Source organism: Pinus tabuliformis, chromosome Q (genome assembly GCF_031772625.1).
Source record: "Pinus tabuliformis cultivar Carrire ecotype Pingquan chromosome Q, CPIR1, whole genome shotgun sequence".
Taxonomy (NCBI): Eukaryota; Viridiplantae; Streptophyta; class Pinopsida; order Pinales; family Pinaceae; genus Pinus; species Pinus tabuliformis.
The window spans coordinates 510,817,295-510,889,383 of NC_142296.1; positions in this window are offsets into that span (position 1 = coordinate 510,817,295).

Here is a 72,089-nt window from a genome sequence, read left to right on the forward strand (position 1 = left end):
CACTGCAGTAGCATAACAACACTTGGTTATACTCTGAACTCTCACACCAACAGTGTCTCCTTACAAATTCTCAAAATCCAGCCTCTAATCACTTAGATGAGTGCTCAATTTATAGGCAAATGGAGGAGGTTTGTTCATAAATGAGGAGATTTAGTTTCCATGGAGGAAGGGATGAGATGATACGAGGTTACTTAACTCATTCCCTATCAAATTTCGTGCTCATAGGAGATGATAAGTGTGGGAATATTCTAGATGGCTCCAAAAGATAAGAATATTCTCATAACCCTATGTGAATTTCTCTCAATCTCACCCAGTGCAGGTCAAAGTGGGCCTAGGTGCTCTATAGAGCACCCTGACATGGGCCTACCTGCACTGAAGCGCACTTATCCATGTCCAAGGCTACAGTGGTCCCTCAAGGAGGCAATTCTGGAGGGTTTTAGGCCAAAGAACGCTCAGGGAAGGAGGCATTCAAAATGATGACTTGTCTAGGGCATGTAGCAACTAAATTAGGGTTTGATGAGCCCGAATGATACTGATCTGAATGATAGGAGTGATGTGCCCAAATGGATCTGTAACATCTACCTCATAAAGCATGAAGTAAAAAATAATGATGTCGAGTGATATGCTTTATGATGTGATGAGGAGGTTCCGAAGTGATTGGTGACCTGCATTGATTACAATACATAATATCATGATATTTTGATTTTTTCTCATGAATTGCTAAGGGAAGGCATACCCATGCTCAACATATAAACTTTCATTAGTGGTACATAGACATCCGTCTACAGATATAGACGCATGATGGGATGACCATCAATGTAAAGGCATTGTATGGATGATTTGGTACATTTCCTGAAATTGCAGCCCGGATGGATGAAACTAGATCCATTGTCTTCGATCTCGTTCAATCGTTCGCTTAAGCACGAGTCTAACCATGGGAATATGTGATCTGAAGTTGAACATGGGAAGACACCATCTGATTACCATCCAATGATGTAAGTCATTAACGGACGCGAGAGAAATCACCGATAATGATAATGATCCTCAAGGTAATGCAATACATTTACATGGTGTGAATGGATGTTTTGATGTCGAACACTATATAAAGTCTTTCGGTCGAAGCCCAGTTATGTCAACCTATCACTGGAAGCGAAAAACTTTCCATTGATGTATGCAAGCCTCAAGGTATTGGAAGGTGATTCTATATCAACTTCTTGGATAATGTGCTGATGTCAATAATAAGCGACTCATCGCAGGAGGGCCTTGATGTATCCATAATCAATAACACAAAACGAGTGTAATGATTTTGGAGATGGAATTTGACTGACGACACAAGGTTCAGGAATGGTGGTAATGAAAATGAAGGTTTATGAGCATTGCAAAGGATGAATTTCAAACTAAGTGACTTCTCTTGAACATGTCGGCGACACTGAATGGATTGGCAGCATTGACACAAAACAAAATTAATGGATGGTATGATACACTAAGGTATGATGACCATCAAGTAGATAACCCAACCCAAATGTTCACAATGATGAAGTGAAAGTGTCATGTTCAAGAGCGACCTGCTGCCACAAAGTGGTTTACCCCTTTTTCCATTTTCCCTAGTCATTGCTGACCAGTACCTCTTTATTTTTATCAATCTTGAGGAGGATAACAAATGATTGTTGTATAATTCCACCCTTCAGGTGAATCCATCGCTATGTGATGTTTTAATGAGTCTAGTGAAGGTGAAACTTGGCCTTTTCATGATGGACAAGTTTGTCACTATTTGATGTTTTAACGAGTTTAACGATAATGATAACTCAGTCCTTTTCATGTTTAGAGAGTTTGAAAAGGGACAAAAAGAAAACTCCACAAGTTCTTTTTGATATATTTGTCTCTCAAGTCCTAAAAAGCGTAAAACAATACAAGAGAGAACTTATTGACCTTGTTTGGTCAACGTATTCCTTTTTCGTAAATAATCTATCTCAGCCTGAAAAAGGGTTAAACTTATACTTAGTAGATTTCATTTCCAATCCATTAACGAGCTAAAAAGGAAAAGTGCTCAGAAATATTTTCATATTTTGAGAGTTTGAAAAGAGCTTAAATAGGACTCCAAGGGGGTTCCTTTTTCAATGTTTAGAAGAGGTCGAAAAAGAGATAAAAGTATGCTTTGTGGTCAAAGTACAATTCACGATCGTGCACGTCAAATTTGGTAAGTCAGCTGTAAATTTGTTCAAAGCAACACCAAATGGATTAAACATACCTATTTCATTGGTAAAAACATGTAAATACTAAAGTTTACTCATTTAATGCTCATAAAATAAACATAAAAACAAGAATTTACCATCCTATTTGCACCATTTGATATTTACCATTCAGTTTGTCCTCTGACCGAGTTTTTTACCTCGATCTTCATCCACTAATTGTGAGAGATTCTGCAGATCATTTCTCGTGCCACCTGGACCAGGTAGGAGATCTATCTATCCTCTTTCTTTTCATGTCATTCTTTTACTGTTTCATGCAATTTTATAGGGTTTTTAGGGCCCCTAGGGTTTGAATTTTTCACCCTAGGACCAACGCAGGCTTGCATGTCGAAAAATGCACTGGGGGGCACCTAGATAGAAGGGATTATGCACTGTAGTGTCTCCTTGCCTAGGCTGCGCTGGGTGAGTTTCCCAAACTTGTTTCACCAAATAGACCCAAAATTTCTTCAGTTTTTTGCATGAAAAGGGTCCTAACTAAGCTTATGGTTTGATTTCAGTCTTTCATCGAATCAAAATGTCTATTACTTGGTGAGAAAGAGAGCATGAAGAAAAATACATGATTTCCATAAATTATTCGGGTATAGTTGAGACCCTAAAAAATTATGGGTTGCTCAAATACTTCAAGTTGTCCGGAATGAGGCAACAATCAGAACTATTGGAGTTCGTAGTTAATACATGGGATCCGATAGATCAGGCTTTTCACATAAGAGAAAATGTTGTCCCTATTGTGATTTATGATGCTTACTTCCTTACAGGGTTGTCCAGACGTGGTACCCCCATATCTCTTTCAGGTGCTTCCCATGGAGGGGAGTGAGTGAGGCACTATGTTTGACAATTTTGTCGGCTAGGTACACAGCCTAGCAAGGAAGGAAATATAATCATCAAGGATATCTATGATTTGCCTTTGAGAACAATCCTTTTCACCATCACAAAGTTGGCCGGGAGTGTGACACTTCATCTAGCGAACAGATCATATGTTCAATATGCACTGGAGTGCCTTGAGCCAACTTTATTCAACTGGTGTGAGGCAATACTTTCTTCACCGAAGGAAGAGCTGAAAAAGGTAAAGAGCGGTAAGACAAACAACTTTAGCTATGGATCGCTCTTAATTTATTTTACCTTAGAAAGAATTCCATTGATGCAACCCCAACATGTTAGACTAGGTGTAGCTGGTCCTAGAGATCCATGGATGCAGTGGTGGGTCGAAATATTGGCTAGGCATGCTGGTCAGTCGTCGATTACATTTACCACTGCATTCTTCAATTGGCTCGATCGACAACACATTTTCATCGAGGAGCATCCATATTCAGGGATGCATTTTCATGGAGATCCAGAGTTTAGTCTACCAGTGGGCCCTCAATGAGGTGCTATAGGTAAATTTTTTTTGACCAAAATGTTTTTTTGATTTTTAAGTCTCTACATGTTTTTGTGTTTTGATTTTTCAAGACTAAACCAAAATTGTTCTCATGCATGCAGATGTGGTTAATGTTCAACCTATCAGGCACCAATAGGAGGCAAGTGGGACAATGCAGAGAAACATTGGGAGAGTAGTTCTCCAGGATTTGGATTTGGCCGAGACACTAGCCGAGTTGCAGAATCATGTAGAGGGATTAACCCTTGGTATGCCGGATTTCCAGATCGAGGAGTTACCTATTAGGCTACAACGCCATACTCTTGGTGTTTCAGGCCATTGGATGCGACTTTTTTGCATGATAGCTCAGGATGTGACTTGTTATCATGAGCATCACTAAGTCTACATAGGATGCTTTTGCATGCATTTTGAGTTTTTAATTGAGATGACCAAACATGTCTTGGACACAAATTTTATAAAACCTTTTAAAACATCTATCTATTTTTACTTTGAAAGTTTTTATACTAATGATGTGAATTGAAAATTTACTTTTACATGTATCACAAATGTCTGTTTAACACATAGTTTGCTAATGAGTCGGTTAATGTGTTAAAGTAACTGGAAATATGTTGATATTGAATGTACTCAAAATGTGTTTCCAAAATACGAACTCTAAGGAACATACGAAGGATTGTTTGGTTTCGAATGGTATAAATGTTTGTTAATTGTAGTACGATGAGTTGTGAGTCTAGCCTAACGATGATGCCATGAATTCCAAGTGAAATGGCATCAGAGAGAAGTTTGATCAATGCACTATACTCAGCAATATTGTTCGTCGATCGACTGATACAAATCCCTTGAAAACTCACTAACTCGCCACTTGGAGTGAAAATGGCCCACGCTACAAAAGATAAGTTCTGAGTACTACGGCTAGCACCATCGGCGTTACCAACAAATGGTTCCAAAGGTTCCAATATCTGCAACAAATGTAAAGTGGATTACTTAACCACATAAAAACTCTAAAATACACACTGGCACACACACACGCAATTAAAGTATATATACAATTATTTTTTACTACACCCAATTAAGCATAGTAACGTTTGAGATACAACCCATTTTGGGGCTATGACAATGGAACTCCATCATAATCGACTAACTCGTACGTACCTTTTGCCAAAACACACTTGAAAATATAAGGACCCATCCAAAGCAGTTCACATTTTCCTGCTCCTAGTTTATCAGCTTCTTGATCGTAAAGAAAGACCAGATCTCCTTTTGATAAAATGCGAGGCTTGACATTTTTGTCATATTGTTCCCTGATTCGTTTCTTATGTGCTTTGTTAGCCAATGCAGCTTCACGATGGGTTTTATCTAGATGGATACGTTCCAAGAAACATGCTTCTTCTTCATAAGTTTCAGATAACAGGTCAATCGCGAGTTTGAGAGATGAAATTTCGCATTGTATCGACAAGATTGCCTGTAGACCATACACCAATTGAAAGGGTCTGAATCCAGCTGCATTTCTCACCGAGGTTCGATATGCCCACTAAGCAGAGAATAAGATTAAATGCCAGTTTCTTTTATAAACCCCTATCATTCTTTGAAGCATTCACTTCAGGACTTTGTTGATGGCCTCAACTTTTCCTTTCGCTTGCGGATAATAAGGAGTAAAACTATCATGTGAATATCCTAACTTAGTAGTTAACCCAACCATCATGTGATTGAGAAAATACAATCCATGATCTGTGACTATAGCCCGTGGTACACCAAACCGAGCAACCATGTGGTTGAAAAAGAAAAGAGCAGTTGTGTCGCCACTTTTATTTAATGTTGGCATCGCCTCAGCACATTTGGTAAAGTAGTCAACAACGACTATAATATACCCATGCCCCCCAGTCGATGTTGAGTTACATCTCATGAAGTCAATGCCCCATTTGGCTAATTTTCCAACAAAGACAATAGGATGCAATGGTGCAGGTGGAAATCTAGCTTTATGGTAATAGATTTGGCATGCATGACAACTTTTGACAGCAATTATGCAATCTTTGAATATAAAAGGCCAGAAGTAATCAGCACAGAGAATTCTCTGTGCAGTAGCATAGCCAAATAATTGTCCACCATAAGCACCTGAATGGAAATCATTCAAAAATTTCTTGGCTTCCTCATGAGTGAGGCACCTTCGTAAAATTGTCTCAATACCACAATGATAAGGAGTGTCACCAACAATCAGACAATCTTTGGCTTGGTATCGGATATGTCACTGTTACAAACGAGAAGTATCAGGCCAAAAATTTTGGGTCTGGAGATAAATCAGTATATCTCCATGCCACGCGTGAGACGACGAAATCATGAATAGAGACTCATCTAGAATTGATCGTTCTGATGTTGAATCAATGGTATTCGAGGGAAGTTTGCAAAGAAACTCGGCAAAGACTTGAGATTTCTTTGATTTGGATTTTATGAATTCCAAATCAACTCCTGGAAAATGACGATCCATTTTGAGTATTTTCTCCCCAACAATTGACATGACAAAATATATGTCATAGGGTTGCAATTTGAAATGATAGTGGTCTTTTGGAGAAGGATATAGTGGCGAAATCTATGTACAACTTAAACAACAACCATAGCTAACTTTTCAATGTAAGAGTACTTAACTTCTATATCATTGAGATTGTGACTCAAACAATATATTAGATGTTCAATCCCATCTTCTTCTTGGACTAGAACGATTCCAATGGTTGTATCTACAGCAACGAGATACATGAAGCAGTCGTTTTGATAATTTTGGGAATACATTAATGAGGCTCTAATCAAGGTGTTAGTGTCAGTCTTTGCAGCCTTCCTCTAGTGATCAAACATGCTCTTACAAAGTAATTTTAGGTTGTCAAGGTCAAATTTTGTCATTTCAGTGTCTTTAAAAAAAAATTGGTCACTAGGTATTAGGCCTAGGGTTTGCTTTTACTCCTTTCAAAGTTGTCCAAATGTCAGTCCATGTCACTATTCAGCTGAGTGTACCATCATTCATAGGGTTGTCATCATCATTTCAGGTTCCAATGGGTCATTTTACACCTTGTTCACGCTTCAGTTGCGCCTAGGTAAGGTTCATTTTTTAAGGTAATTTCTCTTGGATGGTCAAATAATCAACAAAACTTGTATCCTAATGTTCATACACCTTCCCCTATCCTTAATGTACCTTATTGAACAATTCCCATCACTGATATCCCTGAAATTCCTCATTTTTTCACAAACCCTAGTTTCTTGCTACAACTTGGCAATTTTCTAGGCTACGCCTATGTTTTGTCCTTTTGGACCCCTTCCCCTCACTAAATATTTTAAATTCCACTTTCCCATGCTTCCTAACATTCCTCAATACTTTCCAAAATTTTCTCAAGAATTTAGAAGCCCCTTATCCCCTTCATTTCGGTTCATTTCGACAAATCCCCTGTTCCACACATTGGGATAGGTTTTTCTTACTTGATGTTTCTGAGCAAGAAAAGATGAATTTTGGAAAACTGAGGTTTTCATCCACAATAGGTCAAGGAAGAAAAACCCCCTTCACTTTTTACACAGGTGTGATGGTTTTAGAGAAATGTCAAAAATACAGTTGCCTCAGGAGATTTGATGCACCTTTGAAGTGACCTTGGGAAAATCAAGTTTTCTCTTAGCTTGGTTGGTCAAATGACTTTCTTGATGCATCAAGTGATAACTAGACATAAAGGTATTTCCAATGAGCTATCATGAGCTCAATTTGGAGTTGAGGAAGACCTTGAAAAGTGGACTGCAACAACACTCTGCCTTTAGGCAGCCTCATTTTTCACATTTTGACCAGTCTTGGAAGATTTGACTTTTGGCAGGGCAAATGAACTCCAAATTGCGAAATTCCACTTGGGTTGGAACGTAGACTTAGTAGGCTTTCCAACGAGCTATCCCCCGGCCAATTTGGACACTAGAAAGGCCTCCAAACGTCTCTTGCGAAAATCACGATGCATTGGGCAGTGCTCTGCAGTGTAAATTTTGAACGGGTGTGATGCATAGAGCACGTGTGGTGCATTGGGTTTGTGGCACAACACATAGATTTGTAAGCCTGATTTCACTCAAAAACTCTCCCAAATTGCAAAATTTTCTCAATCTTCTTGTGTTCAAGTAAGTTAACATTTCTCCCATGACCAATGAATGAGTTACCTTGGTGTTTATGGTGATTTAGTGAGAAATTTTTCAAACCCTACCTCCTTGCAATTTTTCCTCAAAAACAATTGCTTAGGGTTTTTAGTTTGAGTTTTTTTTTTCAAGTCCACTTCGTCACTCCCTCCCTGATTTATTTTCCAGTTTCATAAACCCATTCCCTAACCCCATATCCCTAATTCTCATTAACCCTATATCCCTAATTCTCATTATCCCAAACCCTAGCTACATGTTCCTAAACCCTAATTGCTATCCCAAAGAGCCTAAATACTATTCCTTAAACCCCTTATTCCCCAAATCCTGTTAACAAACATTCCCAAAACCCCTCATATCCTCTCCCTCCACAGTCCCTTATACATTTTCATACATTTGGCAGCAAAATTTAAGACACCTTACATCTCTTCATACTCATCTAAGAGAACTCAAACATTTGGCAAACATGGAATCTAATCCTTCCTATGACCGAGATGAGGAGACACACAGTGATTCTCCTACATAAATGCATGCACCAAGGAGACCTCACATGGGTGGTAAACATAACTGGGAGGAGCCCACTTCACTTGCCGAGTTGCAGCAGCAGCAAAATGAGTACTATCTCCACCTGGGGTGGAAAGGGGTCTCGTTTTCACCATCAGTAGAGTAGGTACAAGACAAGGGTAAGAAGCCCTTGCATGATGAGGGACCGTCAGGAGGTCAAAAGGCAGATTTCATCCTCATTCAGGATGACGACACAGATTTGGGCTCACAAAGCTCAAAGCTCAAAGAAGTCATTCAGGAGCAGCAAGATGACATTCATCATTTATCTCTCAATCTGGAAAGAGACAAATGGATAATTAACTATTTGGAGTAGATTTATAAAAAACTAGAAGATCAACAAATCATCATGGAGCTCCAAAACATGAGGCAAAATGGCAATCTGCCAAGAAAAGGAAAACCAAGTTGACAACACTTGAACAAGAAATCCAAGCTGATCATGAATCTTGGCTTGAAAGGACAAATATCCACTTGGAAAGGATGGTGGAGAAGGTGATCAATGAGAAAAATATGTTGAGAAACATGGCATATTACTACTTGTCAAGAAATATGGTGTGCCAAGCAAGAATCAGGAACTTGAAGGCCAAGTTGAAGAAGGCATCAAGGAGGCAAAAAGTGCAAGATAAACTTCAGATCTTGGCCGAGGCTTCCTTGGCCCAGCATAGCACTTAATGGAGGATGCTCAGCCCAAATTTCAAAAAATTTGGGACACATTTTGTAATTTTTGAATTTTTGGCTTAAAAAGCAGGCTTTTCTGCCCAATGCGCCACGCCACCCAGCGCTCGCTTTTGATGGAGGCATCATTTTGAGAAAAGCTCAACATATTTGGACTTTTCATAAAAAAATATGCATGCTTACAAATGGCCAAGAAATTTTGACAGGTTTTGATCCCACAAAAAGGTCAAAAACACCCTAAAAATGACCTTTCTGCCCATTTTTTGACACACAAGAAGCAGTCTTGGGAGAACCTAGTTTTGGAGGGGAAAATGGAGGCAAAATTAAAAAATTCCACTTGTGTTGGAAAGTAGACAGGTAGAAATTTCCAGCAAGAACACTTGGAGAAAATTTGGACACTGGGAAGGCCTCCAAAAGTGGCTGAAAACAAGCGTTATGCATAGAGAAATCAGCGCGGCGCATAGGGGAAATTTTGTTCAGTTTGACCAAGTATACTCTGTTTTTCGCCTAGTTCTTTGACAGTTTGATTTTCCTCTTTCTTAATGTCAAACTTATGATGTAATTTAATGTGAATTGATGGATCTTGATGTAATTATGTCAAATTTTCACTCATGGAGGTAGATTCATCCATAAAAAGTTAGTTTGCAACTGAATGAATCAGTTCCCTAGTTTTTAGAGGCATGCTATTCCACTGCGTAATTTGTAGTTCTCAGTTTAGAATTTGTCATAAAAGCTCCTAAAATCATGAGTTCGACCCCTATAGGCTAGGATGAGTTGTTGTTTGCCTATATCTTATGTTTTTTCAGTCATTAGAATGGTTAGACTTTTGAGAAAGCAAGGAGCTTCATTGTATACTCATCTCAGCATTTTGGCTAAGGAATTGAGACTAGGGATTGTGGCACTCTTTGGGATTGATGTGGCATTTTGTCTTGGTATAGTTCTTTCTTCTATAATTGCGAATTTACTTATGTGTTATGTATGCTATTATCTATCTTGTTTCTTCTTAACTAAAACAAACAAGGGAAAAGGTAGAATCCATTGAAAGTGCAGTGCTCTACCTAGGGCTTGCTTTAGTTTTTGATGTTTTCAATTGTTTGAAGAGGATCCCTGAGCTTTCTTGCCCTCTTCAATCCCTCACCTGTCTAAACTCTCCATCTCATTCAATTTAAAGTGCCAAATCAGTTTTCCTGCCTTGCCCCATTGAGATCTCTGCAAAACTGAGCCTCATTCCCTGCACCCAAAATCTGCTTTTCCATTTAAGCCAAAAAAAAAACATCATTTTATTCAATCAAACTCTTTTGCACACATACCTAGCCTAAGATCAGTATTTACATCAGTCATCTCAAGCCCTCATTCATCATATTTTGCTGAGATTGACCCAGAGAGAGCCCTCTCCCGACCTAGTAGGGTTAGCTACCAGGTTAAGCATGGTTTGATGTTGTCCTAGATCCTACCTTTCTCAGCCTGAGGTAGCTTTAGGCACTAACACAAGGTATCTTTAAGAGCATCAAGGGAAGCTTGTGCAACATGATCCCAATGGAAGGGTATCCCCTTCTTCAATAAACGAGTAAATCCTTTAGTCATTTCAACATAATTGGGAATGAAGCTCCTCAGAAAGTAGCCTTCCCTTGGAGTTTCTGTAACTATAGTAGATTGAAAGGTGGAGGAAAATCAAGGATTACCTTAACCTTAAGTGGATCAAGTCAAATTCCCTACTTAGACGCTATGAATCCAAGCAAACGACCAAAACCAACACGAGACACACATTTGTGTGGATTAAGTTGTATTTTGTAGTGTCAGCACCGTAAAAATATAGCTCTCAAATGCTACAGGTGATCAAACTGCTTTCATGAATGAGTAGGTAAATCGTCAAGGTATGGTTGAACAATATGTTTGATGTCATGGAAGGCATAATTCATTGCCCTCTGAAATGTTTCCCCTGCGTTCTTCAAACCAAACGGGAGTTTCCTATAGACAAATGTGCCCCATGGATAAATAAATTCAGTTTTAGTTTGGTCCTTTGGCCAGATATTGATCTGATTATAGCTGAAAAAACCATCCATAAATGATAATATTTCGCATCCAGCACATTCATCAATAATTTGGTCGATAAAGGGAGTAGGGTAATTGTATTTTGGACAACCCTGATTAACATCCCTTTAATCACACACTTGTATTGTCCCTTGTTTCTTCATGACAATAACAATATTGGAAACCCAATCAGTAAGAGGAACAGGGTAAATGAAACCAGCACACAAAAGTTTTTCAACTTCTATTTTAATAACAACGACCTTCTTCGGATGAACAAGATGGAGGCGTTGTCGCACTGGTTTGACATCAGGATACATTTTGATTTCATGTTCAACTATACTAGAGTCAATTCCTGGCATCTCCTCATATGACGATGCAAATATATCTCGAAATTCACAAAAGAGAGCATGGTAAATATCAAGTTCTAATGGAGAACAAGATTTGCCAACATGAATGTTTTCTACAATGTTAGGTTTGGTCAAAATATTGGTAGAAATAGTTTCTTCGATATTTGACAGGTTTCGCTCGGAATCTATTGTATCTATGAAAACTGAATTTTAAAGGAAATCAACAACTAAAGGGTGATTAAGTTCATTTGAATAATCTTCTGTGTGATCTGGAAGATGGGAACGATGATGATAATCTTCCCATGGTTCTCCTTTCGTCATCATTTATTGGTGATTCCTTCATCAATAGAAAATATACGTGAAAAAGTATCGGAGGAAGTACCATATTCTAATGAACGATCTACCCATACAATTGACAAAATTTGATTTGGGTTTTCCGCACAAGCCAGAAAGATTGATTGCAAGATGCTAGCTCAATAGGGCTTACCAGCGTGATTTCATTACTACTATCAACTACAAAACTATTGGTAATACTCCTTAAGTCATATGAAGTGGAAGATATCATGTTGCAAGTCTCAACTTTTTCCACTTCCGCCAAATTTGATGGTGGTGGTAGTGAAAAAGTACCCATTAGGGAAGAATCTTTAAAGAGACCTACACCAATGCTTTTAAGAGATAGTGGGGGTACGTGTACCAACGGAATGATTCTAGTAGCCTATGAACTAGAGGTGAAGAAGTTGAGTTGGTCGATAACTATGATTCCACCCTTACAAGGGAATGCAATCATACGAAAGTATGTTGAAACCACAACAACCATAGCATAAACCCACGGTCTTCCTAGCAAATGTTGTAGTCAAGGGGTCCGTCAATAACCTCAACTTCAATAGTTACTTCTTTTCCTCCTAGTTCGATTCGTAGATTACTTAATATCCCACAAGGTGTATATGTGGGACCGTCAGAATCTTTTAACGTTGTTGGTGAACGTGACAAAGGCGGTGAGCCAGGTGTTTTCTAGCAACTCATAGACATTATACAAGTAGATTCCCCCTTGTCAATAATGGTTTGGTGAACAAGTCTATTCAAGGCATTTACTTGAATCAACAATGCTAATTGCGATGGCAATTGTGGCGTATAACCCGCATGGTTGACAAGATTGGAATCAGTTGGATCAATTCCACCAATTGCTGACAACAAAGCCTGCTTTTGTGAGGGACAATTTTGAAGTACCTAGAGCGTAGACACAGTAGAGGGTGAATGAGCCAAATCTTCTACTATATTATAGTTCTATGCAACTGAAGCTCGAGGGTTAAATGTCAATTTATGTGCAAATCCGTTAGGTGGTTTTATTGTTAACTCTGGTGCAATAGGTGGTGGAATAGGATCATTCGAAGTTGAAGTCGAAGGGTTAGGTTGATCAGCCAAATTATTCAACGCCGACAGTTGATTTCCATAATCTGTACTTCGTGTTGACACCAAAACATCATCTTTTGGCTTAGAGGCGGATAGCATAAGCACTTGGGAAGTTGAAGCATGGTCTGTAGCAACCATATTTGTCTCGGATTTTGGAAACGGATTAGTCAATACAGTGGATGTATTAGAAGTCTTGAGAAGCTTTGAGACTTCGGAGCAGTGAGGAAAATCTCGCGTAAAATGCTCATGGTTACAGATAAAACAAGGGTAACGAGGTTTCCTAGCTGAAGGAGAGGAATCAGATTATTTCTCTTGAGGGGAATTATTTTGTTTCTTCTTGTTTTTCCCCTTCTTCTTACTTCTTGGTTGCTTTTCATTCTTTCCCTTGTCAGATGACACGGCATTGATTTCAGAAGTAAGAGTGTTATCAGGTGCATTTGTAGTTTGATTGGAAATGGCAAGTGTTTGAATAAATGGTCTACCTACCATTTGTGTGCTTCAAGAACCAATCACACCGTCACCAGCTTGAGAGTCCTTACTCAATGGTGGAGGAGGAAAAGTGAAAGCTGGTTGGGGTGCATTCAGGATCTTGTAGTAGAGTGTGCCAGACTGTGTATAAATAAAGTCCAAATATTGGGCATGAGCAATTACTTGCTCTTCTGTGAAAACTCCACCTATCGCCACATCCTCAGTGATAGATGGTAGCAAGGATTTTATAAACCACTCAGCCAAAAGTTGATCAAGAACATAAGTTTTAACCATTTGATGATGATGACGTCACTCATGAAAATGATCAAAGATATGAGTAGCAGTAATCTGTTTAAAGTTGGTTAATAGTTTTGTTCCAGTCTCATATCATATGGGTAACTGGAAGTGGGTTAAAAATGTAGTAGCTAAGGTAGTGAAGTTATCAAAAGAAGCTCGTGGTAATTCAATGTACCATTTCACAGCCGGACCAGTAAGCATTATTTGGAAAAGGCGTAGTCTAATAGAATCATCATTCAAGGAGTTTGATGAACATGATAAATAAAAGGTTATGACATGGTTGGAAGGGTCTTCTCTAGGGTTTTCATTGAGTTTCAGAATATCAGAAGGTAACTTATGAGGAATCACCGACCACCAAGGTGCATAATGAGTTCGGTCATTGGTGAGCTGGTTTAGATCTGGTAATTCAAGTGTCAAAATGAAAGGAAACTGTCTATTGAGGTCAGGTTGAGCATATCCAGGGTAAGATGGGATTTCCTGGGTAATAGGCCTTTGCATACCAGCATAAGGAATTTATTGTTGGTAACCTTGATAAGGGTAAGTTTGTTAAGCAAATTCGGCATAAAGTTGTTGAACACCGGGATACATTTGTTGTTGTCCAAACCCAACATAGGTTTGCTGACTAGGACCTAGATAAACTTGTTGCTGACCAAACCCAACATAAGCTTGTTGTCCAAGTCCATGTTGAGGTTAGTATTGCTGGAATTGTTGCTGTAGATATTGGAGCTGCCAACGCTGTTGAATCAACGTTTGTTATTGTTGTTGATACAACGGTTGTTGATTTAACGGTTGTTGTTTCCCACCAATGTAAGGTTGACTAGGTTGTGAATACACTAAAACAGTGTAAGTCTGAGTCATTTCAGTAAAAGGTAAAATAGCCTAAAATTGTTGGACTTTAGACACAAGTGGTTTTTGTAAAACTACCTCATAAGGTTGGATTTGTATACCTAAAACTTGGGGGTCTGAGGTTGAAGGGCTAGCTTGCACAAGTTGAGATACAACAATTTGAGCTTGTGACTATGGTACAACTGTAACAACAAGTGTTGTAGGGATAGATGAGACAGATTGCATAGGTTGTGAGGGATACACATGCCTAGGATGAACGGGCATGGTTGGCTGCCACTTACAAGCAGTCATTCCAGGTTGACCTAAAGACGACGAAATACCGACGTATGGTTGCTCCCCATAAAATGGAGGATAAGGAGAATATGCATATTTTTCTATGTATGGGGGGTAGTCCAGTGTTGAGAAGATACATAGGACGGTAACCAAATGGACCAGCTTGGTATGAACTTGATCAGTCCAGCTATTCGGTACCTATAAATGAGGAACCAGATAAAATTCCAGTAGAGGACATTGGTGAAGACCAAGGGCTAGAAGCAACACCTGAGTGGGTTCCCGATAAAGATTGGCAACCCGCTGGGATGGACGGAACACCATACAAGTGTGACTCGTGTCATATTAAACATCGAAGAGGTTGCAACCGAACATTTTTCCATGGCTGTAATAGATGGTACGGTCTGGGATGTTGACTCTGCCATAGTCGAATGTCCAAATAAGTTTCCTAACGAATCAACGGGTGTCTGAAAGTAATCAAGATCAAAAGTAGCAATGAAATAAGGAGTATGAGGATACAAATAAAGTCCAGTTCAAAAATGGAATGGAGTTCTGGGCGATTCTACCTCAGGTTCCTCTTCTATCGAAATCAAACAAAGTGGAAGAATTTCACCATCTGGTCCATAATAGATTTCTGGTATTTGTTATTGAGATAAAGAGGAAGTATCGATAATTACAGATGTCTAAGGGTGTATGGGTCGATATTCTTCCGGTAAGGTAACAACTTCTAATTGTTCAACCTCAAGATCCAAATGTTCTGGTAAAAGAACAAGTTCACGTTGGGATTCGTGAACAACTTCTGGTTTAGAAGTAACTTTTGATTGAAGAGTGATGCGTTTAGGATCCACTTCCAGTTGAACTGATTCAAATTCAGAAGTAATTTCTTGTTGAACAATGTCGGATTGAGGATCAACTTGTTGTTGAACAACTTGGGTTACCGTTTCACTAGATTCAGTTCTAGTTTCCTCAGGTAATTGTGGAGATTCCACTTCAGTAACAGATGTACTAGTAACAGTAGGAGTAACTGGGGTCATAGTAGTTACCGTTATAGTTGTTTCTGGTAATTCAGATGAAGAACCAGAGGCTTGTGAAGTACTGGATCTAGTCAAATGAGACCGTTTTGACCGAATAGGTGTAGCTTCGGGCGGTAAATGTGGTTTACTCGCTGCTCTGCGTGAATGATGGGGTAAGGGTTGATTTTCCTCCATGATTGCTGATTGATTTTATTACAAAAAGGAAATAAACAAAAATGGGTAAACTAGGCAAAAAGGTTTACCAAGAAACTATGAACTGTAGAATACCTCTTGGCGAACCAAGTACAGTCATGCAATCTTCCCGAATGTTGTGTTCATTGTATCAAAATGTACAAGGAGGCTGACTCGGTTACCTAAGGATGGATAGCAAACTAGTGTTGTCCTCCCTTATATACCCAAAAGTACGTGGAGGCCCAATCTGTATTGGCGTTGTCTAATGCAAAACCGCACAGTGATAGCATTTCCATATATTTTACGTACTATAACACCACCCTATATACCTGAAGGTACGTGGACAACGTACGATATACTCACATACGTGGAATGAGGTATCACACTCGAAATGTATCGCAGACAAGTTAGCGACAATTGCTATGTTTTACGATGCTAGAACACGTCTCTAGCCTAGAACCTCTAAATGTTTTGTGGTAGATGATAGTGCTCCATTAGGTTAATTGATGTTAATTTTAAGTTGATCTTGATTAATAATTTTCCTTTCAAGGTTCACCACGTGATGTATTTTCAATTCCTATAATGCACTAATATGATAAGCATCCTTTTCGTTCGCTTTTGAAAATGAAAACCTTATCTAGTAGGGATAGAGCAATCAGATTCTTGTAATCAAAGAACAAAGAACACATCTAATGCAATTTCCCTAAACTATTCCTATGAGCACACACAAACTATTTTAATGCACAATGCAAGTTTTTCTTTTCAATTCCCTTAATGTTGTGATGAAGAAAAGGAAACTAATGCACATACAATCAATCAATCTTTCTGCAAGAACGAAGATTTTATGACAGTTTCGTTTTGAAAGAAAAGAAGACTTTTACGACACTTTCTTTTGAACAAAGATTAATCGACTATAAACTAACTTTTATAATGGATTTATAGTGATAAAGAAATCATTTAAGAAACACTAAACAACCAAGGACAAAGTAGGGTTGGCAAAGGAAACACAAATTTATTTTAGAGACACAAGCATCATTGACCTTTCAACAAACAGAAACTGAAGGAAATTTGGCAAAAAATCAACTCAAAGGAGAGATTTTTGTCCTAAGGAGGATCAATACAATCTTGAATGGGAGATAGTGCGCTTCAGAACACTGTCCTCAAGCCAAGAGTGCTCTGCAACGCTCTGTCTCTAGACCAAGCCTGCGCTGGTGCCAGAGATGCCATCCTAGGGGCTTACAAGCACAAATTTCACCAAAAAACAATTCAAAAGCCTGAAAAAAGATCAATGGAAGCAAGTAAGGTCTACTAGAGTGTACTAGGATGAAGATAAACTACCAGGAATGATGGTCATTCCCTAGTGGAGTCACCAATTGTTTATGAGGAATTTGGTATCTACGGATAAATACTAATTCCCTAGGTAGGTAGCTGTACCTAGAAAAACATATTTAAAGCGCTTATCCTTTTTCTATAAATGATAAATAAGACAAAGGTATTCAAAGGACATACTTGTTCTTTCACTTTCCTTTTGTCTCCTTTGTTTGACTCCTGTCGCTTCTTCTCGAACTTAACTCTCTCAAAAAGTACCTGCAAGCATAAACAAAAGACAGAGAACCAATCAAAGTAAAATATATATCGAATACAAGTAAATGGAATCAGATACATTCACACATATAAGCATCATATATCAAGATAAGCATATGGAAAAAGGTGTAAACAACGTTATTAAGTAGAAGGAAGATTTTCAACCATGAAGTCTAATCCATTGTCACTCTTCCAGCTTGGGTTCCAACCAACTTCACATCAATAGCACAACACTTTGACAGCATAACAACACTTGCTTATACTCTCAATTCTCACACCAACAGTATCTCCTTACAAATTCTCAAAGTCCAGGCCCTGATCACTTAGATGAGTGCTCACTTTATAGGCAAATGGAGGAGGTTTGTTGATAAATGAGGGTATTGAATGGCCTTGCAAACTTAGAGTTAGTTTCCATGGAGGAAGGGATGAGAGGATAGGTGGTTACTTAACTCATTCCTTATCCGATTTCGAGCTCATAAGAGATGATAAGTGTGGGAATATTCTAGATGGCTCCAAAATATAAGAATATTCCCAGAACCCTATGTGAATTTTGCTCAATCTCGCCCAGTGCAGGTCAAAGTGGGCCTAGGTGCTCTACAGAGCACCCCAACATGGGCCTACCTACACTAAAGCACACTTACCCCTATCCAAGGCTGCGCTGGTCCCTCAAGGAGGCAATTCTAGAGGGCTTCAGACCAAATAACTCTCAAGGAAGGAGGCATTCAAAATCATGACTTGTCTAGGGCATGTAGCAACTGAATTATGGTTTGATGAGCCATAACGATACTGATTTGAATAATGGGAGTGATGTGCCCAAATGGATCTGTAACACCCATCTTACGTAGTTTTCTGAATTCAATGATGAACATAAACAAAAAAAATGACAACTCTGACCGATCCATGTGCACCCATCTAACTGTAGGTGGTGAGTTCTTTATTCTCAGACCAAATTGAATAAAATATAGTAATATAAGACTAATAAACACCATTAAAAATACGTTGGGTTTGGGTCTAAGGAAATCCGACCAATGCTCCATTAGCATTCCTTGTTGATGTGATATTATAGGTCATATCCCGCAACTTATGCCCTTTCCTTGTGTGCCTTGTGTGAGTCAAAGGTGTTTCCCCTACCCCTATGGATCTATATCCCCAGATACCTCTCGTCACATGTTTACCCTGACTGACCGATTAATTTGGGTAAATGTGGGAGGATGGTGGTTACATTGTGGTATCATAGCATGGTTCACCCCTTCAATTAGACGGATCATGTGTTTTAGACATGCATACATATTAGTTACATATGTGTTCTTCATGATTGTGGTATATGTTCTTGTTGTGTATGCATGGTGTTGGTCATGGTTGTCGTGGTTTCTCCAAGTGAAAATTTGATGGTGTTATTGTTGGATGTGGTCATTATACATACATGTTGGTTTTGCATTGGTCATGCATGTCAGTGTTTATAAGTTGTTATGAATACATTGGCATGTTGATAGTTGTCGTGCATGAGGTCATGGTATTTGAGTTTGAGAGACAATTAAGGAAGAAGTACCTATGAGAGAAGTACTATGATGACACGGAAAAATAATTAAATGAGTTGAGGATGTCATATATGACCAATGAGGAGTACACTAGCAGATTCTTGGAGTTATTGAGGTATGTGCCTTACCTCAAAGAGTATAATGCCAAAATTTAGAGATTCATTAGTGGGTTTCTGGTAACGTTCAAGGATAGGATTGAGTTGTATGAGCCTAGATCATTAGAGGAGGCAATCTAGAAGCTAAAGCATTGTCTTGAGCAATCAAAGTGCAGATCTGAGACTGAGAGGGACTAGAAAGGTAATGCAAAGAATAAGGGAAAATGGGACAAGAAGCGAACAATACCTCAATATACAAGTAACAAATAGAATGCAGCCTCACATAAGAAGCTCAATGCATATGATAGAGGACAAGGATTTCGGTGTGAGGAGTAGAACAAGGGTGATGGTTGGAAGCCTTTGAAGTGTTCGTCTTGTGGAGGAGAGCATCACATGAGATATTGTCCACAACATCAGGGTGGTAGACTATAGATATACAGTACTCAGGAGACACATACAATGGGTGATGCTGGACAGAGAATTCCATGGATTTATGCAGCATTAGAGAATAGGATGGAAGATCACCAAGCGACTATTATTGAGATGGATGGTAAGCTTTGTGATTAAGTTGTTTCTATTTTGATTGGCCCTAGATCTAATTATAGTTATGTTAATCCCGACTTGGTGGATAAGAGTGGTTTGAATAAAGAAGTGCATGAAAAAGCTTGGTTATTTCAGTTGGCTACAGGTACAAAGAAGAGAGTTCATCACTTGGTAAGAGTTTGTGCATTTGAGTTGAATGGTATGCCTACATCAACAAATTTGAATGTATTTTCATTGGGATCATATAGTATGTTGTTGGGCATGGACTGGTTGTATCTCCATAAGAACAAGGTGGATTGTTATGAAAATTCTATTGAGTTCCTGGATGAAAATGGGTTACAAAGAGTCTTGCAAGTTAAGGAGAAGGCAACAGTAGTTAGAATCATGACAACTATGTAGGAGAAGCGTAGTCATAGGAAAAGGTGTGTGCTATTCGCAGTACATATTTCCATTGACAAAGGTAAGGAATTTGAGGATGCGGATTTCTTGTGTAGGTACCCATTTGTACTACAATTTCAAGATGTGTTTCTGGCATAGATTTCATAGTTTTTGCCTCACATGGAAGTAGACTTTTCTATTTAGTTGTTAACATGGGAAGCTCCAACATCAAAGGCACCTTACAAGATGAGAACACCATAGTTAGTGGAATTGAAGTTACATTTGAAGGATATGCTTGACAAGGGATACATTAGGCCAAGTGTATTGCCTTGGGGTGCACCACTGTTGTTTGTGAAGAAGAAGGATGGTACTCTAAGGCTATGCATTGATTACAGGTAGTTGGATAAGGTAACCATAAATAATAGGTATCAGTTTCTGAGGATTGATGACTTGTTCGATTATTTGAAGGGAGAAATAGTGTCCTCGAAGATCGATATGAGATTAATATACCATCAGGTATGAATTAAGGAAGAGGAAATTTATTGGACAACTTTCTAGACCAGGTATGGGCATTATGAGTTTGTTGTAGTTCCATCTGTTTTGAATAATTCTCTAGTTGCTTTTATGTCACATCCATTGAATCCAAAACATATGGATCAGGCTTTTTCTACATATGTGATATGATAGTACATAAATCTACATATTTTCATCTCTAGCATTAAAAGGATTATAATGTGCCAAGGTATATAACTTAACACAATTTGTTAACGCAAGGTACCATTTGTGTGGAAGTCAGATATACCAGTATATATGTAACCTAGTTATCAATTGTGATTTACATTTAGTCTTAATGTCATACACATAGTTTTACTTTAGGAGTCGTTAATGGGGACAAATAGGTTCTCGACTTCCCCGCTTGACATACTCAACATTAATGTTGAGTTACTTAGCATAGAACACTTGGCTTCAGTGTGACCATCGATGATATTGGGCAGAGATGGGATGGTGCTTGTTCTGAAGAAGTGGATAAGGGTAACCACCCAGTCCTCAAGCTCCCCACCCTCATTGTCATTTTGTGGTCTTGCTCTTGCTACTCCTCCATCGAACTCTAGGGAGATTAGGAATTCAAAGTATGCATTGAACTTGGAATCGAGGTGCTCTCTACACCTTTAGCTTCTATTACTTATGGTTTCCACCATAAATTCATAGTATTTTTCTTTAGGAGTATTTACCGAAGATGGGGTTGACTCTTGTCTCAAGGCTAGTGCCACACAGAGGCAGTCTGCCAGAGGGTCCTTTGCTCCTATATCTCGACATCCAAGCTATTGCACATGAAATATATTATTTTCCTTATCTAACTAATTCCAAACCTGCCATGCTCTGGTTACTTTGTTAAAATTTTATGTATTTGTTCCTCCATGATGAAAGTTGTTCACTCTGGCTCGCTGATTCCTTTCACTTGAAGAGGTACTTCTCACAACAAAATAATCTTGTTATTGTTAATTTTTCTATCCACTGACTCTACTTTTCTTCTTTCTGGAAAAGCTATCAATCATGAAACTGAATCCCTTGTACGTATGAGGGTTGTACGTTCTTAAATTTCTACTATCACCCTGAGGAATGGTCCAAGCTATCTGGTACTCATATTTTTCTCTTGTTTGCTCTAGGTGCTTCTCCTATATAAACCCTTACTCTTGTCATCATAATTATGGTACTCTAGTTATGCAATTGCCAACGACTATAATGTTTGATTAATTTACTTGGGTGCAACTAGGGTTTTTTTGACACTAAGGAAGTCGTCGTGTTCCTAACGTTTTTTATTGTGTGTTTTTTTTCTAAATTAGCTAGTGATGGCATTAGATGTGTAGGGTTTGGTGGGTGATTCCTATGCAACCCAACCCAGATTACATGTAGCCCATCATATGTGTATATTGTAGGGTTTTATCTCGGATATTGAATTTGACTTCTATTAAGGCATAATGTAATTATTTACTACTTAGTTTATCACGATTGTATTTATAAAATCTCCATAGAATATTTTATAGTTCTCAAGAATGATATCATGGATTTGGTTGTTGTCTGAGTTTGTTCTTCTGCTCATACGTGCATACTTTACTTGAGTTATTGAAATCTAACAGAGTTTTGTTTTTGTTGCAATGATTACAACATGCAATGAATAATATTAAATATTGTTAATTATTATTTCTCATTTTGTTTTTTCATTTTTCACTGAGTAGTTAATTTTGCAATACTCTAGAACAACATAACTCGACACAGTATGAGATTGTTCCCAGAACGAGCCTCTAGCTCCAGTATGGGATAAACTAAATGTTGGTTAGTTGTTACCATCTCTTTTCCTATTTTTACATACTACCAATTAACAATAACCTCCAAAGAATGAATTAGGAAAACTTTAGCTACCAATTTTTAAGCACATATCATTTCATAGTTACATTTAGGGAGGGTTTCTATTCTAATTAACCCTATCCTAGACACTTAGTTTATTTTGTTGGAAAGTGTATAATTGGGAACCTACAGGGTTCTTTCCCTTGCATACTGGTCTCAAGTTAATATTATTACTGAGAAAACTAATAAGCACAATAGGATATCTTCTTTCCCTTTCTTTAAAATTTCATTTAATAAAGAGTTTGGACCCCTCCTGGTCTGACTCCACCGATCACTTATTTTCTTTTTACATAGAAGAGCAATTATAGCTATGGTACATTCAACCAAATAAATATAACAAACATAATTAGATGTTATTAATAACACATTTCATTGACTCAATAGTTATAAAATGTTATTATTTCAACCTTTTGATTCAAAACATAAACAACCATTCTGATGAAAAGAAGACATGCAATCTAAAACCTAAGATACTTAAATCTGTATACTCAATTAATAGGAAATTATGTGGAACTGAAGACTTCTCCACCCAACTAGTGAGAATAGCAATTACGTCCAAATCTCCCCCTAAGCCTCTTATTCTTTCCAAAGTAGTATAATAGACAGTATTAGTTATTAAACCTTAATACTCTTGGTCCATTCCAAGACTTTTATTTGCAAGGTTTCCACTAGCTCCTGACCAGCTCAAGAACACCCTTAGATCTCCCTAGAATCATCCTATTCAAGGTTCCTCTCTCCTCTTCTCGCCCCGGGTCCCTCCCTTGGAATTTTCCCAAACTAAGATATTTTCATTTCTATGGGAAGATGATATAAGTTTCTCAACTAACTTGGAAGAATTAAATATTTTCTTCTTGTTTTTTTGGTTCTCCCCGTAATTTCATAATTGACTATATCATTTCTTCTCCAAAAGAAATAAATAAAAAGAGATAAAATAGACTTTGACTTCACAAGTTCCTTCCATTTCCATCTACTAGGAATTTACCAATTTTCCATGTTTGCAAAGTAAAGTAAATGATCATATTTACATAATTAGGGAGGGTGTTACAATTTATGTGCTTGATGAATAGTGTGTTGTGTCCTTATCTCAATAAGTTTGTTATTATATTCATTAATGATATGCTGGTATATTCTAAGAATGAGGAAGAACATGTTGAGCATTTAACAACAATATTGAGATTGCTAAGAGAGAATCATTTGTATGCTAAGCTTAGTAAATGTAGTTTCTTTCAAACATAGGTACATTACTTGGGACATGTGGTTTCCATGGAAGGCATACTAGTAGATCTAGAAAAGATAAGGGCTATCATGGAGTGGGAACCTCCTAGAAATATAGATGAGGTAAGATCATTCATGGGGTTAGTAGGTTATTACAGTTGGTTCATCAAGAACTTCTCACATATTTCTTATCCTAGTACATCATTTCAAAGGAAAGGTAATAAATTTGAATGGATAGAGGTATGTGAAACAAGTTTTGAGCAATTGAAGTAGTTGTTGACAAATGCTCCAGTTTTAAAGAATGCAGATTTGAACAAAGATTATGTGGTATGTATAGATGCTTCCAAGAGAGGGCTTGGTGGAGTCCTTATACAAGAAGGACAAGTAGTATGCTATGAATCAAGGAAATTAAATGAGCATGAGAAAAATTATATGACACATGACCTTGAGTTGGAAGAGATCATCCATTCTTTGATGATGTGGAGGCATTATCTTCTTGGCAGGCAACATCTTGATGAGTTATCATAGTGGAATTCAATATCTATTTGGCCAATTGAATCTGAATGCCAAGAAAACTAGATGGTTGGCCATGATCAAAGAGTTTGAATTTGAGATAAGGTAAATTAAAGGTAAAGAAAATAGGGTTGTAGATGCTCTTAGCATGCGGATATAGGTAAATGGCATATCAATTATGAGTTCTTATGGGTAAGATATACAGGATCAGATCTTGTAGCACAGACAATAGGATGAAAAATATATGGAGCTTATGCACATGTTACAACATGGTACAGGTGATCAAGATGTGGACCATCATCTCACAAGAGATGGCTTGGTTAGATTTAGGGATAGGATATACATGCCAAACAATAGTGAGCTCAAGAATCTTATCTTGATGAAATTTCATGCTAAGCCATATTTAGGTCACTCAGGATATCAGAAGAAATTGACAACAATGAAGGAGTTTTATTATTGGGCAAATATAAAGAAGGAAGTGGTAGAGTTTTTGGCTAAATGCTTGAATTGTTAACATGTGAAGGAAGAGTCTAAGCATCGTGATTTTCTACTATAGTTGATTCTGATTCCATAGTGGAAATGGGAGGTCACTTCCATGGACTTCATTATGGGTGTTCCAGGGACATCTAGACAACGTGATTCTATTATGGTTTTGGTCGACATGTTCACAAAGGTAGTGCACTTCATGCCAATAAACTCTACATATTTAGGTAATGATGTAGCATAAGTTTTCATCAGAGCTGAAGTGAGGTTGTAAGTTGTACCCAAGAAAATTGTGTCAGAGAGGGATGCCAAGTTCAGTTCTAGATTCTAGAAAGAGTTATTTACAGGTTTGGGTATAGAGTTAGCATTCAGTGCAACTTATCATCTCCAGACATATGGAAAGATAGAGAGGGTAAGAAGGATATTGGAGGATATCTTGAGGATGTGTGCAATGCATCAATAATTGAAGTGGGAAGGGTATCTTCCACTGGTTGAGTTCGCTTACAACAATGGGTATCAGGAATCTTTGGGGATGAGTTCGTTTGAGGCTTTTATGGGTGAAGTTGGAATACTCCCATTAGTTAGAGTGACCCAAAGAACATGGTATTGATTGGACTAGAAATGTTGGAAAATATGGAGCATGAAAAAGGAAAAACTATTTTTTCAACTTGTATTTCAAACTTATCTCCTTATGGGTTTACTCAAATTTTCGAGTGGAAACACTAGTTGGATGTAGAAATTGATTCCTCATCCAAGGAGTGCCTATGTTTCATACTTTCGATGGACGTGCTACATGCAAAATGAGAAATACATGAAAAACGTGATGGCAATAATGCTTTTTCATGTATTTCTCATTTTTCGTGTAGCAGGGTCTATCGAAAGTATGCAACATGGGTACTCCTTGGATGAGTAATTAAATTTTGCATCCAACGAGTACTCCTAGTCGAAATTTGTGTAAAACCTTAGGGACATAAGTTGAAAATATCAGTTGAAAAAATAGTTTTATTATTTTATTATTTTTTAATCTTTTTACCTTTTTACTTCAAAATTGGTGAATCATCCCGCATGGTTGACATCATCATCTTGAATCCTATTGATTATTATAAAGCTTATTTTGGTTGTACAATTTTCTTAGGAGTCCCATTTTAGACCTCAAAATTCCCGCAATGAGAATCTGAATATAACATAGGAAAGAAAGAAGATTTATGCATATTAGAACAGGATGTTTAAGTATTTTCGTGTTGGGGAGAAATTTTACTTGTGTATCAAGAGAAGAAGATATCCTTCAGGATTAGATCATGTGTGAAGCTGGCACCTCGGTTTTGTGGACCTTTCAAGATTCTTGAGAGGATTGGATGAGTAACCTATCAACTTGCGCTGCCTCCGACAGTGAAAGTCCATGATGTTTTCCATGTGTCATTACTTAAGAAGTATGTTACATATTTTGATCATGTGGTTGATTGGTCTATATTGTAGGTGGAACTATAAGGTGAATTCCAACTGGAACCTTTGTGAATTTTGTAGAGAAAGATTCTCATGCTCCAGAATTGAGCAATCAAGTAGGTTAAAGTGCAATGGAATCACTTTGGGCTTGATGGAGCTACATCGGAGATGGCTGAACATATGCAGTCTATGTATCCTTCCTTATTCAATGGTTGAGAAAATATTTTGGAAAATATTTTGGTGTGGTGTTTGGTATATGTATATAAATGTATATGGATGTAAATACCGCTATGAGCTATGTTATAAATCTCCAATAAGTGGTATGGGTGTCATGTCGTTATGGTTGTCACGTTGTTATGTTTTTCATGTTAGTTTGCTTCTTTGCGGGATGATCATTATATATAATACAACGAGCTAAGTTATAAATATCCATGGGCAATGTGTTTTTATTTTTAGTAGCCTTGCTCATTGTAGGTGTCATTGAATACCGAGGATGGTGTTTCCCCAAGGGGGAGGTTTTTGTAACAATCTTGGTCAAAATTCCATGTAATAAAGTTAATAAAGACAAAATAATAACCATGGTCATGGGACGTGTATTCCAAGACGAATGTTAGGAAAAAACATTGTGACAATGATCAATTGTGATTAATTGATGGCTATGGAAATTGGCAAAGCAAATCACAAAGGATTTGGAAAGGAAAGTGGCATTAATTGGCATTTTATTTATGAAAATTATGAAAATTATGAGACAAGGGAGGTGAAAGGTCATAGATTGCATGTGAGAAGAAAAATGAAGGAAAATAATGGGAAATTGAAGAAAATAGAGGCATCATTAATAAAAAGGCTTCTAAGGATTAGTTTGTAGCTTTTGTCAGTGTTAAATTTTGTTAGTTTAGACTTTTGTCATTTTTAGCTTGGGCTCTCTATTCTACTCTCTCTTACTCTTGGACAGTTAAAGTTTTCTTGGAGCACTCTTTGAGGAGTGTGGCATACTTGGGATTTTAGAGAAGGAAGTCCAAGGAAGAGAAGGAAATCATAATATAACATTGGGATAATCAGCTACAACTGGTTTTTCTTGTAGGTACAAAGTTTCATGTATGATTTCCTTGCTAGTTTTGATGTGCATGGCACATGCATGTGGTTTGTTAGTTATGCTTTCATTGGCATGGAAGAATGCTTGGATTGATGGTGTATTTTCCTAGCCTTACCATTTCCTAGATAGCCATGGTGTTGTGGGTGTCTTTCCTTTTGTTTTCTATTTGGTTCTCATGTTCCTTTACCTGTGGGTTGAGTTACTAGTTCTTGGAAGCCTTGGTTGGAAAAACACTCTAGAAGCCCTGTAACAACTTGGGCTAAGTTATTAGTATTGGAAAAATTCTCTAGAAGAACTTGGTGGGTTGAGTTACTAGTCCTAGAAGCCCTAGTTGGAAAAACGATCTAGAAGCCTGTCAACAACTATGGGTTGAGTTACTAGTCCTCGAAGTCGTAGTTAGAAAAAATGCTCTAGGTCCCTGGACAACTTGGGTATAGACCAATATAGTGATGGTTAGTGATGTATGACCATGAGGTGGAATCATTGGTTGAGGGTTGAGGTGGTTTGGCCTTTGGAAGCCCTGGTTTGGTTTTTCTTGAGTTGTTTCATGAGATCCCACATTCATGCTTGGAATATGGCATGATGGTGATTGACTAAAAGAAATATTTGGTTCAGCCAATCTATGGTTAGGTGGTACATGGAAGTCCCAGACCTAGTTGCATTTTGCATATGTTAATAAGAGATTCTTTCCTCTTGTATTTATGGGTAAACATACTTGTTCATATGTGGTTTTTATGGCTATTATATCCTTGTTATTTTTTTTGGTTATATATTGGTTATGAGTATGTTTTATGAAATAATTGATGTATGGGTCTCGTCATGTTTTGATTTGAAAATGAATGAAAAATGAATATATGACCTAAGAGCTAATAATGCAGCTATTGTGATATGGAAACAATGCTTCTTTATGAATATTATAAGTATGAGACCCATATGCTCATATATGTTATTACGACCTGTAGATTGTGTATTTGTGACACGTTTAATGAAATGCATGTCACGGCTAGTAGGGGTCGAGTAAATTCATTGATCGAGTGTTTGCATTAGTACCTTTCTTTCAATATCATTTATCATTTTTGAAAGTTTCATGAAGTTGTGGGTAGTGGCCTTCGATTCAGCCTTGAAAAAGTGGCACAGAATCCAAAGTCGTTGGCTGAGAACTAGCTGAAAAAGTCCACAATTGCTGACATTCCCTTGCTGTGGGAGTAACCGGAAGGCCTCAGTTGCATGAATGACTTGTCATGGGAGTGGCTGGGGGTCCATATCAGTGAAATGTCAAGTTGTCTTAGGGGTTGATAACGTGGAAAGATTGGTTGTCTCTTGAGTGTTTTGTAGGATGTGTGGAAGGTTAGAATGGTTTTTTTTGTCAGTTCTACTTCCTTAGTTTTACATGGGGAGTTGAATCACATCATAGTAGCCTTTAATCACATGTTTACCCCGACAAACTGGTTAACTTGGGTAAATTTGTGAGGATAGTGATTATATATATATATATATATATATATATATATATATAGAGAGAGAGAGAGAGAGAGAGAGATATGATTTAATTTATTCTATGCCATATGACGTGTGCGTAGTTTGTACACATGGTTTTATTTAGAATAGAACATGAGTGAACCATGTAGGAACCAACCCATATGCTCATCACATTGTTTAGCTTTCCAGTAGTATATATCAATTGACGATGAGGTTTTATCCCAAGATTTGATGGTGGAGATCAAAATGGTTATTATTAGAGTCAAGGACCATTAATTTCTTCTGATTTTGTCAGTTTCATTTGTTCTTTGTGGCTAGAGCACGGCTATGATCTGCTACTTATTCAAGCTTTCTAATTTCCACCTATCTTGTTTCCTCCATCTGTAAATATCATACCTTCTAGACATTGGTAGGCTTACATAGCAAGAATATGTTTTTCCATTTGTGGGAAGAATGGTAACTCCTTTAACCTGACTTTTCATGTTGATCTTTTACAATACGAATTCCCTTAAGATTTAATTTATTGTGATAATCTTTTTGTGCGTCTCTGATGAAAATTACAGAAAATAGGATTTTATTTTTGGATAGACTCAATAACTATGACTATATTATATAATTACAGTAACCCTCATTATCATTTCCACTTTGGTAAGTTATTCCAAGGTTAACAATTCCATCGATTTCTCAAGATTTGTTTATGAGGTCTTTAAAGGGTTTCCTAATCATTTTCCTTTCTAATTTGTAGGATTTTGGTGTGGCCATGGCATTCATGGAATTTTATTTGGCTTCGAATTCCTTTAATAATTAGTAAGTTATCTTCTTAATTTCGAGATTCACCCTTCCTCATTCATTCTCAAGGTTATGTCATATTCCAACCTAGGGTTTATTCCTAAAACCTTGAGTGTTTTATTAAAGTTTATGATATTTCTAATCATGATCATCCCTTTTTAAGGTTGGAATCCTATCATAACTCTTTTAATTTTATCCATATTGGAAGAGGTTCGATTCCTATATTATTCACAAGAATAAAATTACTCTCTCTTCAGTTTATTATTTGGATCTAGGGTTCTAATTATTTAAACCCTAGTCTTGTTATTATCTTGTTTATCCATTTTTAAGCGACTATAATGAGTCATAGGGTTTACGATTCTATTGTTCGACTTATGGTTCTTTATATTTTTTTTGTAATTAATTTATTTTTTTAATACATTATACTCATTTTGACTCTCTATTGGACTTTACAGGGTCTCGATGTTGGGTGGTACACCTCCTACCCTTAGGTATATATTGTGGTTTTGATTTATGTTCAAGTAATTCATTCATTTTCATTTTATCCCCATCCTCTTTTAATCTTGGTTTAAGTCTAAAATTTTATCTTGGTGACAGGTATGGATCCAATGTGGTGCATTCAAACTAGACCTTTTATCTATGGCAATTTTTTTGATGGGAAACCAAGATTAATTCTACTCCTTTATCTTCTTTATAGGTCAGTTGTATTGCTTAACCAAGTACCTCTCATTTGTATGTCTGAGAAGTATTGGTCTATGTTTTCTCAACAAAGAAACATCACTTATGTATTATGGATCAATTTGTTTGAACATAATCTTATTATTCCCTTCAATGGATTTAGCATCCATTAACCTTGCACTATTTAATACATGTACAATGCATATATGACTGAGGGCCTATTTACCTATTTAGTTCTCAATTGACTAGGTCCTTGTAGACCTTGTGAGGGTATATATGCTTCTCTTCTAATCATTTGTTAATATATAATCTCCATATCTTTAATTGTTTAGCTCAAAATTGTATACTTTGTTGCCTCGGCAATGTGTGGATATTAACTCATAGCTTAATTTTATCTTTTTATGGCTCACATGCCATTGTATTCCATTACTATTTACAAGCTTTTCAATATTACTTTGTTCATAGTTTTCTTTTAAACTTACTTGTAGTCATCATGATTAATTTAGCAATCCATCCAATTGTTAATTCTATATATAAAGCACATGCCCAACTTGGGTCCTTCTCTTTCGATTTATTTGATACAAATATAGATTCTTTCAAATATAGATTCCTTGTTCAATATTTAATAGAAGTTAAGTACTATCTTGTAATCAAATTATAATGGCCTAGTCTTACTTTTCTAAAAGTATTTTCCATATCCTATTATAAAATATCACACAATTTATCTATTTAATTTTGAATAATTACAGTAAAAAAGTGATTATTAATACATGTACCACATACATTGAATCCATAACCTAATGTGTTTTAGAAATATTTTTATTATAATATTATATTTTGATATTTTCCCTCACTATTTTCTATACTTCTTTGTTACAATATATTTACCCGTAAGGATTCATACTTTTTGAAGGTGATTGACATACACCTTGTCTATTTATAAAGTCTTTTGTATATATATATATTATAAACATTACAGAGGACTTTATAATACATAATAAAGTTTGTATATATATATTATACACAGTACTGAGGACTTTATAATGTATAATAAAAGACTTTATTATTCCATAAAGACTCTATAATTATTGTGAGAATACCTTTCTCTTTTACTATAAGGAAACTTAGTACACCTTCTCACTGCTTAATCAAGGGTCTAACTAGACCCAAAAACAGATTAACTGCTAATGGTACTATATAAGTATATTATATTATATTTATTCCATTTTCCTTATTTTATTTAATGACCTTGTTATATATATGTATAAGATTTTGACATTTTAATTTATGCTTACAATCTCAGGCTCGTACTAAATTAATTAAATTAGCCCGAGATTAATATTCAACTTGCAATAACTATCTTATTCTAAATAATCAGTTATGTCCATAGTACTTAAATATATCCATAAATCATAGTAAATTCTTGTTACCACTGCACAACTTCAACCGAACTCATAAACAATAAATAACAATAATGAATATAGATGCCAGCATGTAATCAATAAAATCACAATTATTTGGCATTGGCCAACTGTTTAGGAATAGTAAGGGAGAGAGCACGTACCTCCCAACTAATGAACAATTCCCCCAAGTTTAGATTTTCCGTATCTAGGAATTAACAACCTTCAATTTGTTCCTTAATGGTTTTTTTATAGTTTTTCCAAACAATTTTTTTTTACTTTTTTTCAAAAAGAGGGGTTAGTCCCGAGAAGAAGCATTATATTAGGTCCAATATGTACAATATTTACAACGGTCACATCAATCACATTTATAATCACATTTATTTCTCCAAGATACAGCTGCTCTATCGCCCAGTGCAATTGACGAGATTTGATCGCGGGCGGGGTGCGAGGAAGCCGACAACCCCCACTGTGCGAGCCATGCACTCGGGTGCAAACAATTTTTTCTTTACTTGCACTTCTTAATTAACTAGTATTTTTATTTAAAATAAGAAAAGCTTTTCCTTTTCTCTAAACCACACCTTTCTCTCCTCATATGTTTTTCCTTTTATTTTACCCAACTTACCAATTCTCTCCATCTAAGTATTTAGCATAATATTTCTCTCCCATTATGATATTGTTAAATTGATAGTTTTTTCTTAGGATTTTTAGGAAAATATCTGGGAAGGTCAACTATGTTGAATTGACCACTAAAAAAAGTTTTCTAGAATACCAATAAGTCTCTATTAATCATGTTCCTTTTACTATTATCAGCAAATAACTCATCTATTCATCAAATAAAATTTAATTACATAAGTAATTTCAATCCTGGCTTCCATAACCTCTATGTTCAAATAATAATCTCAATAATCTAAAAATAGTTGTCTTCAAAAGAAAAGTACAGCGGTGTACATTACCATTGAAAAAGATTAAATCTCTTGACGTATAAACCTTTTTTCAAGTTTTACATTGTAGAAAGAGGTCTAGATATCAAGAGATGTGTTCCCTTTCTATACTTGGTAGATCCGTTGTTAAGATGCATTTGCTTAAATTGACTTTTTTTATATATATTCTAAATACAGCATATTAATTTTATACTAAAAAATTAAATGAATTACACATTTCCCTTTTATTATTCTTATTAGGAAGTAATTGATTTTTTTACTTTCAATTACTTATTCTCTTTGTTTATTGAAATATTTTTGTATGGTTAACATTATATATATAAACACACATTCTCTCTCTACATATGAAGCTGATATTGATACAAATGAATTGGATTTGACATTAAAATCATTTATTTAAGTTTTTTGTATAAATATTTTTAAAAAGTATACAAATTACACATTTTTAATACTCAAAATAGAAACTATACGGTTCTTATTTTTATTTATAATTACTTTATCTCTTTCTAAACTTTGTTACACAAATATGTTACTTTCATATGGTTATTGAAATATTTTATTTATGGTTTATAGTGAGAGTGAAGGATTTTTACATCTCCTTGACTTAGCATTTTATTTATGGTTTATAGTGAGAGTGAAGGATTTTTACATCTCCTTGACGCTAAGTCGTAATATCAACTAACTGAACCAACATAGTGACATAATTAAAAATAACCAAACATGCATATTTATTATTAATTTTAATTATAGTTTAATTTGTATTTTTAATTAGAGAATGTTTTATTTTTATTGCACCTAGTAGTGCATTCTACCACCCAATATGAGGGCAATGTGTGATTCCATCTATGCTCCCTTTCAAAACAAAAATTAAAGATACTGTAAATAAAAAAATGTTCGCAACAATCAAAATAGAATTGCATATATATATATATATATATATATATATATATATAGAGAGAGAGAGAGAGAGAGAGAGAGAGAGAGAGAGTTTTAAAAAAAACGAATTATAAAACATCAACAGTTCCACTCTCACTGATGATGATGATGATGATGATGGTTAACGTCCACTGAGACCAAATTGGTCTATCGGACCTACAATTTTCTTAATTTTTACTTGTCTGGCTCCTCGTCTTTCTTGGCGAGATTGGCGTTGTAGCTTTCTTTCTTTTCTCTACGGTCTTCCAACTTCCTTTGTCTTGCATCTCCTTCATCTCTTCTGGTTCTTGGGACATTGGTGTCTTAGCTTCGCGATCTATTGTGTTCGTTCTTTTGAAAATATTCGGAGAAGAAGTTTGGTTTAGGAGATCTGCTTTGCTGTTAAATGAAGATTTATTTTCTGCGGTATTCAAATCCTCATAACTGTTGATTTGTTGGGGCAGGCTTTCTCCTTGCTTGTTTTGAGAGTTGTTTCCTTCTTCCTTGATTCCTTGTAACTCAGAGTTTTCTCTAGAATATTCTTCTTTGATGACAGTGTAGTGTTCTTTTTGTGCTCCTTCCCACCATGTAGATCTGTGGTGGTTTTTTCTAGCAAATTTTTTCTCAGAGGCTTTTGGGCAATTTTTGGCTAGATGCCCCATCTCAAAGCACGATCGACATCTGAAGAGGACACTTTCATAATCAAGCTTCTGGTTCCATACATAGTCTTTACTTGTTAGGTTTATTTCAGCTGGGAATCCGGCGCTGAAATCCATTTCCACACAGATGCGTGCATAGGTGGTTCTGGCATATTCCTCTGTTTCTGGGCACCTACAGTAAAATTTCCCAATTGCATTTCCGATGGCTTTTAGCGAGGAAAGATTCCAGAGATGCAAGGGTAGGCTTGGCAATCTCACCCAAACTGGTGCTGAGGTTATCACTGCTGTAGAGGGATCGAATGATGGGTTCCATGGCTTCATGAATAGGCCTGATTTTTCCCAAAACCAAGGGCCGGAATCTAGAATACATTGTCTGCTTTCAGGATTTTCAAAATCTACTATAAAGAAACCTCTAGCACAGGGGTAGATATTAATTTCATCAGAAATGATAGGCTTCCATACCTCCAAGATCCAATTGTGGAGTGCTATCAGTCGCGGCCAAAAACCATTGAACCGGCAAATTAGGGCACTTTCAGAGAACTTCAAAGCTTCATCGAGTGAGTCCTGGACCACTTGGATAGTGGGAGCTGGGGCTTCACTCACGATATGGGCAGGAGATTGCCCTCCAGATGCCGATGAGCCACTAATTATTTTTGCGAAGCTCAGAGCCATATCTCAGATCTGCACCGGATCTATACCGCAGATTCAATTCAATACCGTAGATCTATACTGCAGATCTGAAGAGATACGAACGTCCCACTCTGAAGAGATACGAAGTTCGCGCAGATCTGAAGAGATCTGAAGAGATACGAATAGATACGAAGAGGTCTGAAGAGATACCCTCAGATCTGAAGAGATACGAAGAGATACCCAACCGCAGATCTGAAGAGAACCCAGCCGCGTCTCTGAACCCAACCGCAAGATCTGAAGAGAACCCAACCATAAGGACCGCGTCTCGCTTGGTTGATTTTAGAGAGATAAACTAATTTAAAAACACACTTATATTTTCATTGTAAATATATTAATATAAGAATTAAATATTTTTTTAAATATCCATGTTACTTTTTTTATTTGAATATCAACTGTGTTTGTGTGTTGATCATAGGAAAATATTTCAATGCACAGAAGAAAGAAATAATAAAAAGTATGACAATTTAGTTACTTCCTAATAAAGTGAAGATGTGTAATTCATTGAATTGTTAATATAAATTGATATATGGCATGTAAAAAATATCAACAATAATAAAATATTCAATATCGGTCATAAATACAATATTTCATTATGCAACCCCCAAGGGCAAGTTCAATTGGTGATGGTTGTGAAAGTGAAGTGTTATGTTCAAGGAGGTTCAAGGTTCAAATCTCCATGATTCACTTGTGCCTACGCAAGTTGCATCTGTAGGCACCTAAATTGACCTTGTCTCACACGAGTATGAGACCAACCTAGTTGTTGATTTCTCTACATACAAAGAAAGATCATTATGCAAGGTTAATTAATATTGACATATATTTAGAACTATATTAATAACATATTTTTTTTTTAATGTGAATAATGTGCTCCATAAACAAAATATTCTAATGCTCATATTAACTAAAATATTTCGAAGCCATTTATGCATATATGTATATGTTATATAAAGAAACTAAAAAAAAAAACCTACAATTAAAGTGTTAGAAAACATTTCAAGTAGCCTTACTATTTTACAATTTTGTCATTTTTTAAGTATATTTAAAGGTTAATTTAGTCTAAAATCTAGAAATGATTTGTAGAAATTGAAAATTTAAGTTGTGTTGTCTACATAATTCTGTTGATTTTTCAAGTGCAATAAATGGAAGGTAAATACTTTTGAAAACTCATAATTACTACTAATGATTTTGATATTCTTTTAGTTTATCCTTTATATCATTGACAAATTACACTTCAGAAATTAAACCATATAAATACAATAGGAAAATAGAGATCATCGTTGGTGTTCAGATATGGGTTATAGATTCAACCCCTTCCCCATTTATTGTCAATCCGAGGTTCATTAGTTATTTTAAGGTTATCATGCAAAGTCTATGCAGGCCACAAGTTCCCTACCCAATATTGAGCCTTCACGAAATACAAGACCCAACAAATGCTATGAATCGAGTAACAACAAAGTAAATAATGGTAACAACAACTTAGAGAAACAATAATTCAGAATCATAGTTGTTGGGCCATAGAAAAGGTATGCTTTATCCTCATATTAGCTTAATTAATCATTCATTTTTATATGTTTATCTTCATTTTAGAAAATAATTTAGAAGAAATGATTGTAGAAGCTGAATAAAATCAATCATTAACGAATTGTGTAATTTTGGGCATGAAAGCTAACTTTTGCTATTTTTATATGTAGGAATATGAATTGAACGATTTTTGTTCAAACGATGGAACAATAGCGACCAAGAAAAGAAAAAGGACAATGTCTCGCTCATGAAGGCTAGCGGAAGAATAGGGGAATCAAGTTTATTTTGTAATAAAATTTGATTGTCGGTTGTGAAATCCTCAGGATCTCTTGATCCTGAGGATTCACTCCTATCCGTTTGTCTCTCATAGATTATATAAAGCCGATAAGCGAAATAGAACAAGCTAGCTAGGAATTGGGAGATTGTAACTTTCATTTTTGACACAGAGTATTCTCACTATGGTGATGTTGTATCTTTATTATTGAATTTAATGAGAAAGACTGTGTTTTACTTGTAATCGCATTCTGAGTGTCTTTCGGCAGTGACTTCTAGAGACTCTAGGCCCGGTCGCTAGGGGATTTACTGCTTTTCTTGTGCCATACTTATTTCTTTTTACTCTTGTAATTGTTTATTCCTATTATTTCATGAAACTAGAATTATTTTGATTTTTGTGAGTATTGATCTTTATGATTTACCTTTACTGTTCAAAGTAGATTTTATATCTTGCTAGGTTTACACCTATTTGTTAGGCTTTGATGAATTTATCAGATTAGTTTAAGTACTTGATTGGTGTTCCTTCTGAGTAGTGTTATCAGAGATCTTGAATTCACAGTTGTTGCTTTCAGTTAAAAGCTTGAATAGTTGCTTGTTGTTTATTTGTTGTAGTTTTCCTTCTTGTTGAATGAATTATTGTCAATATTAGTTAGTAAATATGCTAAGAGTGATTCCTTTAGCATACTTGCATTCAGATTTAGTTTTCTGCACAATCGATGGAAATATATTTGAAAATGATTTAAGGTTTTCCTTCATATTTTTTTTGGATTAAACTTCAAGAATTATATATTAATTATTGCAATGATTTGAAATCATTTCATTCTGAATTAGCCTCCGAATTCACTTGCATAGAGAATGCTGAACACTATTGAAATAAACAGACATACCCTGGGTTGATAATTAATATAGGTATTAATCTTTCTTTCAATAGTAATATTAGTGCACTAAAATTTTGGCATCATTGTTGGGAAGAGTGTTTCAAAGTGATTTCTTTTTATTTTTCTTGTTGTAAAAGAATTGGATATTAAAAATGGGAGGTAAGAACCTGCGTAACCAGCAAGTAAAGCGCTTGCTGAACAACCCATTTTTTAGCAAATGAGCAGAGCTTAAAGAGGAGCAGGGGTTTTTATGAATGAATAAGAAGAAAAAGATAGAAAGGGATCAGAAACCCCCACCCAACTCCACAAAACCCAAGGGATTGGTGAACCTTGGAAGATCAACTTTTATAGACGAAATCATAAAGAAAGCAGAATATGAGGCATGAGTAGGACCCCAGAATAAGTCCTCAAGCAACAGGCTCACCATCTGCAGCCTATGCTAAGATTCATAGCCAAACCAGAGGATCTAAATAGAGCTTTCAGGTTACCGAAAATTTACATTTTGATCCTTCACAAGAGGTAAAATCGTGTAATTTAAGATAAGGAGAGGGAGAAACCAGTGGAGATGCTAAGGCAGAGCCACATTTGTCTAAACTAGGATATCCCGTGATCGTAGATTTGAGCAGTGCCGTAAAACCACTTCGGATTGAAAATACTCCACTTACTCAGATAGAATCCCCTCAAGTCCCTAAAGGATATTGGCACATTTTTCGACCAAATGGCGAATCAACCACCTCAAGGTTAGACCTCGACGTTGGAATATCCCATAGTCGACGTAGTAGCTAATTCCCCAATGAAAGATATTCCCTTGGAAAACATCCCAACCTTTCACGGGATGACCACGGAGGATCTGGATCCCTTCTTATTTGAGTTTAATGTCCTGTATAGAGGATATGATTACACCACCGATCCTCAAAAATTGAAGTTTTTCCCTTCTACCCTAAAAGGAGAAGCTTTGCGGTGGTTTATGGGTTTGGGAAGGCGCACTATTAACTCTTGGGATGACATGAAAACTTCTTTTCTCTTGAAATATCAAGACTATTGTATGACTAGAAAATTAAAAGACAAAATCTTTAAAATGTCTGCAAAGAATAATGAAACTCTAGAGGAATATGTCGAATGATTTCAGTATAATTTGGAGAGATCCCCTCACTCCACATTACCAAAAGCAGTCCTGGAAGCCATATTAGCAAAAGGAATGAAAGAAGAATGGATAGAAACTTTAAATATGATGGGGAAGGGAGACATTTCTGAAGAGGATTATGATGAAGTTTTTGGATTGTGTATCGGATGTCCACGAGGCAGCACACGCACTGGGTCAGGAAGTCGAGATTCTATAACTAGAGGAAGAAAACTTCCCAGTGGATGCGTGACGAGTAGAAATCTGTAACCTCCTAGAGGACTTCAAGACAGACATCTTAGGCACACTAAATACACCGTTAGATGTCCTGTCGGCGAAACATAAACAAGCCTTAGTAGAACATAATTTGGCCATTTTTTTCCCACGTTGTTGGAAGAAGAACAATCAACAGGAGTGTCCATTGGACATGGTCCAGACATGCGCTATCTGCACCAAGGACCATGCCACTAAGTAGTGTCCATCACTTCTAGGGCTGAAAGCATTTTTTAAAGAAGGAGAAGAAGAGACAGAACCAGTGTACTTAATGAACCAGTGTCGAAAGTGGCAAGGTTGACCCACAAATATGTCACAAGACCCATCTCAGTTCTTTGGTTGTTTGCCATTTAACCAGCAGTAGAATTCTGGAACAAAATGGCAAGGTCAATCACCTTTCTCGACTTGGTAGTCCCGACCATTTCCTAAGTCACCTTGGCCAACTTAGTCCTTTTTAGGTAATCGTTGGCTGAATTCTCCTTGTTCTAATCCTTTTTGGAAAAGTAATCCATACCCATCCCATTTTCCTGCCTCTACTTCACAAAATTCAAACTGGTCCCTGAATTGGCAATGACCTATAGGGATAACCAATTCTCCTATGGGAAGAGGCCCTCAACCTCACCTAAATTACCAGCCCCATATCCATTACATCAAAATCCTCAGCCCCTTCTGCATCCCCAACTAGAAGCTCAACCAAATCAAAACTGCAATAATAGATCGGTTCAACTGATACAAATTATTGAAAACTCACACCTTGAGACCAAACAAAAATAATGTAGTGAAGTTAGGCTGAGGTTAGGACACATTATCTCTCTTGACAAAGATAAATACCAGCCACTAGATGAGTTAGAAACATCACCTGTAACTACACCTTCAACTGTGACTAACACAAAAATAAAACAGGGAGAAGACACAGTCGAACAAAAAGATCCTGAAAAACTCATAATTACTTCTCCCCCGTTCCTTGAAAGATTAGAAATACCTAAACCAATTGTTTATCCAGACTTTGATCTCTTAGGGGAACTTAAAAATCTATGCATTAAAATTCCTCTCCTCCAGGCCATCCAAGATATTCCTATTTATGCTAAAATGATTAAAGAACTATGTGCGAAAAAGCCTGTGAGGAAAATAAAAGCTTCACCAACTATCCATGTCGTAGGGACCTTGTCTGATTTACTTTTGGGTGGGGAAACACCAATAAAATATGAAGATCTAGGGAATCCCATAGTTACAGTCCAAATACATGGCTGCTCCTTTCTAAACACACTAGTTGACTTGGGTGCAACCATTAACATCTTAACCGCGGAAACTTGTGAGACACTTGGTATCACAGCTTTGGAACCAAACACAACCACTACCCTACTAGAACTTGCTGATCGTTCAGTGGTAAAACTAGAGGGAACTTTATAGGACATTATGGTTTCCATTCATTCATGGGAGTACCCAGTGGATTTTCTAGTTATCAACCGAAAAAGTCAATTAGATGGGAACCCTTTAATTTTGGCATGACCTTGGTTGGCAACAACCGATGCTTATATAGGTTTCCATAGGGGCAGCATGACCATTGCTAAGGGTGACACTGTAAATAATCTTGTTTTATATCCTCCTTCCAAACCAAGTCCACCCATTATGAAAATACATAAACAACCACCCACATACTTGGAAGAAGGTATTTGTTAACCACTTAGGGTAGCAGAGGCACTTGAATTCAAGAATTGGACTGAAGATGATGTAATCAATAAATTTATTAATCAGCTAGCCACTATGAATAATGTAAAATTTCAAATTTTGAAAATAATTCTTGACAATGAAGCCTTCGAAGACCGCTTGAAAGATATTGACGATCACCATATCCGGACAACTGCAGTTCATAATAGCGAGCTTGTTGAAATTGAACTAGGCATGATTTTAAACATCAATAATAGTATGGACAGTGACGAATAGCAAAATATCATTCAAGTTCTACAAAAATATAAAGGGTATTTTGCTTGGGACTATCCATACATGGAGGGCATAGACCCACAATTATGTACACATCATATCTACACCAAAAAGGATGCTCATCCTATCTGGCAACCTCAATGGAGACTGAATCTGCATCTCAAAGATATTGTAAAAGAAGAACTACAGAATTTGTTGGATGTGAATTTTATTTATCCCATTTCAGATAGTAAGTGGGTCTATCCACTGGTAGTTGTTCCCAAGAAAAACGAGAAGTGGCGCATCTGTGTGGATTATAGGGAATTGAAGAACGCCATGCAGAAACATCACCTCCCTCTTCCATTTATTGATCAAGTCCTTGATACACTCACATGAAAACAATTATTTTCCTTTCTTGATGGCTTTAGCAGCTATAATTAGATCCAAATCGCCCCTGAAGACCAAAACAAAACCACCTTTACCTGCCCATGGGGTACATTTTCTTATAGAGTGTTACCGTTTGGTTTATGCAATGCCCCAACTACATTTCAGAGGGTCATACTTAGTATTTTTGCTGATCTGATAAATGAGGGACTTGAAGTTTACATGGATGACTTCACCTTGTATGGGGACGACTTTGACCAAGCACTATAGAAATTAGAGAAGGTTTTGGAACGATGCATCACCACCAGGCTGTGTTTAAGAAACATAAAGTTTCACATGATGATGACAAAAGGTGTAATCCTACGACACTACATTTATGGGTTGGGATAAAGGTAGACCCAATGAAGATAGAGGTAGTTATCCTACTACTTACACCATGTACTCAGACAGAGATATGTAGGTTCCTCGGATATGAAGGTTACTATTGTAGGTTCATAAAAAAAATTCACAAATTGTTGCGCCTTTGTATGCTTTAATGAGAAATGTTGAATTTAAATGGTCTAATAAATGTGGTAGTGCTTTTACAGATTTGAAGAAATTAGTTTCGACGGCACGAGTATTGCGTGGACCCAACTGGGATCTACCCTTTCATATCTCTATGGACGCATCAGATGCAGTAATAGGTGATGTCCTCGGCCAAGAGGAGGATAGAAAGCCTTATGCTATTTACTATATCAACAAAAATCTTACTGTTGCTGAACTTAATTATACAGTAACAAAAAAGGAATTTTTAGTTGTCGTTTATGCCATAAATAAATTTAGACATTATATAATTGGCTATCAAGTTTTTATGTATACTGATCATTCCGCCATTAGATACTTAGCTAACAAACCAATTACAAATGGACAAGTGACTCGTTGGTTGTTACTTTTGCAAGAGTTTGATATCACCATTAAAGACTGTCCAGGGAAGGAAAACCCAGTCGTGGATTTTCTGTCTCGGGTTCCAAAGATAAATGATCCACTGACAGTGGATGACCAGTTTCCATACGAACATTTGTTTTCCATAGGAGTTAAAATGTCATGGTATGGAGATGTAGAAAACTATCTAGTGGTAGGAAAGATGCCCAGACACTTGACAGCAGGGGAAAGGAAACTAATTCTCCAGCGCAACATCCAATTTCATGAATTGGTGGATACCTTTTTCATATAGGGTGTGATATGTGCATACGCAGATGCATTCGTGAAGATGAAATCTACGACATCTTAAAGGCCTGCCATGATGATCCTTGCGGAGGACACTTCACAGATCATAGAACTAGGCATAAGGTACTAGAGATGGGTTATTATTGGCCCACCATTTTTAAAGGCACTAAGAAATATGTCCAGGGTTGTGATAGCTACCAGATGATGGGTTGTCCTGGTCAATCTAAAGAAATGTCACTGCACCCCAATTGGTAATAGAACCTTTCGAACGATGGGCATTGAATTTTGTTGGCCCATTTCATCCATCGTCAAACCAAAAGGCCTACATACTGGTTGCTACAGAATATGTAACAAAGAGGGTAGATATATTAGCTTTGCCAAGAGCTACGAAAAAAACCATATTTTGAGTTATTTGTGTAGTATGTTTTACCTCGGGAAGTGATAATAGATGGAGGGGGAAATTTGTAGGACTTAAGATTACAGCCACTCTACGGAACCACCACATCACACATAGAGTCACTTCCCCATATCACCCACAGACAAACGAGTAGGTCGAAAGCACTAATACGGTCATCGAAGCAATTTTGACCAAGACAGTTTCGACACATCAGCGGGGCTAGGTTGCTAGACTTCCAGAGGTCTTTTGGGCTTATCGCACAACTTGGTGAAATACTACTGGATATTATCTGTACCAACTTTTATTTGGCAAAGAACCCATATTTACTATTGAATTTGAAATAAAGACTCTTAGAAAAGCCCAAAAATTGGGACTAGATCTAAGAGAGGCCCAAACTAAACAACTTGAACAAATACATGAATTGGATGAAGCTCGACTACTTGCTCTACAATTCACCACAATTATTTAGTAGCAAAGGGCTAAGTGGCATGGAAATCTTATTAAAAGGAAGACATTTCAAAAAGGAGACTGGGCACTCCTCTATGATTCCAGATTTCAATACTTTCCGGGTAAGTTACAGACAAGGTGGCTTGGCTCATATGAAATTCAATAAGTGCACAACAATGGCACCCTCACTCTTACCAGCATTGATGAGTCTTGCCATTCTTTCTGGGTGAATGGACATCAGGTACATCTTTATCATAAACCACTCACCAAAGAGTCTTTTTTCCAACAGGTACGTGATGATCCCACTATGCAAATTTTAGCTGCAGGGAGTAATGACTCGACAGCTTTACTCTCATGAAAACTTATCTCTCTTTAGCTGTAAATAATGTATATATATATATATATATATATATATATATATATATATATATATATATATATATATATATATATATATATATATATATAGATATATATATATATATATATATATATAGATATATATATATATTTATTTATTTATTTATTTTTTTCTTATAGTTGGTTGTAATTTATTTTAGATAGGCATCACTGTGTAAATACAGGGATTTCTCTTGTTTTTTTGGTGTGTTTAATAATTGTTGTTCAATCAATTGAACAACTATTGTTCAGTCAATTGAACAATTGCTATTTGGTAGAACGAATAGCTCTGATTTCCTTTTGGTGTGTTTGTTGTTCAATAAATTTAACAACATTTGCTCAATCAATTGAACAACTATGGTTCGGTAGAACGAACAACTCCGATTGCTTTTTAGTGTGTTTGTTGTTCAATCAATTGAACAACTGCTGTTGAGTCAAATGAATAGCTTTTGTTCGGTAGATTGAATAGCTCTGATTTATTTTTTCGTGTGTTTGTTGTTCAATCAATTGAACAGTTGTTGTTCAGTAAATTGAACAGCTGTTGTTCGATAGAATGAACAACTCTGATTTATTTTTGGTGTGTTTGTTGTTCAATCAATTGAACAACTGTTGTTCAGTCAATTGAACAGTTGTTGTTCGGTAGAACGAACAACTGTGATTTCTTTTTCTTGTGATCAATAATTGTTATTCCAATAACCGCACAATTGTCGTTCAATTTTAATCAAGAAACCATTTTTCTCTCCCATGATTTCCTATCAAAACCATCTTTTTGGATTGGGAATTTGTACCCAAGATAAAGGAAAAACAGTAATATTAATACCATTATGACTTGTAAAACCTTTGATGGTTATCTTTATTCTGAAACTGACCTGGTTCATCTATATAATGATTGGCTGAATATCTTCCCTTTGGACATATCATAAAATGATTCACTATATTAATACCATGCTAGTTTATATTTCACACTTTGAATTGATAATTCCCTTTGGTATGATGATATAGGGATAAAAGCATAACTTTCATTGGCATTTTTTTACTTCTCATGCCATTCCTAACTCTTAAAGAGTAAATGAGCATCCCTCCCTTTACAATAAAAATATAAAAATATGGAAATATGGAAAGATTGAAGTACAATAAAAATATTGTTAAAGAGGATAGGGGGTCTCATTATGAGCCATCCTACCATGATCATAACGATGTAAAAAGTGACATTCCATTATGGCCACCACACCAAGGTAATGGCCTTCTAGGTAGTCAAAACTATTAAAAGGATAGGAGGACTCATCATGAGCCAGCCTGATCACTTTGTTATATCTTGGTGAATGGCACTATGATTATCTGGCTTCAATGCCGGCATAGTGGTCTCTTTATAGCAATAAACAACCATCTGAATACTAAATGGAGGATTCTAGCTCATTTTGGGTTAAAAAGCAACCTTATCGAGGCTATGAATGCCCACTAAAAACAGTGGCTCTGCCTGTGGTATTGAAGTTCTATGTTATATTGCCAATTATTCTTTATCCCATTATTTCCTATTGATTCATTTCTAAAGGTGAATTTACCAATTGAACAATGTTTATAACTATATTAACCAATACGCATGGTAAACTATACTTTTATATGAATTATATCAATACCGTCAGATCAATCGATACCAATAGTTGTTATCGTCATATTTTTCCACCTAAGGAAACATCTCTTCACATAATTATCAATTCTCTATTTTACTCCTTTTGCAGTCATTTCCCATATTCGCGACTTATACTGCTAAGACCGTTTTTTTCTTCCGTATTTACACCTCTCTGACTACTCTCCTACCACATTTATGAATCCCCAACGCCCTTTCCCCCTTTCCTATTATTTATTGTCACGGACACCCTTTTCTGATTGGAGGGGGGAAGATATGCATTATCGATAGCATGCATAATAATTACCAGGTGTAGGTTTTAACTCCATACATATATTACCTACATACGAATTCTAAAACATAGAAAATAAACAATTTGAGAGCATAACACATAAAACACATATACATAGAGATTTTCCCCTGAATCCCATAACTGGGACTATCAGCTTGATTTTTCATTACATTCCTTTCAATGTTACAATACATATTTATACATGCCAAAGCATCCAATATCATGGACCAAAAACCATCGCGTCCAAAACCATGTGCGAAAATCATGCACAAAAGCATAGGTAGGTCTGCCCAGCCTAATATAGGGTCCAAAAACAAAAATTTTCAGGGCACTGCCCTAGACCCCATAGAAGGGGAATACCTGTTATCACTCAGGTTGTCCTTAAGCTCCGGAAAAGGATACGGCCGAGGTAACCACAAACCAACTTTGGACTGCAGGTTCTAGCCAACCTGCAATCAGAGAGGGCTCTCTCTTTATGATTTAGCTTTGTTTGAAAAGGATTTTAGGCTAGGTCTCGAGTTCAGAGGGTTTTTGTTTGTTTTTGGTGGGAAAATTGATTTTTCAAGTAGAGAGGCAGAGCATAGTCTAAGGGTTTCGAACCATTGGGCATGGAGTCGAGGAGAAAAACTGCTGGTGCTTTTCCTTAATAACAGTGAGGGAAAATGGAGCAAAATAGCTGAGCATGAAACAATGTTTCAGGTTTAAGGGATGGAAAGAAATGCTAAGTAATGAGAGGCAATTAAGAATCTCTCAATTATGCTTACAGGGGAAGATAACAGGGCGCTAACTAGGGGCAGTTAAGAATCCCTAGATAATTGCCAAACACAGGTGAATCGTGGTAAACATGAGCCAGAAGGAATTCATATTCATAACCAATTCAATCAGAAGAAAACATAAAGAAATAGCATAAATTGACCATAGAGAGTATTTAAACTAATTCTAGGCTATTCTTTCTTCCTGCTATTTAGATAGTGGTAAACAATAAACAGAGGTAAGATGCACTTATTGCTTCAGGCTGCAGCACAAGAATTCCATATTCATATCTCCATAAACATTCATTCTCAACAGACAGTTTACTCTCCAAGCTTTCGGCAATCTTTGATTATGGAAAAACTTAGGTATACACAACAAGTCTCTAGTGAAATTCTCAATTGACCAACCCTTAAAACTATACAGAGGGTGGTATATATAGGGAAAAAACTCTCTGCAGAGTTCCTTTATTACATCTTGACCTAATTGGGTCATAAAGAAAAATGACTACTTAACCCAATTCTTTCCAGAAATAAATGCAAAAAATATCTCGAGCTGCGCTCAGGGCCGCCGTATCAAAACTGAATAAATGATGCTGCCCTTGGTGGCTTGCTGCAGTTTTTTCTGAAATAAATGTGTATGGGCTTCTGCATCTCCGATGTCTGTATGCATTTAAAGCTTTAACAGTGATTTGAGGGCAAGGATGGGCTTACGCCTCCTAATTTGACTTTCTGGGGGGCCTCATCAATGTTCAGGTGCTTCGAGCCCCTAAAAAATCTTGACTGATACTCTTTGGCTCTTCTTCTTCCTCTGATACTCTTTGGCAATAAATTGATGATGTTCTGACATGCCGTGGGTCTTATTCACAAACTAATGGCCGTTGTTCGGCCTCTGCTTCCTTCAAAACTATTATCTGCTCCTTCCGGCAAGCTTTGCGAAGAAAAATGGGTCTTTCGGCGCCTTTCGGGCTTGCTGGGGGCCGCAGAATGAAAAGATTCCCTAAAGATTCCCCTTTCAGGCCCAAAAAATCTAGCGATGAGTGATTTGCCTCAGAATCTGATTCCGGGGCTCCGAAGTGCGATTTTTTGCCCTTCGCGCCTAAAAAGTGTTGATGACGTCAGCATGACGTGTCGTTGTATGGCGGGTGATGTCAGCGATGACATCAGCATGATGATGTGGTGGGATGATGTCTGCATGATGTCATCATGTATGGATGGTGACGTGGCATGACACGTGGCAAGGGGCCACGCAGGCAGATGACTCGACATGTGACTAGGCAGAGGGGGGTGACGTAAGAGGTGACTGTGCAGGGGGTGACGGTAAGTGGTTTTGTGGTGCACCACCTTTGGGGGGGAGCGGTTTTGTCAGAGGGGGCTCCGCCACAGCTCAGGAGATGACGCATGGTGGGAGGTACGGCAGTAATACCGCCCATCTCCTGGACGCTAAAGCTCGGGCGGTTCGGAGATGGGGCGGCCCGCCCACCATTGATCTGTGGGGCGGGCGATCCAACGGTTGGCGGTCGGTGCAAGGTGATGGCGGGATAAAGGAAGGGGAATATGCGAAGAATATACCTTTTTTAATATGTGCGCGGGTGGGTTATGAATTAGGGAAAGTGGGTTTGGGGTTTTAAAACGGGCGCGATTAATATTTACAGTTGGGACTTAGGATAAGGGGTAAAATATGGGTTAAATGCGCGCGGGTTTAGGATTTTATGTACAAAACTTTGGTTAGGGGACGAAATAGGGGGTTTTTGAGGGTTTTAGGGCTAGGGAATAGGTTGTTAGCATGACCAGGTACCATCTAACCCCTGTTATGACACGGATGGGCTAAAAACAGCCCCAGATGGACTATTTCTTTCCCTGGACTTTGAAAAATATGGCTATATTGCCAGGGAGGGGATATTTACATAGGGGAGTTATATATACATAGTTTTAGTAGGGGAAGGGAATAACTGATAGGGAGTTACATGATACTGTTAGTAGTTAATATGAAGGTGACCAGCAAGTGCTAAGGTCAGGGAGCTTAGGCTAAATTTGGGGAAAAGAACCTGTAGAGAAATGAAATCCTTGAGTGAAGCAGATCTTTCACCAAGGAAATTGATATGGAGTATGATGAGACTAAGAGGCTCAAGCAGATATTGACCTCTTTGGGGAGTTAGTAAGTGACTTTGGGGAATTAGAAGAAGGGGGAGTTAGTGATGTCCAGCTCTGAGCTCTTCTGAATGCAAAACTGCCTGCACTGTGATCTGAAAAGATAAACATTTTGAAACACAAAATTGATCATGAATCACCATTCTGCAACCACAGCTACCTACCCAGCCTACTTCCTAACATTTTTTCTTCTTTTGATTTGGGTGCACTTAGACTCGCAGACCCATATTTACAATTTTTATTTTCTTTTTTTTTATTTCCTATCTAAATCTACACTTATTCCTGCCAGGGCCCAGATTAAACAGTTGGGTCCCTTTGATTCTCTACCTATCTACAAAATCTGCCAAGATTAAACTGTTTGGACAGATATCATTCTCTATATTCTACAACAGGAAATTGAAACCTAGGGAGACTAAGATTGGACTGTTTGGACCTCCCTCTAAAACTCTCCAAAACTGGAACACAGCAGTGGCCTTTGGACTAGCACATTTCATGGCTTTTTCTTTGGTCTGTTCTAGAAATATGGAGCATTGCAGCTTGCAAAGTATGACATATTTGGCATGTAAAAATGTCAATCATGAAAAATGATACCCTGTTGCAATAGGAGGCTAACACTACCTACACCCCTCAAACCCTTGTGACCCCCCCGCTACACTTCGGCGCAATGAAGGGGGGCCTTTGCCCCCCCTCTAATCCCCCGGTTAACTACGTGGGCTAGTCATGGATAGAATATAACACAACCCAACATCAATTTGTGCCAAAAACCACTGATGTGACAAACAACATCATTGCCCTTTTAATAACAACTTAAAAAAAACATCATTGCTCTTTTAATAACAACATTAAAGTTTTGAATATAGTTTATTGTGTTTTTCCGAACTGAGAAAAATTGTGAGGAAGCGCATACAAAAGTGCGAAGTTGGGCTACTCAGACACAACAACCATGGGAGGAAACATTGTCCCCAGTGAACCTACAGTACTCTGAGTAACATAATAGGCTCCCGAAATTCTTGTGCATGCCGACTAGCTCTAGTACTTGGAAAAATTACAAGGATTCCATAATGAAATAACAATTGAATTCTTGCAAAATCTACAGGATGGATGAACAATGGTCAAGGGAAAAAATATAATATTTTCTGAAGCAGTTATAGCTGAAGTCTCTGGACTTCTAGCAATTTCAGTATTCCAAGACCCAGATGAACCACTGGTACACAAAGGCAAGGGATTCATCCCACATCTTTAAAGGAACCATGACAAGAATTGGCGACCACTTTTTAGCGGCACATCACTTGTGATGGACGTAAAGATGTGGTAAAACCTCGGCAACTAAAATTGTTAGCCATTCTGAAGTAGAAAATTACAGTAATTTTTCCATTGTTTTTAAATTCCTTATTACATGACATCTCTAGTCGGGTTAGGAAGGCTAAAGATCCACATTATTTCATCAACCATCATGGTCTAATTAAGTTAATTATTATTCATGGATTGGCCCAATAGAAATTATCGTGGGATAACTTTATAAATCCAACCTTAACCCCACTAGAAGAAAACCCAAATGCATAGACAGGGATAGATGATAGAAACATTGATAACACAGATACTGAATAATAAAGAGTAGAGGTATCAATTCCAAAAAGGGCAAGAAAAAGAAGGAATCCTTCTTTGGTCTCTAGCCCAACGAAATGTAGGCGTTTTGCAAGGAGAAATTCACAGCAACACACCCCAATTCCAACAGAAGAAGTAGGGCCATCTCATATGACCTCTCTAAGCCCGCAAGATGATTTTTTGCAAGAATATGGGAAGAAACAGCTCGAGTATTGGATAATTTGGCTACATACTACGAATAAAGGGATCCATCTGGAAACTCTATAGGACAAAATCATTCCCTTAACTAGTTTTCCTTTGCTGGCAGTTCCGACCATACTGAAATTTTACAATTTGCTGATGATTTGGAGGATCAGAGGGAATCAATTCCCTCTATGAATGATTCCCCTGAGAAAGAAGCCCATGGAGAAGAAGAACTTGAAGACGAAAATCAATTAGGAGATAATGTTCCATTGGAGTCCCCTGAGAAACAATCCCATGTAGAAGAATACCTTGAAGACGAAAATCAATCAGGAGATATTGTTCTATTGGAGTCCCCTGAGAAAGAATGTAATATTACTAATTAACTATGGCTAATTGGAATATTTGATTTTGTTCGATTTTTGCCTTCTATAGTTATTTGTAAATAAAAAGTGAGGAAGGGGAACATAACTCACTTAAGAATAAAAAGTCACTTCCTAGGTAGCACAACGTTGTGACTTAAGGGGGAACCAAGGGTGCCAAAGGGGGACGCAGAAATGGGGCTCACACAGACACATGGAGGGGTTGCGTAGGAGGGAAGGAACACATGGCAAGAAGGGGATCACACAGGAGAAAGTGAGCCTAGGGATTGTGAGAGGCAGAGGCTATAAAATAGAGAGGAACCCCCTCATTTGGGGTCATTTAGGTTATGAGCATTTGTGATAGTCATTTTGACTTAGAGCACGCTGGCTATTTAGCTAGTCTGCAGCACTGTTTAGTGCATTGAGTGTCTCCGTTCGGAGATCTCACCCTTAGCCCTGGGGGACTTCAAGTGCCTGCTCAGGCAAGGTATTTCCATTGGCATTCCAGCAATATATTCATCAGCATTTCAGCATCAGTTTCATCATCATTTCAGCAGTAGTTTCATCAGCGTCTTTGAGGAACTGCGCAGAACCCCAAGGGGGTGATTTTCAGCGGTGGGCCATTTCAGAAAAGCTTTCTGGGTTTTTTTGGGTTTTTTGAGTAGAGTCCAATTCCAGAGTTTCTGTCTTTTCTGAGGAGGGGAGAAGCCCCAAATCCTCATCCGATTTCCAGTAGCAGCAAGAGCATGGTAGTTTCCCAGCAGTTGGGACGCAGATCAGTGTGAGGCCATTCGAGGAAAGATTTCTATGTTTTTCTAGGTTTCTTCAGTATAGCCCGAATCCAGAGTTTCAGCTTTTTCTGAGGAGGGTAGCAGCCCCAAATCATCATTTGCTTTCTAGCAGCAACAACAACACAACAACAACATCCATGGAGAGAGGCCATTCTTGTCATTCTAAGAGTATTTCTTCACTTGCGCTGTGCAAGTCAAGGTGCCATCTGTCTAATCACCTCTTGTACTCATTTATTTCTCAGTATAATAAAATGGCTTAGCATTTCTCGTTGCATTTCTTGTGTATCTGCTTATATTTCCAGTTTGCATTATTATATGTTGTTCCGCTGTTATTTTATCACTTCTGGGTTATTATATCATTTGCACATATTTGGTTGGAGTTTTTGTTGGGATTTGGGGAATATTATGGGTTAGGAATATTACAGTGGTATCAGAGCATAGATCTAGCTCAGCCTGTGGAGCTAGAAATCTATGACACCGGGGGCAAAAATCTATATATGTTACAGAGGTCAGAGATGTTAGTGTCAGTCTTTCCAGCCTTCCTCCAGTGATCAAACATACTCTTACAAAGTGATTTTAAGGTGTCAAGGTCAAATTTTATCATTTCAGTGAGTCTTCAAGTAAAATTTGGTCACTAGGCATTAGGTCTAGGGTTTGCTTTCACTCCTTTCAAAGTTGTCCAAATGTCAGTCTATGTCACTATTCAGCTGAGTCTACCATCATTCATAGGGTTTTCATCATCATGTCAGGTTCCGATGGGTCATTTTACACCTTGTTCATGCTTCAGTTGCACCTAGGTAAGGTCATTTCCCTCTCTTAGGGTTTTGAAGGAAATTTCTCTTGGATGGTCAAATCATCAGAAAAACTTGTATCCTGATGTTCATCCACCTTCCCCCATCTGTAATGTACCTTGTTAAACACTTCCCATCAATGAGATCCCCCAAATTCCTTATTTTCACACAAAACGTAGTTTCTTGCTACAACTTGGCAATTTTCTAGGCTTGCCTATGTTTTTCCTTTTTGGACCCCTTCCCCTCAATCAATATTTCAAATTCTACTTTCCCCTGCTTCCTAACATTGCTCCCCACCTAGCAAAATTTCCTCAAGAATTTAGAATCCCCCTATCCCCTTCATTTCGCTTCATTCCGACAAATCCCCTGTTCCACACATTGGGGTAGGTTTTACTCAAATGATGCTTCTGGGCAAGGAAAGATGAATTTGGGTAAAATGAGAGAGGTTTTTGTTTCAAATAGGCCAAGGAAGAAACAAATCCTTCACTTTTTACACAGGTGTCATGGTTTTAGAGAAAAGTAAAAAATACAGTCGCATTGGGAGAATTGATGCACCTTTGTAGTGACATTGGGAAAATCAAGATTTCTCCTAGCTTGGTTGGCCACATAACTTTCTTGATGAGTCAAGTGATAACTGGACACAAATATCTTTCCAATGAGCTATCATGAGCTCAATTTGGAGTTGAGGAAGACCTACAAACGTTGACTGCAACATCACTCTACCTTGAGGAAGCCTCATTCTGCACATTTTTACCAGTCTTGGTAGATTGACTTTTGACAGGGAAAATGAACTCCAAATTAAAAAATTCTAGTTGTGTTCGAAAGTAGACTCAAAGACCTTTCCAACGAGCTATCCTGTACATAATATGGACACTGGGAAGGCCTCCAAAAGTCATCTGCAAAAAGTCATGGCGCACCTGGGTAGTGGCGCGATGCACTCAGGGGTCTGCACCTGTCACAAAGAAAAGGTGCAGTCCTGTCCGCAAGAGACATGACCATTAGGTGCAGGACCATAGGAAATGTGAAGAAAAAGTGCGGACCTAGACATTTTTGAGCAAAAACAGGCTTTCCTTCCCAATGCGCCACGCCACTTGGCGCGCGCTTATGATTGAGACATCTTCTGGAGGAAAACTTGATATTTTTGGATTTTTCATGAAAGATCATGACTGCTGGTGCATGACCAAGAAGTTTGGGCAAGTTTTGAGTCCTCAGGAGGTCAAAAAAACTCAAAAAATGACCCCACTGCCCCTATTTTGACATACAGGAAGCAGTCTTGGGAGATTGAAGTTTTGGAGGGGCAAATGGGCACCAAATTCAGAAATTCCACTTGGGTTGGAAAGTAGACAGACAGGGCTTTCCAACAAGAACACTTGGGCTCAATTTGGACTTCAGGGAGTGCCTCAAACTCAGCCTCAAAGTGGTGTGATGCACAGATAAATTGGCGCGACGCACAGACGATTTTTGCTCAATTTTTCACCTTCTAGCTCAGAAATTCAGCCAGTTTGACTAGTTTTGCTTTTTGATGTAGTTTTTGATCTATCTTGATGTAATTGGATAAACATGATGTAATATTGGCACTTATTTACTTGTTCTATAGGATTCATTCACTAAAAAGTGAAAATTTAATGAATGAATCAGTTTCCTACCTTATAGAGGCAAGTTGTTTTGATTGCCTAGAATTTAGTGCTTTTTTTAGAATTGGTTGAAATAGCTCCCAGAATGATGAGCTCGACCCCTAGAGGCAAGGGAATGGGTTGGGCTAGTCTATATCATGTAATTTCTAAGTCATTTTCAGGGTTGGACACTAGGGATTGCTTTGGCATATCATTGTACATTCTATCTCTACAATTTTGGCTAAGGAAAGACTAGGGTTTTGTAGCACTGTTTGAGATCCATGTGGCTTTATTTGTTGATGGTGTGCTTCTCTAAGTAATTGTAAGTTCAGTAGTGGTATGTGCATCATTTTCATCTCTTTTCTTCTAAATTTGAACAAATGAGTGATTAAGGTGGAATCCATTAACTGTTATGCTCTGCCTTTGAATTTGTTTAAATTTCCATGTTTTCATCTATTTAAGGAGAATTATTGAGACTCTCTTACTCTCCTTAGCTCCTCACCAGTCTGATCTATCCATTCACTCACTTTAAAGCATTAAAACAATTGCCTTCCTTGCCCCAATCAGAACTCTGTAGAAACTGTGCCTCATCCCCAAACCCAATTTGCCTTTCCCTGTTTCCAACACAAAACCCCCAAAAATCAAATCAAATCCTTTGTACTTAATACCTAGACTAAGATTAGATTTTATTACGGTCATCTCAAGCCCCATCGATTATATTTTGCCGAGATTGACCCAGAGAAAGCCCTCTCCTGTCCTCGTAGGGCTAGCTACAAGGATGAGAGTGGTTTGATGTGGACCTAGAACCTTGTCTTTTCAGCCTGAGACAAATCTAGGCTCTAACATAGTGGCGACTGTACTGGGGAAGAAAATGGTTTTCTTGTTGATGTCATTTATTTTATAGCTACAGACAAAGCCTGAAGTTATGTCAGGTAGCCTTCGAAACTCTTTTGCTTTGCATTAGCGGAAGTAGATAAAACTGCTTCAGTCAATCTCCGGTCTAGCTTGTAAACGTGACATCTAACTTGTTAATTGCCCCAGTACATGTATCAAGTTCAGATCTGATCGTTGATGGTGGACAACGATCAGGCATCAGAAGGCTGAAATCATTCACCGAGCGATTACCAATCAGTTTCAAGATCAGATCCAAGGACTCCATTGGAGGATGAACCTGACCAGCAGAAACATGAAAGGACAATATGGACAGATCAGGTATTCAAGTTGGAATTTCATCCAAGACATTTTGTTCTTTGTTGTAAATTATTTCTTCTCTTTTCCCGAGAATGTTAACAAGGCTTTGCAAAGTATACTATGCTTGAGAAAAGATCCCAGGCCTGCATTTGATTCCTTCCCTTTGAAAATGGTAAATACCAAAGATTTGCATGCCTTTGAGCTTGATCAAGACCCTTCTTCTGAATCTTGTGATGACCATCTTCAAAATGATGAGCTTCAAGAGACCAAGACTGATTCTATACCTTCTGTGCATACTCCTACACCTTGTAAAATTCCAGATCGATACAAGCCTCTGATTTTACCTTCTGTTCTTCATGCTTTCCCCAAAAACTATGATCTATATTTACCAAGATTTGACGGTGAATGTAAGAATGTCAACGTTGAGCAACATGTGCAGAATTTTGAGTCTTTTCTAGACCTTTTTGAGGTTGATGAAGAAGATGTCAGTATTAGGCTTTTTTCTCTTTCTTTGCAAGGCAAAGTCAAGAGTTGGTTCAAAACCCTGCCTGATGCAAGCATCTCAGATTTCCAACAATTCGTCAAAGTTTTTCTCGACAGGTGGATGATCGGACAAAACATTTTCTTGATTATAGAAGAGTGTAACCAGCTGAAAAGATTGCCAGGGGAGATAGTACAATAGTTTTCAGCTAGATTTAATCAAGTTTATTATTCAATGCTGGTTGATATAAAACCTCCTCCTGGATCTGCTCTCTTGCACTATCTGGGTTCCTTTGATCTGGAAATGGAGTTTCAGTTAAGAGAAAGGAATCTTGCAACACTTGAAGAGATACAGAACAGTGCAGTAAATATAGAGGCTCACTTGTTGATCTCAAGGGAAAGGTTGAAAGAAGAAGAGACGAAAAACATAGATCTGGAGAAATCGACATCTCTAGAAGTAAAGCTTGACATTTTGGCAAGTGCAGTGGAAGAGATGATGCAAAATATCACCACAAGGAATGATTATGATGTTCAAGCCCATGGCTCGCTGATTGAAGAAGAACAAGTTGTTGATCCAAAACATAGACCTGATAATGATTGTTTTATAGATCATCTTGGAGAAGAGAGATCTACTGATATGAAATGTATGCTTGGTGATGTGTTTTATACTGACGATTTGCCTCAGTTTGATCAATATGATGATGATTATGTTCTCCAAATAGAAGCTACTCTTGCAGATAAATCAGCAGCTAGTTTGTGGGAGGAGGAAGTTCATTTTCAGCAGCTCGAATACAGTGATCAGTCGTTACATATCAGCCATGGAAGCGAGGAGGAAAGTGAAGAAAATTTTGAAGCAAGTGAAGGATCTTTGCCTTTTTTCTTGCTTCGTTTCAGTTCATCAGAGACAGCATTCATGCAATCAGAAATCAGCTGTCAACAAGTCTTGATTTGGACCCTCTTGAGGGTGATGAACACTTTGTTCTAGACTTCTCATATTTAACTTTGCAGTCCCTGAAAGCCATTGCTTGTCAATTTTTAGATGAAGACATGGAAGCTGGCACATATGATCAAATGATACAGGAAGATTCCCTACCTTTCTGTTTTGAATCATTTTATTTTTTGAGGGGTAAATTGTATAGTATATATTCAAATGAGAAGCCTATAGGAAATCATGTAATCTCACCGGAACCAATAGAAAATGGGTTGTGATAGTTTTTTCAAGTTTTTCATGATCCAATAGCTAATGTGTTGGATGATGTTTGCAATCCAAGTCCTTTTCCATTGACTACATGTGAGCTTGAAACGTGTGTTGATATGAATTTGATCTGGCAGCCGTTTCTTTGTCATTTTCGGCACGAGTCTCATCACAAAGCTCAAAACAAAGCTTGCATTCATGTTATGAGGAAAAGAGAAGTAATCCATTGGATGAGCTAAGTCCCAGTGTGCATGAACATCAAGATCCTTATGCAGTGTTTTTGGAGGCAGATAGAGAATCCATATTATTCAACGGATTTGTTCATAAGTTTTCATGGGAGTTGCCTTTCAATATTTCTCTCTTGTTGTTCATAAGCAAGCACTTATGGAGAATTCAAACAGCAGTCAAAATACTTACCTGGTTACATTGGTTGTTTCATTTCACTTGATCAGGTGATGAATGAAACTGTTAGAGTAGGTTTTGATGAATAAGCTCTATATTGAGCATATTTTCCATTTTTTTGGTCGTGTTTAAGTATCGAGTCAGTGTTTAGTTGAGTGAGAGTTAGTTTGTTGTCGTCAAGTCGTCAGTTTTCACTCATACATTTCAGCTTGAATTTTTGACTTCATTGCCCAATAGATAAGGAACTGGTCTACTCTCCCAAAGATCTACCATTCGTGCCACCTCCAAGGAGATACCATCCCCATTGGAGCCAGTGTTAGTGTTAGTCTTTCCAGCTTTCCTCCAGTGACCAAACATTCTCTTACAAAGTGATTTTAAGATGTCAAGGTCAAATTTTATCATTTAAGTGAGTCTTCAAGTAAAATTTGGTCACTAGGCATTAGGTCTGGGGTTTGCTTTCACTCCTTTCAAAGTTGTCCAAATGTCGGTCTATGTCACTATTCAGCTGAGTCTACCATCATTCAGAGGGTTGTCATCATCATTTCAGGTTCTGATGGGTCATTTTACACCTTGTTCATGCTTCAGTTGTGCCTAGGTAAGGTCATTTCCCTCTCCTAGGGTTTTGAAGGCAATTTCTCTTGGATGGTCAAATCATCAGAAAAAACTTGTATCCTGATGTTCATCCACCTTCCCCTATCCTTAATGTACCTTATTAAACATTTGCCATCAATGATATCCCCCAAATTCCTTATTTTCACACAAACTCTATTTTCTTGCTACAACTTGGCAATTTTCTAGGCTAGGCCTGTGTTTTTCCTTTTTGGACCCCTTCCCCTCACTTAATATTTGAAATTCAACTTTTCCCTGCTTCCTAACATCCATCCCCACCTAGCAAAATTTCCTCAAGAATTTAGAAGCCTCCTATCCCCTTCATTTCGCTTCATTTCGACAAATCCCCTGTTCCACACATCGGGGTAGGTTTTACTCAAATGATGCTTCTGAGTAAGGAAAGATGAATTTCGGAAAAATGAGAGAGTTTTTTATTGCAAATAGGCCAAGGAATAAAAAAATCCTTCACTTTTTACACAGGTGTCATGGTTTTAGAGAAAAGTCAAAAATACAGCCGCCTTAGGAGAATTCATGCAGCTTTGAAGTGACCTTGGGAAAATCAAGTTTTCTCTTCGCTTGGTTGGCCACATGACTTTCTTGATGAGTCAAATGATAGTTAGACACAAAGATATTTCCAATGAGCTATCATGAGCTCAATTTGGAGTTGAGGAAGACCTTCAAAAGTTGACTGCAACATCACTCTGCCTTGAGGCAACCTCATTCTACACATTTTGACCAGTCTTGGGATTTGACTTTTTATAGGGAAAATGAACTCCAAATTAAAAAAATATAGTTTAGTTATAAATTAGACTCAAATACCTTTCCAACGAGCTATCCTGCACCTAATTTGGACACCGGTAAGGCCTCCAAAGGTCATCTGCAAAAAGGCATGGCGCACCTGGGTAGTGGCGCAGCGCACTCAGGGGTCCGCACCTATCACAAAGAAAAGGTGTGGTTCAGTCCGCAAGATACATGACCATTAGGTGTAGGACCGCAGGCAATGTGAAGAAAAAGTGTGGAACTAGACGTTTTTGAGCAAAAACAGGCTTTTCTGCCCAATACGCCGCGTCACTTGGCGCGCGCTTATGATTGGGACATCTTTTGGAGGAAAACTTGATATTTTTGGATTTGTCATGAAATATCATGACTGATGGTGCATGGCCAAGAAGTTTGGGAAAGTTTTGAGTCCTCAGAAGGTCAAAAACACTCAAAAAATGACCTCACTGCCCCTATTTTGACACATAGGAAGCAATCTTGGGAGATTGAAGTTTTGGAGGGGCAAATGGGCACCAAATTCAGAAATTCCACTTGGGCTGGAAAGTAGACAGGTAGGGCTTTCCAACAAGTACACTTGCGCTCAATTTGGACTTCAGGAAGTACCTCAAAATAAGCCTCAAATTGGCACCATGCACAGAGAAATTGGCGTTGCGCACAGAAGATTTTTGCTCAATTTTTCACCTTCCAGCTCAGAAATTCGGCCAGTTTGACTAGTTTTGCTTTTTGATGTAATTTTTGTTCTATATTGATGTAATTGGATAAAAATGATGTAATTTTGGCACTTATTTACATGTTCTAGAGGATTCATTCACTAAAAAGTGAAAATTTACTGAATGAATCAGTTTCCTACCTTATAGAGGCTAGTTGTTTTGATTGCCTAGATTTTAGTGCTTTATTTAGAATTGGTTGAAATAGCTCCTAGAATGATGAGCTCGAACCCTAGAAGAAAGGGAATGGGTTGGGATAGTCTATATCATGTAATTTCTAATTCATTTTCAGGGTTGGACACTAGGGATTGCTTTGGCATATCATTGTACATTTTATCTCTGCATTTTTGGCTAAGGAAAGACCAAGGTTTTGCAGCAGTGTTTGGGATCCATGTGGCTTTATGTTTTGATGGTGTGCTTCTCTAAGTAACTATAAGTTCAGTAGTGTTATGTGTATCATTTTCCTATCTTTTCTTCTAAATTTGAACAAATGAGTGATTAAGGTGCAATCCATTAACTATTATGCTCTGCCGTTTAATTTGTTTAAATTTCCATGTTTTCATCTGTTTAAGGAGAATTCTTAAGACTCTCTTGCTCTCCTTAGCTCCTCGCCAGTCTGATCTATCCATTCACTCACTTTAAAGAATCAAAACGATTTCCTTCCTTGCCCCAATCAGAACTCTACAGACACTGTGCCTCATCCCCGAACCCAATTTGCCTTTCCTTGTTTCCAACACAAAACCCCCAAAAATCAAATCAAATCCTTTGTACTTAATACCTAGCCCAAGATTAGCTTTTATTATAGTCATCTCGAGCCCCATCGATTATATTTTTCTGAGATTGACCCGAAGAGAGCCCTCTCCTGTCCTTGTAGGGCTAGCGATGAGGCTGAGCGTGGTTTGATGTGGACCTAGAACCTTGTCTTTTCAGCCTGAGACAAATCTAGGCTCTAACAAGAGATACAAAGACACTGGGCATAGGTTGGAGAATACCTATGGAGAGGGATATTATGTTCCTGTGGCAGACGCAGAACAAGAGGAACCTGTGGTAGACACAGAACAGAGAGAGCCAGTAGTGGACGCAAAGCAAATGGCAGATGAGGACGACAAGAGATTTGCGGATATGCTCCTCAAATCAGTGCAGGATATGTCGAGGCAGATTGAGGTGATGGGGCAGAGATTCACGGCAGTAGAGGCTAAACAGTGGGAGAGCCCACGAGTTTTTTAGATCGGTGAGGGATCAGGTGCATCCCACCACTTGCCAGAAAAGCGTGATACTGTGCAGCAGGGGGCGTCACATGCCCCTACATGCTCTACCATGCCCACCTTCTTAGGAGCAGACACGAGGGTCGTAGCCCAGCAGGAGGCAGAGCTCGGGCATATGGGCAATTATTTTGTAGAGTACCAAGCCTATGGGCAGGAGTTCAGGGAAGCCCTCTCATTCAGAGATTTTGTTCAGCTCGAGCGGGTTAGCAGAACCTGCAGTCATCACAGAGGGTACCAAAATTACCATGATGGCGACATCCACCGTGCAGTAAGCAGATTCCACTTGCCTACGTTTGATGGCTCATCATACAGTTCGGAAAAGTCTTGGGTGGAGAAGCTCGACATTTATTTCCAGCTTAACCAGATGTCGGAGGCAGACGCCATCAACGTGGCAACGCTGCATTTGGATGGCGAGGCCCAGGATTTGTGGTTTCATGGGATGGTTACATTGGGGCACTCCATAGTGACGTCATATGCCAAGTTTACCAGGAGATTGATGGAGCGATTTGATCAGAGGGATCCAGAGCAGCATTTCGTTGAGCTGACGAGGCTCAAACAGACAGGGAGCCCAGAGACCTATATTTCGGATTTCTTGAGGGTCTCTGTGATGGTGCCAGACCTCTCCACGGCACGGAGGGTCTATATGTATGTTGAGGGGTTAGCAGAGCCAATTCAGGGTCTAGTCCAATCCACTAGACCAGCTACGCTCCAGGACGCTATCAGCAGGACCCGGGACTTATAGGATGTCTTACCCAGGACTCGAACACCTTACCCCCAGAGATAGACTTTCCAGTCTAAGGGGAAGGATGTCAAGATTCCACCTCCAAAGGGGAATCTAGGATGAGTACAACTTGACGATGATGCCAAGAGGGAGCTGAAGAAGAAGCGGTTGTGCTTCACTTGTCAGGAGCCATGGGCACGAGGACATAGATGTGCTGCTGCTAAACCACATTTTATTAAGGTCTTCTTCGAGAGTAGTGGAGAAGAGGATGACGAGGAGGATGTGGAGGCAGTAGATAGCCATGACATACAAGGACCTTTCCCACCTGCTCTTTTGCACCCACCGGAGGGGCCCTTGCAGTGTTGTGGGGAGTTCCCAAGTATCTGATGCTATGCGTACGAGGGACAATATGTGGCTAGTGCGTATCAGTTTTGGTTGATAGTGGGGCAACCCACAAATTCATCGATTCCCAGATGGTTGAGCGGAGAGGTATACAGACAGAGAGCTTCGATGGGTTTTTAGTCTTGGTCCCAGGAGATCAGACCATGACGTGTGCTCATTATGTTCCAGAGCTTTCAGTGACGATGGGCACCTACACATTGACTGACCACTTTTTTGTGGTCGATATTCTGGACACCAACATAATACTGGGTGTTCAGTGGATTATCACTCTAGGGAAGGCCACAATAGATTAGAAGACCCTGGAGATGGAGCTGGGTGATGAGAATATAGGGAGGCATGAGAAGATACGAGGACAGCACACATATCTCCCTCAAACTGTCTCGGCTCATCAGATGGAGGCAGTCTTCCGAAAGGGAGACATAGAGTGGGCAGTGGAGCTGCGTGCATCAGAGGCAAGAACTACATGGCAGATGGTACACCCATAGATATAGTCTATCCTTGATCCGTATGCCATAGTGTTTGGGGAGATTCCACCAGGATAGCTACTAGATGAAGGGTTTGAGCACACCATCGAGCGTGAGCAGGGCATACAGGATGTGATTACCACACCCTATAGGCACCCCAAGGCCTATTGGGATGAGATTGAGTGGGCTATCTAGGAGTTGCTTGCATTGCCAGATTTCACGCAACCAATTATTTTATAGTGTGATGCGTCGGAAGAGGGGATCGACACAGTATTGATGCAGGGAGGTCACCCTATAGCATTTGAGAGCCAGAAGCTTCTTCCACATGAGAGGTTGTATTCCATATACGATAAGGAGATGCTGGCCATCATGCATGCATTGGCTAAGTACTAGCAGTATTTGGTTGGCAACAGGTTCAGGGTGAGGACTGATCACAACAACCTCAAGTTCTTTTTGGAGCAGAAGCAGCTACAGGAGAGGCAGCAAAAGTGGATCAGTAAGATCCAAGCATATGACTTCAACATTGAGTATGTCAAAGGTAAGAACAACGTGGTAACAGATGCCCTTTCACGTAGACCAGCCACGTCGTCTCTTATGAGCTTGGACACGGATTGGAGGGCTCGACTCTTAGTAGAGTACTCCAAGGACAGATTTGCATGTGAGGTTCTGGATGGGCTGGTGGCAGATGATAGGTACAGGGTGGTCGATGAGATCATCTACTACAGGGATCGGATCTTCTTGACTGAGGGGTCTCAGCTCAAGAAAAAGACACTCCATGTATCACATGATTCCCCATTGGCAGGACATCAGGGTTTTACCAAAACCTACAGGGCCATTAGGGAGAGGTTCTCATGGAAGGGCCTCAAGGAGGACATACTCCAACACATCTGGGAGTGCGATGTTTTCCAGAGGAACAAGGGAGAGATGAGCCATCCCGCAGGATTATTGCAACCTCTTCCCATTCCGGAGGGGAAATGGGAGAGTATTTCCATGGATTTCATCATAGGATTGCCCATGGTATAGGGCAAGGATTGTATCTTTGTCGTCGTTGATCGACTGACAAAGTACACAAATTTCTTTCCCATATCCGCACACTATACAACAGCACAGGTGGCCGAACTGTTCTTCAAGGAGATCTTCAGGCTACATGGTCTTCCTATGACCATCGTCAGTGACAAGGACAGCCATTTCATGGGTGGGTTTTGGCAGGAGATTTTCCGATTGGTGGGGACGGAGTTGACACAGAGTACCAGCTATCACCCATAGACGGACGAATAGATGGAGATAGTTAACAAGTGGCTACAGGGCTACTTGCATAACTATGTCGGTGGGCAGTAGCGAGCATGGTTGAAGTGGCTGCATCTGAGGGAGTACTGCTACAATACTTCGCATCACATGTCCATTGGTATGTCACCATTCTATGCCTTATATGGGTATCACCCTTTATCTTTTGTCGACGTGATGTTTGGTGATAGCAGGGCTCCTAGAGCCAAGGTTTGGATCCAAGAGAGTCAGGATATCCTCCGAGTTCTCAAGGATAACATGGCTACAGCGCAGAACCAGCAGAAGTTGTATGCCGACAGGGCTCGGGTGGAGAGGTAGTTTAATGTAGGGGACATGGTCTACCTACGATTACAGCCATACCAACAATCATCGCTGAAGCAGAAGGGGGCTGAGAAGCTCAAGCCCTGATTTTATGGGCCATACAAGGTGATACGCAGGATTGGACAGATTGCATATGAGTTGGAGCTGCCCCAAGGCAACAAGATTCATAAAATTTTTCATGTATCATGCCTGAAGAAGGAATTGGGGCAGAAGGTGACCATGACGGATGAGCTACCACCCATGGATGATGAGGGGCATTTGGTATTGCAGCCGGAGGCTATCATTGACTCTAGGGAGAGATGGTTGCGGAGCAGGATGGTCCGATAATTCTTGGTGAGTTGGAAGAATTTGCTGTATGAGGATTCCACTTGGTAGAGTGAGGAGATCTTACGGCATCCATCACTTCAGTTGCTTGAGGACAAGCAACATTTTGCTGGGGGAGACTGTAATATTCCTAATTAGCTATGGCTAATTGGAATATTTGATTTTGTTCGATTTTTGCCTTCTATAGTTATTTGTAAATAAAAAGTGAGGAAGGGGAACATAACTCACTTTAGAATAAAAAGTCACTCCCTAGGTAGCACAACGTTTTGATTTAAGGGGGAACCAAGGGGACCAAAGGGGGACGCAGAAATGGGGCCCATGCAGACACATGGAGGGACTACGCAGGAGGGAAGGAACACATGGAAAGAAGGGGATCATGCAGGAGAAAGTAAGCCTAGGGATTGTGAGAGGCAGAGGCTATAAAATAGAGAGGAACCACCTCATTTGGGATCATTCTGGTTATGAGCATTTGTGATAGTCATTTCAACTTAGAGCATGCTAGCTGTTTAGCTAGTCTGCAGCACATTTGGTGCATTGAGTGTCTCCATTCGGAGATCTCACCCTTAGCCCCGGGGGACTTCCAGTGTCTGCTCGGGAAAGGTATTTCCATTGGCATTCTAGTATTAGATTCATCAGCATTTTAGCAGCAGTTTCATCAGCATTTCAGCAGCAATTTCATCAGCGTCTTTAAGGAACTGCGCAAAACCCCAAGGGGGTGATTTTCGGGGGTCGGCTATTTCAGAAAATATTTCTGGGTTTTTCTGGGTTTTTTGAGTGGAGTCCAATTCCAGAGTTTCAGCCTTTTCTGAGGAGGGGAGCATCACCAAATCCTCATCTGATTTCCAGTAGCAGCAATAGCACGACAGTTTCTGAGTAGCGGGGACGCAGATTAGTGTGAGGCCATTCCAGGAAAGCTTTCTGGGTTTTTCTGGGTTTCTTGAGTAGAGCGTGAATCTAGAGTTTTAGCTTTTTCTGAGGAGGGGAGAAGCCCTAAATTATCATTTGCTTTCTAGCAGCAGTAGTAGCACAATAGCAGCATCCACACAGAGAAGCCATTCTTGTCATTTTGAGAGTATTTCTTTACTTTCCTTGTGCAAGTCAAGGTGCCATCTATCTAATCACCTCTTGTACTCATTTATTTCTTAATATAATAAAATGGCTTAGCATTTCTCACTACATTTCTTGTGTATCTGCTTATATTTCAGGTTTACATTATTATATGTTGTTCCACTATTATTTTATCACTTCTGGGTTATTATATCATTTGCACATATTTGGCTGGAGTTTTTGTTGGGGTTTGAGGAATATTCTGGGTTAGGAATATTACAAAGAAGCCCATGCATAAGATGACCTTGAAGACTAAAATCAATTAGGAGATATTGTTCCATTGGAACATAACCTGATATTGGCACAACTCCTCATGAACTTGAAATAAACACAACTATGCCATCTCCAATCGGAAACCGCATGACGAAGAAAAAATCAAACAAGGCCAGATTAAGCAAGCTGATTAAGAAATACAGTAAACTAAAGGAAACAGTCAGACAATTGAGAGAATGGTTAAAAGAAGCAAATAAGGCTCAGAAACTGAAAGTGGAATTAGAAACTATGGGGACCCAAATAGAACAATGTCTTTTGGAGGATATTGAGACTCAGACTGAAAGTCCTTGTGTTTGTTCAATGGAGACCGAAACGGACTTTCTTACCACAGATTTTGTTCTTCAAATCGATTTTGAGGAGAATGCCCAGGCATATTGTTGTATGCCTCAAGAAATAGACGAAGTTGTTGTTCAAAATAATTAAGTGATAAGACATGCTAATGAATCTTAGACAGAGGAAACACCTCACTTTCTGCCTCTGGTAAAAGAGGTTGTTATCCTGAAATTGTAGAATGAATTAACAAAGACCCAACAGGAGTTGGCTCAACACAAGAAAAAAGTAGTACCATTACAGATACACCAAGAGTTGCAGAAGAAATTCGATGAACTTACTGCAATAGAAGACGAGTGATCCGGATTTAGACAGGAACGCAATAGATTACAGAGATAACCATAAATACAGAGATGCGATAACCATAAATACAGAGATGCAGCGGAAATAATACTTCATTTCATTACTGTAAAATACTGAAATATGCTTACAAACAGAAATGGAAAGAAACCAGCTAGGGCGATGGTAGCTTATCTCTGAGAAGAGATGTGGCGGCTACATGCCTCTGAACTGTTCCGAACTGTATTACAATGAGGCTCGAAGGCCTATTTATTGTTGAGAAACAATGGAAAACCCTTCACATCCCGAAACCTAACCCTAGAAGATGAAACGCCAAATTGTGGGCCCCGTTTGGGTAAATTGGTACATCAATTTCCCGGGGTCGTAACTTTGGCATACGATCTCCGTTTGACGCGTACGATAGCTCGTTAGAAAGATCTATCCGAGTACTACCACTTTGGGAGGCAACATGGGTCTATGACCCATGTTGCCCCAGAATCCCAAAAAAACGTCGTTTAGGGCCTCAAAACGGCTCCGGAAGTTCGGGACCTGAAAAAACTGCTAAAAATAGTAAATTGTGCTACAATTTAGGAAACTGAAAAGACTGAAAGAGACAGTTGTGGGGGTCCAAATGGGTTGGTGGGTGGCCACCAACATCCACCTGGATCATTCCTCCCCCCTTAGGAAGCAATGGTCCCCATTGCGTTGAGTTCCTCCATCTGCTGAACTTGTCCTGCAATCTCTGATGTGTCCAGTGATGGTGGAAAGCATGGTCGACGATGGTCCACATTGAATACTCGGTGCAAGCGAAGGAATGGAGGAATGCTGTGCTTCAAAGCATTGTTGCCCATAGCCTTGGTACTGCTGTGAGGACCATGTCGGAGTGGTCGGAGCTTCTGATGGGCTCTTGTAAGGCGTTCTTTCTGCAGATGTAACCAAACTTTGTTGCCCACCTGAAACTTATGTCGTACCCCTGTGGGTGAGGAGAAGTTGTTCCTGTGTTCTGTCATGACCGTATCCCTTTGTTGCTGCTGCTGCGTGTAGGAACCCTTTGCAGGGGTCATGGATGTAACAACGATCTTCCCCTTATTTTGGGAGTGAACCAGACAAATGAATTTCCTGGTCTGTGATATGAGCTTGCTGCCTTTCTTGGTAGTGATCAAGGATGTGGCAGTAGGTGGGGCTGCCTCTGGTATCCTGTATAATGAATTATTCAAAGAAATAATGACAGCACGAGGCCTTGACTCATACACAGCATGTCGCCTCCACAAGTATGGTTGGCCTAATAATACATCGCAAACATCCAGAGGTGTAACATCACACAATACCTCGTCTGTGAATGGTTTGATACTGTAGGGAAGGCGGCACTGCTGGCGAACTTTGAGATCTCGTCCTTCATGAAGCCACCCAATACTGTACGGCTGTGGGTGTGGTGTAGTCGGTAGGCCCAACCGCTTCACGACCTCTGCTGAAACCAGGTTCTTTTGGCTACCACTGTCGACAATGAATCGCAGCGGTGAACCCTTCACCCACATCTGTGAGTGGAAAAGACGCTCCCCCTCCTCTGGATCTTCGGGCTCATTTTTCTTGATCTTGGCGGTGGCAACGGTGGCACTGGGATCCGCATCAATGATCTGCTTCCCTTTGCCATTCCCCTTGTCGGGTTCTAGCTCAGGATCGGAACATGCATCTGATTCGGAAGCCTTCAATTCGGCCACTAGCGACTGCTTGGTTCGGCACTCACTTGTGTTATGAGTGGGACTCTTGTGGAACTCACACCACTTTCCTGTGTCCTTCTTCGGCTTCGTGTTGTTGTTCTTTTCTTGTGGCTTCGACGGGTTATCTTGGGTCACCCCGCCTTGGCTTTGTCCTTTGGGCTTCGGATTTGCAGATCCAAATTCTCGCTTCTTCTGTTTGAACTTTTGCTCGATTTTGACAGCGTATCGGTATGCTGTGCCAAGTGAGGAGATGTTCAAGAACACCATCTCTTCCTGGATGTATCTGTGCAGGCAGCCACGGTATTTGAGTACCAGATGCAGCTCAGAATCTTTGATACCCAACTGTGTGCGAAGGGTATGAAAAATGTTTGTGAACTCTGGCACATCTTGGTCTCGTCCCTGCCGCAGTGTGGTCCATTTGATGTATTTGTCCTCATAGCTTCCGACAGGGTAGTATTGCTCCTTGATGGCATCCCGAAAGTCATTCCAAGTGGGTGCGGCTGAAAATAGTGAGCCTGTGCTTTCATCCTTCTGCTCGCAGTAGGTTTCCCACCAGTCCTTGACGTGGGGGGCTGCTTTGAGAAGAGCGAAAACAATCTTTTCCCGACTTGAAAATTCATGAACAGAAAAATACCCATCTAGCAGATTTAACCATTTATCTACGGCATCTGCATCTATTTGACCCTCGAAGATGGGGATTTCAAAATTAACTTGTACCTTAAACGGTGTGGCGTTTCCAGAGTCGCTGTTGGAAGCCGATGCGTCGCCTCTGGGTAGCCGCTGAAGGATCTGCGCAAAGCTATCCATCATCGCGTTCCTTTGCCGCTCGAGCGCTTCTTCGAGCAAGATTTTGATAGGATCTCCTGCCCCCTCGTCTTTCTTCTCATCCGCCATGGGAGGCCGTCGGGATTTGCGAGGCTGGTCTTGCAAAGGTTCGACCAGTTCAAGCCCTAACTCCTTATATCCCGACCTCGTTGGGGACATGCAAAGAAAAACAGAGAAAAAGCAGACCGCTCTGATACCACTGATCTGGATTTAGACAGGAACGCAATAGATTACAGAGATAACCATAAATACAGAGATGCGATAACCATAAATACAGAGATGCGATAACCATAAATACAGAGATGCAGCGGAAATAATACTTCATTTCATTACTGTAAAATACTGAAATATGCTTACAAACAGAAATGGAAAGAAACCAGCTAGGGCGATGGTAGCTTATCTCTGAGAAGAGATGTGGCGGCTACATGCCTCTGAACTGTTCCGAACTGTATTACAATGAGGCTCGAAGGCCTATTTATTGTTGAGAAACAATGGAAAACCCTTCACATCCCGAAACCTAACCCTAGAAGATGAAACGCCAAATTGTGGGCCCCGTTTGGGTAAATTGGTACATCAATTTCCCGGGGTCGTAACTTTGGCATACGATCTCCGTTTGACGCGTACGATAGCTCGTTAGAAAGATCTATCCGAGTACTACCACTTTGGGAGGCAACATCAATGTACGACCCATGTTGCCCCAGAATCCCAAAAAAACGTCGTTTAGGGCCTCAAAACGGCTCCGGAAGTTCGGGACCTGAAAAAACTGCTAAAAATAGTAAACTGTGCTACAATTTAGGAAACTGAAAAGACTGAAAGAGACAGTTGTGGGGGTCCAAATGGGTTGGTGGGTGGCCACCAACATCCACCTGGATCATTCCTCCCCCCTTAGGAAGCAATGGTCCCCATTGCGTTGAGTTCCTCCATCTGCTGAACTTGTCCTGCAATCTCTGATGTGTCCAGTGATGGTGGAAAGCATGGTCGACGATGGTCCACATTGAATACTCGGTGCAAGCGAAGGAATGGAGGAATGCTGTGCTTCAAAGCATTGTTGCCCATAGCCTTGGTACTGCTGTGAGGACCATGTCGGAGTGGTCGGAGCTTCTGATGGGCTCTTGTAAGGCGTTCTTTCTGCAGATGTAACCAAACTTTGTTGCCCACCTGAAACTTATGTGGTACCCCTGTGGGTGAGGAGAAGTTGTTCCTGTGTTCTGTCATGACCGTATCCCTTTGTTGCTGCTGCTGCGTGTAGGAACCCTTTGCAGGGGTCATGGATGTAACAACGATCTTCCCCTTATTTTGGGAGTGAACCAGACAAATGAATTTCCTGGTCTGTGATATGAGCTTGCTGCCTTTCTTGGTAGTGATCAAGGATGTGGCAGTAGGTGGGGCTGCCTCTGGTATCCTGTATAATGAATTATTCAAAGAAATAATGACAGCACGAGGCCTTGACTCATACACAGCATGTCGCCTCCACAAGTATGGTTGGCCTAATAATACATCGCAAACATCCAGAGGTGTAACATCACACAATACCTCGTCTGTGAATGGTTTGATACTGTAGGGAAGGCGGCACTGCTGGCGAACTTTGAGATCTCGTCCTTCATGAAGCCACCCAATACTGTACGGCTGTGGGTGTGGTGTAGTCGGTAGGCCCAACCGCTTCACGACCTCTGCTGAAACCAGGTTCTTTTGGCTACCACTGTCGACAATGAATCGCAGCGGTGAACCCTTCACCCACATCTGTGAGTGGAAAAGACGCTCCCCCTCCTCTGGATCTTCGGGCTCATTTTTCTTGATCTTGGCGGTGGCAACGGTGGCACTGGGATCCGCATCAATGATCTGCTTCCCTTTGCCATTCCCCTTGTCGGGTTCTAGCTCAGGATCGGAACATGCATCTGATTCGGAAGCCTTCAATTCGGCCACTAGCGACTGCTTGGTTCGGCACTCACTTGTGTTATGAGTGGGACTCTTGTGGAACTCACACCACTTTCCTGTGTCCTTCTTCGGCTTCGTGTTGTTGTTCTTTTCTTGTGGCTTCGACGGGTTATCTTGGGTCACCCCGCCTTGGCTTTGTCCTTTGGGCTTCGGATTTGCAGATCCAAATTCTCGCTTCTTCTGTTTGAACTTTTGCTCGATTTTGACAGCGTATCGGTATGCTGTGCCAAGTGAGGAGATGTTCAAGAACACCATCTCTTCCTGGATGTATCTGTGCAGGCAGCCACGGTATTTGAGTACCAGATGCAGCTCAGAATCTTTGATACCCAACTGTGTGCTAAGGGTATGAAAAATGTTTGTGAACTCTGGCACATCTTGGTCTCGTCCCTGCCGCAGTGTGGTCCATTTGATGTATTTGTCCTCATAGCTTCCGACAGGGTAGTATTGCTCCTTGATGGCATCCCGAAAGTCATTCCAAGTGGGTGCGGCTGAAAATAGTGAGCCTGTGCTTTCATCCTTCTGCTCGCAGTAGGTTTCCCACCAGTCCTTGACGTGGGGGGCTGCTTTGAGAAGAGCGAAAACAATCTTTTCCCGACTTGAAAATTCATGAACAGAAAAATACCCATCTAGCAGATTTAACCATTTATCTACGGCATCTGCATCTATTTGACCCTCGAAGATGGGGATTTCAAAATTAACTTGTACCTTAAACGGTGTGGCGTTTCCAGAGTCGCTGTTGGAAGCCGATGCGTCGCCTCTGGGTAGCCGCTGAAGGATCTGCGCAAAGCTATCCATCATCGCGTTCCTTTGCCGCTCGAGCGCTTCTTCGAGCAAGATTTTGATAGGATCTCCTGCCCCCTCGTCTTTCTTCTCATCCGCCATGGGAGGCCGTCGGGATTTGCGAGGCTGGTCTTGCAAAGGTTCGACCAGTTCAAGCCCTAACTCCTTATATCCCGACCTCGTTGGGGACATGCAAAGAAAAACAGAGAAAAAGCAGACCGCTCTGATACCACTGATCCGGATTTAGACAGGAACGCAATAGATTACAGAGATAACCATAAATACAGAGATGCGATAACCATAAATACAGAGATGCGATAACCATAAATACAGAGATGCAGCGGAAATAATACTTCATTTCATTACTGTAAAATACTGAAATATGCTTACAAACAGAAATGGAAAGAAACCAGCTAGGGCGATGGTAGCTTATCTCTGAGAAGAGATGTGGCGGCTACATGCCTCTGAACTGTTCCGAACTGTATTACAATGAGGCTCGAAGGCCTATTTATTGTTGAGAAACAATGGAAAACCCTTCACATCCCGAAACCTAACCCTAGAAGATGAAACGCCAAATTGTGGGCCCCGTTTGGGTAAATTGGTACATCAATTTCCCGGGGTCGTAACTTTGGCATACGATCTCCGTTTGACGCGTACGATAGCTCGTTAGAAAGATCTATCCGAGTACTACCACTTTGGGAGGCAACATCAGTGTACGACCCATGTTGCCCCAGAATCCCAAAAAAACGTCGTTTAGGGCCTCAAAACGGCTCCGGAAGTTCGGGACCTGAAAAAACTGCTAAAAATAGTAAACTGTGCTACAATTTAGGAAACTGAAAAGACTGAAAGAGACAGTTGTGGGGGTCCAAATGGGTTGGTGGGTGGCCACCAACATCCACCTGGATCATTCCTCCCCCCTTAGGAAGCAATGGTCCCCATTGCGTTGAGTTCCTCCATCTGCTGAACTTGTCCTGCAATCTCTGATGTGTCCAGTGATGGTGGAAAGCA